This window comes from Eubalaena glacialis, chromosome 2 (assembly GCF_028564815.1).
Source record: "Eubalaena glacialis isolate mEubGla1 chromosome 2, mEubGla1.1.hap2.+ XY, whole genome shotgun sequence".
NCBI classification, from domain to species: Eukaryota; Metazoa; Chordata; class Mammalia; order Artiodactyla; family Balaenidae; genus Eubalaena; species Eubalaena glacialis.
In genome coordinates, this window is record NC_083717.1 from 32,680,620 (window position 1) to 32,750,379 (window position 69,760).

At 56.2% G+C, this 69,760-nt stretch overlaps 1 protein-coding gene across 1 annotated transcript; it reads left to right on the top strand.

Moving 5' to 3' along the window:
- The first annotated feature begins 8,149 nt into the window (after positions 1-8,149).
- On the top strand, positions 8,150-53,731 carry KLF13 (KLF transcription factor 13). The gene is made up of 2 exons (XM_061179760.1): positions 8,150-9,116; positions 47,876-53,731. Exons 1-2 carry the CDS (start codon positions 8,528-8,530, stop codon positions 48,163-48,165), a joined length of 879 nt encoding a protein of 292 aa, XP_061035743.1. The 5' UTR covers positions 8,150-8,527; the 3' UTR covers positions 48,166-53,731.
- The last annotated feature ends 16,029 nt before the right edge of the window (positions 53,732-69,760 follow it).

Below are 69,760 nucleotides of genomic sequence, written 5' to 3' on the forward strand. Positions count from 1 at the left end.
ATTTCTGGTTTTAATCTTTCCCCATGTAAACGTGCACCAGATGTGAAGCTGGCTTTCATCATTTGGGCCCTGATGAATTATTCTGCACTCCAGGACCACTGGGAGACAGGACATGGAAATGGTTTTCTGCTCCACCCCCATGTCATACAACAGAGAATGGCTTGTTCTTATTAGCATGGCAAGCCATCAGTGACTCCCTGGGAAGGAGGAAGGATGATGCCCAGAGCTGGCACCCCTGGCTGCCACCAGGAAGCCAGCCCCAGAGAAGAACACTATAGCACAAAGCACAGGCCTCACTCCACATGCCACCAAGCCCTCTCCTCATATGCCTTCTTCTGTTGTTTTCCTTCCATCCCCTCCACCCCCTCCCACCTTCGTATTAGTGAAGGTAGGCTAAGCTGCAGTAACAGGTAGGCCCTGGATTATTATGGCTGAAACACAGTGACCATCTGCGAGCACCCTGGGCCAGATTTCTGGGTTCCAGCCTCCTCTATTTCGTGACTTCATCATCCCCTAGGGCTTTGTTTACATAAGCATCCAGCAGGCAGAAAGGAAATGAGAAGATGCAGGAGAGAGATCCACTCTCTTAAAAGCCCACAGCCCCTCTGCTCATAGTCCCGCCCTGGGGACCTAATTACCTGGTCACACCTAACTGCACAGGTGTGTCGGAAGTATGGTTGCTCATTGCTGTGGAAAGAGGGGATGGATTTTGTTGATGTCTTAGTCCATTTGGGCTGCTGTAACAGAATACCATAGACTGGGCGGCTTATAAACAGCAAATATTTATTCCTCACCGTTCTGGAGGCTGGAAGTCCAAGATCAAGGTACCAAGCATGTTCGATGTCGGATGAGGACCTGGTTCATAGATGGCTGTCTTCTCACTATGTCCCCACATGCAGAAGGGGTGAGGGAGCTCTGTGGGGGTCCTTTATAGGGACACTAATCCCATTCATGAGGGTCCCACCCTCATGACCTAATCACCTCACAAAGGCCCACCTCCTAATAGCATCATTGGGGGTTAGGTTTCAACATATGAATTTGGGGGGGGACACAAACATTCCGTTGAAAGTAGTTGGGAGGCTGGTAGTCTCTGACATGATCTTTCAATTTTAGTTTTTCCTTACATCAAAGTTCTACATGCAGATAGCTTCAAGCTGCAAGGTTAGGAAACATAGCCGTCCCTAATCCCTTCCCTTCCCTCCTTCCCCCTCCCCAGAGACAATCCTTCTTGCCTCTTTTACCTGATCGTTTCCACAACTCAAACAGTATATGCATTTGTTTCCTTTTGCTGCATACTAAATTGCCACAAGCTTAGCTGGAAACACACATTTATGACCTGAGGTTCTGTAGGTCAGAAGTCTGGGCATGGTGCAGCTGGGTTTTCTGTCTCAGGCCAAAACCAAGGTATTGCCTGAACCATGTTCTCCTCTGGGGCCTGAGGTCCTGTTCCAAGCTCAGGTGGCTGTGGCAGGATTCTGTTCTTTGTGGTTGTAGGACTGAGGTCCTCTGTTCCTGACAGTCTGCTGTCAGCTGGAGGCCACTCCCAGCCCCTCATGTTCCTTGCCATGAGGCCTTTCTACCTTCAAAGCCAGCAACAGAGAATCTCCCATGCCTCAAATCCCACTCCTGCTTCCAATCTCCCTGACCTCCCTGTCTCTGACCCTAGACCCAGATGAAAGGGCTCATGTGATTGGGTCAGGCTCACTCAGATAATCTTCCCCATCTTAAGGTCAACTGATGTGGCACTTAATTCACATCTGCAAAAACCCTTCACAGAAACACCTGGGTTGGTGTTGGGCTGACTGGGAGGAGGTGTGGACACCAGGGGTGGAGAGGTGGGGGGCCACGGTGGAATTCTGCCATCACACACGATCACACTGCCGCCTCCCGAGGTTTTGGTCTGGGGTGATGTTGGTTGATCTCCGAGATGTAGGTGTGGACTTGGCTCCCTTTCCTCCTGCCGTCTCTGCCCACGTGGGCATGTCTGGGGGCCCTGTTCCTCCATTAGATCGATGTTCCTTGTTTACAATGATCATTACGGAAATACTGTCTGCAACTGAACCAAGTGGTCAGTGACAATGGACTTTCTTTTGTTCTCTCTGGAGCTCTTGATTATCTTCCGTTTGCTTAGTTTTCTATCTCCTTACCATTAATCCAACCCCAAACTCTTTGCCAGTTTTCTCAATAGCCTCTCAGGTCACATCAGGTTTTGTAGAAAACATTAACGCTTTCGACATAGCTCAGCTCCTTGCCTTCTGGGGACATCATGGGTCTGCCCCTGGCTCCCTGTGGGCAGGATGGTCCATGTGACTAACTAAGAGCACAAGTGATGTGCGTCATTTCTGGGCCAAGCATTTAATTGCCAGACCTTCCTTCTTCCCTCTGCTGTGGTGACTGTCAGTGTTCCAGAGAGGGATTGCTCTGTCCCTCTGGATGCTGGGGTGGGAACGATCATGCCACAGAGCAGAGTGCTCAGCCGACCCTCCAGGTACTAAGAACTAAACTTATGGTATTTGAAGCCACTGAGTTTTGGAACTATTTGTTACTGAAGCATAACTTAGCTGCTCCTGACTGGTACAGAAAACGGTAACCAGGAGTGGGGCATGGCTGCAATAGAAAGAAAGGCATGTGACATTGGCATAAAGCCTGGTCCAGTGGGCAGTAAGGACACTGATTGTGGAGGCTGGAAGGATGGCCATCACATAGCCAGTGGTAGAACGTTGGGTACATTGTCACCTGGGATAACTTAGAAGTTTCAGAGACTAAAGAGACTTGAGGGTGTTCCTCTACCATCAAAGACCAAGAGGCTGAAAGAAGCTGCAATTCAGTTGAGACAAATATGTCTTGTGAGGCCCTTGAGAGTGGCCATTGACAATGAAGCAAGCTGGAATCGAACAGATTAGGTAAGACATTAACTAGAGTTTTGAGGAACTAGTAGGGCAAAAGAAACCATGTACAAGCACTAATACAGTTTGTGGCTGGAACTTAAGATGACCCTTCATCTCTAACTTCTACAGGCTGGAAGTGGGCTGGGGAAACTGCTCAGCCTCCAAGGAGGGCATATTCCCATTGCCCCTCTCCCGCAACATGCAGCCAAGGAGGATGATGGTGGAGGAGGAACCCTGCAAGGTGGAGCAGGGCCCGTAGAACAATTGGGTGGCCGGGACTCCCAGGGAGCGGGACTGGGACTATTCATTCACCCAGTCACTCCAGGATGAGGGGCAAAATCTGCCCAGCAGGGTCTCAGAATTGCTAATGGACACTGTCTGCTGGGATCTCCCCCTCCTCCCCTTTCTGAATTGGGCTGTTTGTTGTGTCATTCTGTCCCTTTCCATCACTGAATGTTGAGATTGTGTATTGGAGTTTCGAGTGGGGTGGAGCCGCCTACAGAGGTCCTTGATCTCGAGCAGGATGCTACCTCCCTTGGCCTCGAATCCCTGTTTTCCTTCTCATCTCCAATTTCCCTGTCTCTGGCCCCTAAGTCAGGATTTTAAAGTTTTCCCACCTGGGGAGGGGGACAGTGTATCTTGTGTGAAAGAAGGCATGAGGGACACCTCTGGGTCCCTCTACCATGGCGACCAGCATGTTCTAGACAGAGGCTGCTCCATCAACCTAGGCGTCCCCAGGCAACTCACGATGGATGTGTAGCATGGTCAGAAAAAAACCTTTGAGATTTGCAGGTGGTTTGTATTTCGGGACCAGCTTCTCCTGATGGATACAGGGATCCTGTCTATTTCACCTCCTGAAGAAGTGTCCATGGAGCATTTGACCTGCTCCAGCCTGGCCTGGTGGCCCTCTGCACCCCTCCCCTCCCTTCTGCATTGAATGCCTCCTTCCTGGATCACATGCCTCCCTCTTTCTCGGTTGGCTTCTTTATTTTGGTGAAGAATTATCTCTGGTAGCATCCTACCATGAGAAAGAATCCATGGGTAAAATTTTTGAGATCTCATTCATCTCAAAGTACTTGGTTTATATTTTCACTGGGTAAAGACTGGAGAATAATTTTCCTTTAGATTCTCAAGGCTTTGCCTCTCGTCTTCTGGCTCCTGACCATCTCTATGTGACCTACTTCTAATGTCAGGACACTTTGGTCCCCATTATTCTGAACTTCAACAGTGATGTGCCTTGGGGTAGAACTATTTTTTCCCGTTGAGCTCCCTGTGGGCCCTTTCAGTGCATGCTCCTGAGTTTTAGAGATTTTTTTAAGGATGAATTAAATGATGATTCCCCCCACTTCCAACCCCCGCCACCCATGTTTCTCTGATCACTCTTTTGGGGTTCCTATTATTTGATCAATGGACTTTCTGGATGGTCCCCCTTTATTTTTTTCTCTCCTATTTCCCATTTTTGGGGCTCCTTTTGTTCTGCTTTCATAGAGATTTCCTCAATTTTATCTTCCAATCCCTCTCTGGAGGTTTTTTTTTTTCATTTCCGCTACTTTAAATTTCCAAGAACACTTCTTGTTTGTTCTCTGAATGTTTCTTTATATGTGGCCGCCCTTCATGGGTTGCCATATTTTCTCTGATGACATTATTGATGACTACGTTGCCATGTACTTCTCTCTGCATAGTCTCTGTTTCCTCCAAGTTGCTTTTAAAAAATCTATTGGGGCTTTAGGTTTCATGACACAGGCTTTCCTGAGATGCTGGGTCAGCTTCGGCTGCCTGTGAAACCCCGATTAGAAGCTCTGCACACGTGGGGGCTCATTACCTGCGCCCTTCCCTCTAGGGTGGTCTGGCTGCTCCCTTGGGCAACCACACGTCAGAAAGTTTAGGTGTTCCCCTCAGCCTGGTCTAATGCCCCAGGAAAGACCCTTTCAGCCTCCTGGCTGCGGGCATTCTGAAAACCCAGAAGAGAGGATGGGGCATGGTCTCAGCATCTAACACCTATAGGTTCATTTAACCCCTCTGTTCCTATTATGGCACCTCTGCCCTTAATTGTGAATGGTATCTCTCAGCCCAAGATGTGCCCTTTTACCTTCTTTAGATGACAGACATCCAGTCTTTTATCAGGATGGGGAAGGCAGCACAGATCTGGTGAGAGGATCTGGGCATCTGCGTGCTTCTTAAGCAGACTTTATGCCAGTTATTATCTTAGCCCCCATTCACACCCGTATCCAGAGGTGCCTAGTGCCATCCATTGGTGAACTTTCTGGGGACTCCAGAGTTTGTTCTTGGCTTTCCTTCCTGGCTACCATTTCAAGATTTCGTTTTCTCTGGCCTGTTAAGTATTTTAGCTTCAACAACCGTGTTGCAGTTACTTCTTCCCTTGCTTGTCCCATTCTTGCCAATTTCTGCCTTAGAGCAAGCAAACTTACTGCTGTGTCAGGAGGCTCCAAAAGTCAGAGTCAACACATACCATCAATCCACCACCTGCAGCGGAAACCTCAGCCCCCTTTCCAGTCCAGCCTCTTCACTCCAGACACATCCCCATCCACTTGCTCTGGGCTGATCCTCCCTACCCTGCTTTTGTTTATCCTGTTCCTTCCATCTGACACTAGATACTCACCCACCTCATACATACAGAAGCCACCTCTGTCAAAATCCTCTTAAGCAAGGAAAACACGGGCCGGTGGCTATGGTGAGATTTTCCTCTGGGGAAGAGAACTGTATGTATCTGGAAGATACTCCCATGTGGGACTGGGGTAGTCTGCTGGGCCCTGGGGCCTCCTTCCATAAACAATCATTTATTTATTTATTTTATTTTATTTTGTAAAACATTTATTCATTTATTTGGTTGCACCGGGTCTTGGTTGCAGCAGGAGGGCTCCTTAGTTGCGGCATGCATGTGGGATCTAGTTCCCTGACCAGATATCGAACCCGGGCCCCCTGCATTGGAAGCGTGGAGTCTTAACCACTGGACCACCAGGGAAGTCCCCATGAACAATCATTAAAGGCCTGAGAAATAAGCCAAGGGGCTGAGTTTTGCCTCCAGAATGCCACGGGGTCACAGCCAAAATCCTCAGGGAGGCTGCATCCATGCGGAGGCCTGTGGGCTGTTTCGGGCTGGGGATGGGGGTGGGGTATGTGTCAGTGCAGACGACCCTTGACCCAGGCCTGCCTCTCCTCACCCAGGGCAGGTGTCTTGTCCATGGTCAAAGCCCAATGCCTAGAAGGGTGCCTACTCCTAGGTGTGTGTAGGCTGGGGTGTCCCGAGGGATCATGGAGAAAGTGGGGAGATGTGGTACCTTGAAGACTGGGCAGAATCCTGCTGGCTGGAGAGGGATGGGGAGAGGATGGGTGGCTGGTAAGTCAGCATAAAGCCAGCTCCATCCTTAATGAAGTGACTGATTGTGACATGTGGTGTGACTGCAGGAACATTCTGAATCATTATTTGGTCAGAACACAAATCTCTTAAATGTCATCAACACAGTCTGTCTGGGAGAAGAATGACTACTTCCTGCCAATAGGAGACCGTCTTAGAGGAACCTGACCCAGCTGGCTGGTACAGAGCCCACCTCTGAATAGCATGCTGTGTGGTCTTCCCAGGGGCACGGAGTCCACCAGGGAGAGAGAACTTTAGGGTTTTAGTCACAGATACCCAGGGCGCCCAAACGTCCACACCAGTTTACAGGTCACCATGACATGCAACGCAGAATGCCTGTCTCCGTTCCTCCTTAGTGACCTGGAAAGAGATTTTTCTACCCAGGCCCCAAATTAATTCTGTGAGAATGGCTGCTATTAATTTCGTGCGCAGAATGACTTTGCCCCACCCACCCCTATCCTCCGGTCCGCAGGGATCCAGTGCCTGGGCTGCCCTCCCTCTCCAGGCTCCCCGCGGGCAGCTGACATGTTTCAACGTCCATTAAGAGCTGCAGACGCCAGCCAGTCTCCCCGGGTCAGGGGTTTGCTGCGATCGGTTCCGGCCTCTACCCTCTACGGTGATGGCCTAGGCCTGTAGCAGAACGGCGCGGGGGCGGGGGGGCCTAGAGAGAGTGAGGGTGAGGGAGCGGGTGAGAGCCAAGGGCAAGTGGGCGGGGCGGGGCAGGGAGCATTTCCTCCGCAAGGCCCGACAGTGGGTGGGTGGGTGGGGCGCGGTGGGCGGGGCCCTCGCAGCCGGTGGCTTTTGAAGCCTCCCCGGCCGAGGTGGGAGAGGGGCAGCCGGGAGAAGTTGGCAGCGGGCCTGGGGAGGGGAGGCGGAGGAAGGGGCCCTGCGTTCCCTAAGCGGCGGCGCCGACGCCCCGGCACGTAGTTCACTCCCGCGAACACAAGACGCGGTGGACACATCACCCGCGCTGCCAGGCTAACCACCAGCTTGGAGCCAGTCGGGCTCCGGATGACCCGGGCTCAAGGGCGGGGCGGCGCGGCTCGATCCCAGGCCGCCGGACGGTCGGGGAGCTCCGGGTCCCGCCGGCGGGAGCGGTCCCTCCCCACCCGAGACCCCGCTCCCGGCCGGGCAGGGCCGAGCGCCGGACTCAGCAGGGGAGGAGCGTGCAGCGGGCGAGCGGTCTGCCTCGCGGCGAGGCCGCCGAAGAACCCGACTTCGGCGGGGTGCGGCGGGGTTGTTCCGCGCCGGCTGGAGCGGACACGCCTCCTCGCCGGGCACCTCACTCCGGAGAGGAAAGGGAGAAGCGGAGGTGAGCCCCGCAGGGCGAGCTCTCCGCCGCGCCCAGCACAGGCGGGGCTGGAGGGACAAAGGGGCGCCCTCCAGAGCGCTCGTCTCCGCGCCGGGGTTCAAGGCTGTCACGGTACAAAAGCTCCGACAGGAAAATACCCCGCGGGGTCCCCGCCGCGGAAGGGAGGGGGCGCGGCTCCGCCCCAGTCCGCCGCCCTCGGACGTCGTGCGTCAGCGTGCCCGGCTCCAGCTCCAATTTCCGCCCCTCCTCCCGCCGGCCAAGGGGGCACGCCCATTGGCACGCGCACGCCCCGAGGCCGGGTGGGCGCCTCTCTCTGTACGGATTGGCCCTGCCGCGAACCCGCGGACCAATGGCGTCCGCCTTTGTCCTCGGCCACGCCTCCTCCCCAGGCGTGGGCGCGTGACCGCTCCGTCCCGCCGATGCGCGCTCCGGGATCCCCGCCCCCTCCGCGTGCGCAGCTCCCCGCTGCCGCCGCCGCCGCCGCCTGTAACCTGCGCCGCCAGGATGTGGCTGGGGGCTGACGTCGGGTCCAGATGTGGCCCCGGCCCCGCCCACCCCCGGGGCCGGGCCGCCCACACCGAGCCGCGGCGCGCGCGGCGGCTGCCCCGCCTGCCACAATGCGCGGCGAGGCTGCGGCCGCGACTTGGCGCGGCCGTCCCTAACGTCGCCACTCGGCATCCTTAGGACAGGCCTCCCCTGACGCCCCGCGGGGACCCCACTCGCCCGCGCCCCCCAGGCTCTCACTCTTCGGTGCCCAGCCAGGCGGGCGCCTCGCAGACGCGGAGCCGCGCGGGTGACGGCAGAGGCGGCTGCGCGCCCAGCCCAGCCCGCGGAGAGGGCGCGCCGCGCCCCCGCCCCCCGCCAGCTCTCCGGAGGCCGTGGGTGCGGATGCGCCGCTGACGACTCGCAGCGACCAGCAGTGCCGCCCGCCCGCCGGCCGGAGCCCGCAGCATGGCAGCCGCCGCCTATGTGGACCACTTCGCCGCCGAGTGCCTCGTGTCCATGTCGAGCCGCGCGGTCGTGCACGGGCCGCGGGAGGGGCCTCAGCCCGGACCCGAGGGTGCGGCCGCTGTCGCCGCCACGCTGCCCCGCGTCGAAGAGCGCCGCGACGGCAAGGACAGCGCCTCGCTCTTCGTAGTGGCGCGGATCCTGGCGGACCTTAACCAACAAGCGCCGGCGCCCGCCCCCGCGGAGCGCAGAGAGGGCGCCGCGGCCCGGAAGGCGAGGACCCCCTGCCGCCTGCCGCCCGCGCCACCACCCGCCCCCGAGCCCGCCTCCCCCGGCGCCGGTGGCGCGGCGGCCGCGCCCCTCAGCCCGGCGTGGAGCGAGCCCGAGCCCGAGCCCGAGGCGGGGCTGGAGCCGGAGCGAGAGCCGGGGCCCGCGGGGAGCGGCGAGCCCGGCCTCAGACAAAGGGGCCGGCGGGGTCGAAGTCGCGCCGACCTCGAGTCCCCGCAGAGAAAGCACAAGTGCCACTACGCGGGCTGCGAGAAAGTTTACGGGAAATCCTCGCACCTCAAGGCGCACCTGAGAACTCACACAGGTCAGTGGGGCGGCCCGGGGCCAGTGCGAGTTACCCGGCCACGCCCCCGGAGCCGCCGGCGGGTAGCGAGGGGAGGTCGGGCCGGGAACGGTCGGGGCCTCGCCTCTTTCCCAGCCGCTTGGGGCTGCGGGCGACACCCCGCGCACCGCGCGAGGCGGGTCCCGGCGCTGGGAGCCGGCGACCGCGCCCCCGCCGGGCACGCCCCCTCCCCGGGCGCGCTCGGGCGGGGCCGCGGGGGCGATTGTCGTCATCGGGGCCGGGGGCGGAGACCCCGCCCATGCCGGGGGGCGCAAGGGCAGGTGCTGGCTAGCTGGGTGGGGGCCGCGGGGGCCGCCCGGGGAGGTGGGCGGCCCGGGAGCCGCGGGCGAGGGGTGTCCTCGCCCGGCCCCTCCCCCGCCGGCCGGGCGCGCGCTCGGGTGGGGAGGGGCCGGCCCGGGCGCGCGGCGGGCGGAGTTCACGCGGGGACAGGGCTGCCTCCAGCCACTCGGCACATTCTTCGCTCTCCTCTTCCTGTAATTTTTCCAGCGCTCTAAGGTTTAATTTGTCGAAACCAGAGCCAGCGGCGGCCGACGCGGGGGGCGGTCCCGGGTCCTCTCCCGCAGCTCTTTGTGGGAGCCCCGCCCATCCGGCCGGCGGGGGCGCGCCGGACCCGAGGGGCTTTTGGGGCCCGCTGCGCTTTCTCCCGAAAGGAGCGCCCTGCCTCCTGCCCGTAGGTCTGCGCCGCCCTCCTCCCCGCTGTGCTCTCACCTGCCGGGGCCGGATGCGGGCAGGCAGCACCTGCACGGGGGCGGGCGGCCGGAGCCGGCAGCCTGGGATCCGCGGACCGCCGCCCGCCCCCGACCCCAGGGCAGCATTTCCCTTCGCACGAGTCCGGGACTGTGTCGTTGATTCCTCTGTGGTTGTTTTTTGTTTTTAAACCCAAAAGTGGAAACAAGCTTTTAATGGTTAAACAACGTTTCTTCCCCAGTTTGGTTTAAAGAATTGTGTATTTCATTTGAGTTCACGCGAACTCTTCTGGACACTTAGGTCTTCCACCTTTGGGACAGTTTTTAAGCCTTTATATTATTAACTTCGTGATCAAAGGTTTAGGTTTCTCATTTGTAAAACAGCTCACAAACTGGTTACATGACTGATTTAAAAACCGCAGTAGTCTTCAAGAACCTAGAACTGAAAGGCTTTTTCTCCCGGTACATTTGGAACTGAGTCGGCCCAAGGTCTGCGGGTGTCAGGTACCGCGGATCTCACGACCGCTTCCCCCCGAGGCTGTCCCCGCATTTCTGGTCCCACGCTGTGGCCGCTCAAACCACGTGTTAGGTGGTGGGGTCGCGGGTGAAGGCGGGCCGTTTCTAGGCTGTCTGAGTCAGAGTTCGGGCTGTGTGGACTCTTGAGGGGGGTGGGGACGTTACTGCAAGAGTGGGTGTGGTCGTGGGGGAGGGGCGAAGCTAGGTTTGGAGCCAGGCGGACCCCAAGTACCCGGGCGGGGCCACCGTTTGGGGTGCGGCTGGGGTTGAGTACCCCGTTGAGGCGAGGCCAGTACTGGGTAGGGAACTTGATTGGAAAACCTTTCTGCAGCCTCTTTTACTGTGGCCTTCCACTCGGCAGCACCCGGTAGCCAGCTTCGCGAATTGCGGAGGGACTGGCCCGGGGCGGGGCTCGCCCGGGCCTCCGCCGGGGGGTGCCTTCCGGGTTGTCTCAGCCCCCCTGGTCCAGGGTCCGTGTGCCCTGCGCAGCACAGGGCAGGATGGCTAGATGCTTGGGTCAGGGGCGCTGGGAACCCACACCTTCGCAGTGGGGTGGAAGCCAGCCTCTCTGGGGTGCCTGGAAGCCCAAGGCAGTCAGAAGAAGATGGATCCATACTTTGCCTGCAAAGTGCTATGTCTGTTCTTAGAGCAGGGAGCCGGTCCCAACCTCCAGGTGTGCAGAAACTCGGAGCTCTACCTCCAGAGCAGTTGCAGACCTTCAAGTCAGGAGTGCACAGGGTTCCCTTGGGGCCCTCGGAAATGCAGATTTCCAGGTCCCAGATGCCGACTGCAGTTTAAGGTGTCCCCCAGGTGAATCTGCTTATGAACCAAGAATCCACCTCTGGTCCAGGGCACCTCCAGGAAGCCCATTTCCAGGCTGAGTCCAGGTGTGCAGAGCATAAGTCACTGGTGTTCATAGAGGGGACAGAGGCAGCCCACAGAAGGGAGAGGAGAGGCAAGTTGGCTGCAGGGGGTGACCGAGAGGTGACCCTGGGAAGACCCGAGCAGCAGACCCTGGTTTGTGGGCTCCCAGAGTGTTCTGCGGTGGAAGGGGTGGTCTTTGCAGGCAGTGGCTCAGGTCATGCCAGGCCTTTCATTAGGGACCCCCCTACCCCCATAGCGATTGTGTGGTGGGGAGTGAATACCAAAATGACCTTTAGCCAAGGAGGCAGTTGGCACCTTGCTCTGCCTAGCTTTGTGACCAGGGACTGGTCCCCAGGTCTCCCTGCAGCTTGGTGATGTCTCCCTTGACCACCTGGAAGGTTTGTGGGAAACGAGGGTGTGTGTACGTGAAATTCCTTTGGGAGTTCCTAGGGTCATCTTTTTTTTTTTTTTTTTGATGTGGACCATTTTTAAAGTCTTCATTAAATTTGTTACAATATTGCTTCTGTTCTATGTTTTGGTTTTTTGGCTGCGGGGCATGTGGGATCTTAGCTCCCCAACCAGGAATTGAACCCTCACCCCCTGCATTGGAAGGTGAAGTCTTAACCACTGGGCTGCTAGGGAAGTCCCCTAGGGGCATCTTTGACTCTGGGGGAACCTGGGCTTCCTGGCTCTGCTCTGATCTCCCACCCCCACCCCTAACCGACTGCACGCAAAGAGCTGCTGCTTGTCCTGGTTAGCTGTGTGGCCGTGTGGTCCCCCAATGGTCATCCTAGGAACTCATGACCCTCTCACATTTAGGTAACTGTTGATGTTATAGCAAGCTCATGATAAAACAAAACAGAGACACAAACGTCTTTGCAACTTGAGCCCCTTGTTATTTGGTTGATCGTAACTTCCCAGCCCAGACCTGGGAGGTTTGCTAAGACTCACTTTGGGGACTGCCTAGACCAGGAGCAGATTTTCTTGGAGGCCGAAGGGCTTTGATTTGAAAATTCAAGGACTTAGAGAAGGGAAGCTCTGGATCCCTCTGAGGGCAGACTCCCCGCCCGCCCCCCGCAGCTGGCCAGGTTGCACATATTGGAGGAGGTTCCTACCTGTTGTCCAGGATGGGGTGGGGGGCGGGGGGGGGGCTTGGTGAGCACCTAGCAGAGTGGCCCCAGTCTTTCTAGGCAGACATATCACAAATACATTCCTATTTGTTCCCACAAAGGATTGTTTTCAGAATGCCTCTGTGCCCTGTTTTCCCTCCAGCGCTAGTAGCCAAAATCTCTCCTTGCACCCTGGGCTGGGCCGGTCTCAGCAGCTCTGGGGGCCTGGCCAGGAAGGTGGGCACTGTGTTGGACACAGCCCCTCTCTCCTGCAGCCCCAGAGAGATGTTCCTGGCCACCTGGCCCTGTGTGGGGTGGGGTGGAAAGTAGAGTGAGACTTCACTGTCTCAGCCATTTCCTGTGATAATTTGGGGCAGGATTTGTTTGAAATTTACACTGACCCACTGAACGAGGGATTCGATCCCCAGTGAGATTACTGGGGCAAGGATTTAGGTCCCCTCCCCCAACCCGAGCTCTGGCTTTAGAACATGGTTTCCAAGCACACTGCCCGCCCAGACCCCTGGCAGGTGCTCCCCTGGGCAGCTGCATTGCAAAGGCAGCCTGTCAGAGTGGAGGGTGGCTGGCCGGGATCTCCTTCACCCAGAGCAAACCAAGCTGGCAGAGGGCCAGCACTTTGTCTAGGACACGGCCAGGCCAGCAGCTCCCGCCCCTGCTCGCCCACAGTCCCAGGCTGCCAGTGGGCCTAGTTGTGAAACTCTTCAAACAGTGCAGAAGTGTGTAGACAGAATGTGCAACCCTCCCCTCCCCCAGCTAACCACTGTTGCCCTTTACTGGTGCGTCCCTTTCCAGACCCTTTTCATGGATTTTTGTGTATACACGCAAGCACGTGCATCCACGGAGTAGGTGATTTTAAAACACACATGTAGGAGCCACCAAATACATTCCACCGAGGCTTTTGTCCTGTGTGTTTGCTCAGTGAGGCAGCTTCGTTCTTTTTCCTGGCTGCATAGTACTCCAGGGTGCGGCTGTGTGGCTGTATTGTCACTTACCTAGTCTCTTACCTGCTGGAAGCACAGCTGCGCTGCTTTTCTTGTTTGTTTGCTGTTAGAAGCCATTCAGCAGTAGACTCTGGTGTGTGTCTCGGTGTCCAGCTGGCATTCGTGTGGGATTGAGACCTGGTGGTGGTAGTGACGGGGGCATAGGCGGCGTTTAAATGTGTGGTAGAGTTAGCTACTGTGTTGACTTAAAGGACACATTATGTTTTGAAAGGAAACAGGCTGACAGATCTTGGTCTCCCCAGTGCTAAGGTTCCTGCTGTGTCTCTGGCTGACTTTTTTTTTTTTAAACTTCTCCCAGTTCTCCTTTTGTACACGTGAAAGCATCATATTGAGAACATTTGAAGCAAACTCAACAAAACCATTGTTACTCTCGCATCCCTCATGACCGGCTGTCCTACCATCCTGACTCAGCTTACCCGGTGGCCCGCAGCCCCTGCCGCAGTGAGGTGTGCCCCCAGGGGCCTCCTGGCACGGCCTGCACTGGGCGGGAGTGGGGGGCACCGATGTGATGCCATTTGCTCCCCCCTCCCCTGGCTGAAAGCGGATTTGAGGCCCTCCCTCCTGTGTGAGCACCTGATAGGACCACGCTTCACTTAGCCAGAGGCCCTGTGTGTGGCTTCAAGCCTCTTCAAACCAACAGGGTTGGGGGAACCAACAGGGTTGGGGGCCCTGCCCCTTCAGAGAAGGTGCTGCTGAGTCCACTCGTGGCGGCCCACACGCTCTCAGGACCTGTCTGCTCTGACTTGACTCTGAATCCCGGTGGTTGTTTGATTCCTAGACGTGGCATATCAAAAGGGCAAGGGTGAGATACGTTGCTGGTGCCTAAAAGCAAGGGAGGAAGCAAACCAAAGGGTTGTTCACACGCACACATGTGTGTTTAAATATATAACTTGAGAAACCCCACAAAACCCCACAGCACTAGAGCAGACCCAGGGCATCTGCAGAGGCTGTGAGGTCCTCCCTGCCGTCCCCAGGGCCTGTGCTCCGTGACACCTGACCTTCCCAACAGAGATCTGGAGCTCTCAGGGCACTGTTAAGGTGTGTCTGGTTTGTGCCGTAAGAAGGCAGTGAAAAGAGTTTTTAAAATAAAAACTTGTAGAATGACGCACGCAGTGCTCATGCTGTGTCCTGCACATCCACGCGGCTTGCCAGGGGCTGGGCCTTCAATTTGCAGTACTTTCCAGTACGCTGTTTCATCTTCCCAAGGACCCTATGGAACAGGCACTGTAATTATTACTAGTTTTTAGATAAGGACACTCAGGCTCAGACGGGTTAAGAAATATGCTGGAGGTTGCACAACAGATGAGGGTGGAGCCTCCCCGCTTTGCGGTGTGGGTGTGCCCGCGTGCCCGTCTCGACCGGGTTCCAGGGGACGGCGGATGAGCACGGCCTCAGGTTGTTAGAAGCCCAAGTGCCCCTCGCACACCGTTTCCCCCACGAATTCTCATTACTTCTGAAACGTAAAGGGATTGTACGATGAACATTCAAATACTCTTCTGCTCGAGTCATTAGTTAATATTCTGTCACACTTTTAAAAAATTCTTTCTTCCCTCTTTCGCACTTTCTTTCTCTAAATATTATGTTTTCTCTCTCCCCTGCCTCTCATCTCTCTAAATGTTACACATTATCTAACATACAGTCCATATTCAGTTTCCCTAGTGATCCTCCCAGGTGGCCCATACAGGAGCCGGGATGCGATTAATCACACATTGCATTTGGTTGTCCTAATTCTTTAGTGTCCCTCAATCTGACACTAAGGGACACTAGTGTGCCCCCCCCCCAATCTTTTGGTCTTTGGTGCATTGGCATTTTAGCGATCCAAGCCAGTTGTCTTGTAGAACGATCCCACAATCTGCATTGGTCTTGTTTCCTCATGATTAGATCCACTTTAAACAATCTTTGGTCAAAACTGCAACGCAGGTGATGCTGGGCCCTCTGTGCACCACAGTGCTGGATCGCGGGTGAAGGGGAGCCTGCCAGGCTCCTCCACTGTACAAGGCTGTTCTCTTCTTGACAATAAGTGACACTCTGAGACTGTGGCTTTCCAGAGGGCCAGGGCGCTGCTGGTCCTTCGCGGAGCCAGGTACCGTGCTGGGGCGCCGTCTGCTCACCTTTATTCAGCCCCTTCTGCCCAGTCCACCTGCCAGGCTTCTCTTCATCCTCCAGTGTCCTTGACTGGACAGGTGCTGGGTTTTTCAGGTTTGTTGTTGGAAGTCTTTTTAAAGTAAAAGGGCAGCTCAAGAGAGTCTTAGGAGCTCCTTCCCCCAAACAAACCAGATCCCCTGATTTTACGTTGAGTCAGATGTTTCCAGATGGTATTTGTAGCAGCTCAGGAGGTGTTCGTGGGCATGTTCTTCTCGGTCAGCCCACCCACACCTCGGCTCTGTGCCTACTGGTGACCTGTCTCCCAGGCCTGGACGGGTGGGGCCTGCAGCCGGTGACACACTTAATGTCCTGGTGGGTCTCAACATGCTTTCCAGAAAAAACCCAAATACGGATCTAAGTCCACACACCTGAGCCTGTTTTCCTTTCCTTTCACAGCCCCAAATGGGATTACTTTCTTGAGAAGTCAATGTCCCGTCAAGATGGGAACAAACTTCTGAGTGTTCGCCCAGCCTGGTGGGTCAGAAGCAGCTGCTGCAGTGTGACTGGGATGGGGCAGTGGGGACAGAGGCCCCCAGAGCTGAGCGCTGGGCTCAGAAGGCCTTGGCCGCTGCCCTGGGCCAGTACAATGGAGGCTGGAACTCTGACTTTTTATCCTGCAGGCAGTGATTTGACACGAGGCACTTAACATAGGACAGAAGGACTCCTCACCCAACCCCGAGTTCTGCCACTTGGCTGCCACACACACACACACACACACGCACACACAGTACCCTGTCTGTTGTGGCTGACCTGAGCATCCAAGGCTGGAGCGTGTTTCTGTGGAACCCATGACTCCCAGTTCCATGGTCAGTTTTACACGTCGGGGCCCACCCTCCCCCCCAGCGTAGAGGTCCTGCAGTGAGGAGGCTGCGTCCCCTCGCTCCTCTGGTGGCTGGGCTCTGCCGTGTCCTCCACCTGCTCCCGGTCCCCTGCCGACCCGGGTGGGCTGGGGCATCCTCCCCGTTCGCCATGGGCCTCGTGTGCGTGGTGCGGGCGGCCTGGCCCAGTGCGGCGTCTGCGCTGACATCGTTCTGAACGCACAGCACAGGGCACGCTCCAGGTTTTTACTGTGGTGTGTGTGCGGGGGACGGAGGTGGGGGATCTGTTTATTGTTCTCCTTTTTTGAAGTTCATCACGCAAAAAACACTTGCTCACCAGGAACTTGGCCGCACTCCGTGGCCATTGACCAGCCTGTCCCAAGGTGACCTGTTCGGAAAAGTGCTGAGACTTGATGCCTCAGTTTAAATGTCCCTGCGCTGCTGCCACAGGGGCGTGGCCTGCCTGCACAGATGGGCGACCCCGTGGTCCCTGAGCACAGGGCCCAGGCCTGTCTCCTGGAGCCAGAGCCCAGGGCGCGTCGTGGGAGAGCTTTGCAAGTTGGCAGTCACTCACCAGAGAGCGAGTGGCTCTGCCTGTGTCAGGCTCCTGCCTCGGAATGGGCTTCTGGCGCGGGCCCTTGTCCTGCAGACGTGGCCAGTGGGAAGGAAGCTCAGGTGTGGAAGAGGGTGAAGCGGGCTCAGGAGCTCAGGGGGCTTCCTGACCCCACCCGGGGCGGGGCCCCAGCAGGGTGCCGGCTGGGCAGCCTGGCAGGGACCTGGGGCCCGGTATGGGGCTCCTCATGCCCTTGGGTTAAGTTGACCCGAGGTCATTCTCCTCCAGTGGGAGCAGTACAGGAATTTCCTCCTCCTGTAAATTTCTTCTCTGAGCTTTTCACTTGTTTTTAACTCTCTTTTATTGTATAAATGCTCACTAAAAAAAAAATAATTAAAAAAAAATAAAGAACTTGTTTGGGGGCCAGAGGAAGAAGCTAAAGTTAATGGCAGATCAAGAATAGAGGTTTTTGCAAGAAAGTGTTGGGAAAGAGAGGAACCAGAAAAGGCGCACACAAGCCTCAGCGCTCAGCCCACTAGGAGGGGCGGAGCGGGGCCCAGGGGCCCAGGCGTGTCCTTGGTGGGGAGTGGTGTTTTGCCTGGGCCTTTGGCTGGCTGAGTTGCTCAAAACCAAGTCTGAGATCAGGGAGAGGGTCTGGGAGGGGCGGGGTTAGCACCGTGGGTGCTCTCTTATCAGCAACAAACCTCACAGGTTTTCACTGGAGGAGGGACAATGAGTGTGAATGAGTCACGTAGTTGCCACTGATACTATCACTGAGTGATGGGCAGTCTGGCTACTTAGGAGCCCTACGTGCTTCCCTAACTTCTGCCCATTGTCCTCCGTCCCCAACCGGCCACTCTGGTTTGCCCACTGGTCGTGGGTGGTCCTCTCCCACTGGGCATGCTGAGTGAGCACGGCAGGGCGGCGGGGCTCAGGCGGTGTAGACGCCATCCACAGGTCCCCTCCACCCATCACTGAGGTCTCACCCGAGTCCCACTCTGGAAGGATTTCCCCGTGTTTGTTCATCAGTTGCCATTTTTGTCACTGAGCACAGGCGTTGTGGTGTTAGGAGGCCCCCAGGGACTCCAGCTCCTGCAGCCCTGGGTGCCAAGGGCGGTCCCCCAGGTTTCCTTGTCTTTTCCAGAATGCCCTCTCTGGGCGGCTTGCATGGCAAATCCTGTTTTCTAAAGTTGCCTTGGGAATTCCCTGGCCGTCCAGTGGTTAGGGCTCTGCACTTCCATTGTAGGGGGCATGGGTTCAATCCCTGGTTGGAGAACTAAGATCCCGCATGCTGTGCGGCACAGCCAAAAAATTTTAAAAAATAAAGTTGCCTTGTTGCTTGGCCTAAGGCACCGGGGGTATTCCCCCGGGAGAGTCTGAGGGCCTTTGCAGGATGCCATCTTTTACGATGATGAAATGTCATTTAGCATTTTCTCCGAGCCCTCTTCGAGGTGGGGCCCCGAGCGTTCACAGCATAGGCCTCGTGCTGTTGTGTTGGCGATCAGGGTGGTTGCCCTAAGTTACTGTCAGGCCTCTGGGGTTTACAGGAAATTGAGCTTTGGCTTCTTACAGGTGCTGATTTGAAGCTGTCCTTCCCTGATACTGGGCTGGGTGTTACGTGCTAGCATCCTGCTTTGGACAGGTTACATCAGTCTTAAGTTCACTCACTTTAGCCTTTGGAAAACGTCACCCTTTCTCTCCCTTTCCCTGATCGTCTCCCTGACTCTTGAACCAAGTGTTTTAACTCCTTCCCATATTCAGCTCCTCCCGTCATGTGTTCAGTACTGCACGGGGCCTCGGGAGGCAGACACGTGTGTGCACGTGTGTGTGCGAGCATGCGTACCAAAGCTCAGGACAGTTGTTTCTGTGGAAGGAAGCCCGTCGGGAGGCCTCTGGCCAGGTGGCTCCTGCTGCGGCAGGCAGGGGGGTTGTCATGCCGAGGCTTGCCGTGCAGGAGCAGGAGGAAGGCGCAGTGTGTGTCCAGCTGAGGCTATAGGGGCAGCGCTGGCCTTACGGTGGAGCGGCCACCCTGGAGTCGAGCTGGAGGTTGTGAATTCCCGGGCCCCAGTGGGGTACTTGTTCTGGGGCCATTCTGCCCTCGATCGGGGCCAGCAGCCTGGCATGGGGGTCTGGCTGTGGCTGGCCGGACGGACCTGAGCTGAGCTCTGTGGCTGCCCAGCAGAGGGTGCAGCCTGGTCCTCACATTTCCTCCTCCCTGCCCCCTCCTCCCCCTCCTCCTTTCCTTCCTCCTCCTCCTCCCCTTCTCCCTCCACCCCCCTCCCTCCTCCTCTCCTCACACCTGGGGTCTAAGCACATTTTTAACCTGCCCTCAGGGGTTTCCAGTCCTCGGGACAGGGGAGGGTCGGTGTGCTGGGGAGCAGGGCCCAGGAGGCTGGGGAGGCCTGGAGACACCTCTCCTTTGTTCTGTGGCCTGGCTCAGCCCCGGAGACCAACCGGCAGAGGTCTGGGGTGGGGCTGTGGCTTCCTCCTCCGTCCTCTGGGCCCCTGGGGACACCCTGGCGGCCCTTCCTGTGGGGTGTTAGAGGCAGTGGCCTAGCTGTTCCTGGTAGGTCAGCATCCTCCTACACAGCAGAGGGAGAGGTAAACACTGGGTCCCCTTGGCAACCGGCTGAGCCGGGGCTCCAAGTACTTGTGGCAAGAGAAGCTCTCGTTGTCTCATGTTTCTAGGATGGGCTTCTATTTTGATTTTTTTTTTTCTTTAATTAGTTGGAGTGACTAAGATACCAAGATGCCTGACCTGGTTCTTAGAATTTCTTAATAAACATTTATATTCTCTTTACAGGAGGCATGTTTCTTGCAGTGATTCATGGGCATTTTCTTTTAAACTGTGGAGAGGCCCTGGCATGGCAGGGCGGGGGTGGCACAAAGGGCCGCCACTGCTGACAGCTGGCACGGTCGCAGGCCGGGGCGCTGGCAGGGTCGCGGCCGGGGAGTGCTCGCGTAAACACTGCCCCGGGATTGTGTTGACTTGGAGGTTGATGACGCTCCATCGAGAGTTTTGGGGAGATGCCTCTCTCATCTCAGGATGTTCAGAGCCCCGTAACAAGTGTCCAGAAGTCTGTCTGAGCCCAAGCCATGCTCTCCCCACCAGATGCCAGGTTCTCCTTGGAGGCCAAGGTATGAACTAGTTTACACCTTGGTACAAGATGACACTTTGGTGTTTGATGTTAAGCCCTAACTGCTCTCGTAGGTGGCTAGGCTGGATGTCCCATCTCAGTGGGAGTGCCTGAGAGGGTCCGGGCCAGGACGGGGCCCCTCACTGTGGGTGAGACTCAGCGGCAGGCCTTGCCCTTTACCTGGGGCTGCCTTGGGCTGCCCTGCTCCATCCACCTGTGAATTAGCTCCTGCAGAGGCGCCTGCCCCCACCGAGGAGGTGCCAGGTGAGTCTACAAGAAAGCTGACCTCACCGATTTTATCATGAGTGGAGCCGACCCAGGAGGCCGTCTGCAGAGGCACGGCAGGTTTGTGTCCAGGGGCCCGTCTTCACGGTGGGTGTGCAGGCCCCTTGGCTCCCTACCCTCGGCACAGACAGGGCTGCCTCGTGGGCCCCCACTCCGGCCTTCCTGTCGACCCCATGCGTGTAGCTGCGCGGGAAGCAGCTCCCTGCGGAGGGGTCTGTTGGGGTCACCAGGGGCAGGGTGTCAGGGGTTCTGTCTGGTGCCCGGTGCCCTGTGCCCTTTGTAAGTCCTGACCGTCTGGACTTTGGACTTGGAATCCCGTGCTGTTGCTGCATCTCGTCCCGGGCTCACGGAAGCTTGACTCCACGTGTGCTGTGTCTTAGTAACCTTGGTCAGGGGCCTCTCAGTGTTTTGTTTTTATCAGAGAAAGGCCTTTTTGTCTGATTGTGCATAGTCATTTAAACAGAGGCAAAGTGCAGTATTGCTGAGGACGCCTGGCCTTGGCGGGAGAACAGATGGAGTCTGGCTCCAGGTTCTCAGCTGTGAAGCAGGTTGGGCATGCTGACCTCTGTCCTCTGAGAGTGTGTGCAAGGCACCCATTGGGAGGTGTGTGTTTGTGTGTGGGGTGTGTGTGTAAGGGGTGTATGTGTGTATATGTAGTGTGTGTTGTCTGCATGTGTGTATATGAGTGTGTGTGGTGTGTGTGTCTGTGTTTAACCTGTGGGAGCAGAATTTCACCCACTGCAGTGTTGCTCGTGGGTACCTGAATGGACAGACAGTTTTGCTGACTTCTCTTTTGGAAAGAAACAGATGATTCAGAACTACTTTTTTGAAGCAGGTGCCAGCTCATGTCTCAGGGCCTCCTGGAGCTGCCCTGTGGCTCTGCATGTGGGTGAGCTGTGTCCCAGCCTCAGCTCCCACCTGTCAAGTGCCGGTCCGTCCTGGGCCACAGAAAGGCAGTGCAGACAGCGTGGCTCCCAAGTCCTGTTGCTATGGAAACCCGCTGCCCAGAGGCTGTGCTTAGGCTAGGGAGTGGTGCCCATGCAGGTGAGCCTCATTTGTTACCAGGTACCAGCCGCTCGGCCCTGGCCACACTCTTTTAAAGACAGAAGCCGCTGAACTGGAAGCTTTTTTTTTTTTTTTTTAATTAATTAATTAATTTTTGGCTGCGTTGGGTCTTCGTTGCTGTGCGTAGGCTTTCTCTAGTTGTGGCAAGCAGGGGCTACTCTTCATTGCAGCGCGCGGGCTTCTCATTGCAGTGGCTTCTCTTGGTGCGGAGCACGGGCTCTAGGCGTGCGGGCCTCGGTAGTTGTGGCTTGTGGGCTCTAGAGCGCAGGCTCAGTTGTTGTGGCGCACAGCTTGTGGGACTTAGTTGCTCCGCGGCATGTGGGATCTTCCCAGACCAGGGCTCGAACCTGTGTCCCCTGCGTTGGCAGGAGGATTCTTAACCACTGCACCACCAGGGAAGTCCCTGAACTGGAACCTTGAGGTGACAGCCCAGGTCCCCGTCCCCAGAGCAGCTCTGGGTGTGCCTGCGGCCTGGGGTAGAAGCAGGGGTGGCGCCCTCCACCTCCTCTCTGCTGGGCATCACTGGTCTCTACCGTCTCATGGTGATGAGTGGCTATGCCATTCCTGCCAGATGACTCCACCCGGATGGATGGGGCGCTCTGGGTGGGGCTTCTAGAAGCCGGCCGTCGTTGGGAGAGGTGCCCACCTCGGGGAGGCCCCAGCTCCCTGATGGCTTTCGTGACTGGCAGCCTCTTCAGTTGGAAGGCTAGAGATCTTGTTTGCAGTGGAAGCGGCCCCTTAAGGTAGAGGGCACCTGTCTCCGCGGCCAGGGGATCCCGCTCAGGACTGACAGTCGCTGTTTGACGGCTTCCTGGGCTGCTGGTCTCAGCAGCATCCCGCCTCTTGTTTGCAGGGGTAATTGCTCTCAGGAGCTTAGGGCCATCTGCGGATTTTTTCCCCCTTTCTTCTCTCTCTTTTGGGCCACGGTTTTATGTTTTCAGATACGAGAATTGTTTCCTAGAGGGAAGCATGAAAGCACTCTTGAGGCTGGCTTTTCAGCTGTGGAACCACACAGTTCGTGCCCCTTTCCTGCTAGGTTTTCACCCTCGCGTAAGTGCGTTTGGCATCAAGATGCTTCCTGTGTGGTCTGAGGGGACGACGTTGAAGGAGTATGAGAGCTGAGGGCCTGTATCCTGAGGTGACACCTGGGCACCAGTGTGGCCGTCCTTCCTCTGTCCTGGCATCTCGTTTCAGAGGACATTTGTGAGTGCCCCAGTGGGGCAGGGGCTGTTCCAGGGGTTTGCTCGGATGGAGGCGGGTGCCGAGGACCTGCGTCCCTCCCCTGCTCGTGTGGGCTGGAGTGACCAGGCCCTCGGTGTGGAGAGGCCCCTGAGCCCGGCCTACCCAGCACTCCTGTAGCTTTGTACCTGCAAGGCCTCACCCTGCCCTGCCACGCCCAGCGACACCTGAGCCCCTCCCCACCCCTGCCCTCAGGATGCTCACCTGCTTGGGAAGGCAAGGAGGCGCGAGTGGAGTCCAGCCTTGTGTGGGGACCACAGTGGGAAGGCGCTTCTGCCCTAGCATGTGCCCACCTGTGCCGGCAGCACCCTGGGCCACAGTGATGCCGACCGGGATTCATGTGTTAGGGTATGATTTCCAAGCACAGGAAATGACCAGGGAGGGTTTTTTGCTCACACGGCCCAAAGCTGTTAAGAGCCGGCCAGCCAGGTCTTGGGATGCTCTCTGGCTTGCAGGCTCCAACAGTGGCCCCTGCTGACCCCGTGGAGGATGGAGTCTCGCAAAGCCTGGGGCGGATGGCCCGAGGGCACCTTGGCTCCCAGGCCAGGACTGGCGTCTCTCGGTCCTGGTTCCTGGATCACTTGGGGAGGCGTCTGCTTTTCCATCTTCCTTGGGGGCAGAGTTGTCCCTCAGGGGCCCCTCCCTGCCCGCTGTGCCTGGTGCCTGCGTGGTCGGAGCCTGTTAGTCCTGCCCCAGAGGCAGGCCTCGCGCCCCCCCCTCCTGTGCACACGGGGACCCGGTTTGTCCTGACATCTGGTCCACCCCCCAACTCCTGCCCCAAGACTGGGGGTCAGCAGAGTGGTTTCCTGAGCGTCTTCATCACTGCCCTCGCCCCCATTTTCAGGCCAGGGCCGTAGCGCAGACGTGTCCCGTAAGTCCAGCTGGGGTGCTGGGAGCAGGCTGGGAACTGGCCGCAGCCGGGCTCTCGGTATTTGGGGTGGCCTGCCCCTGCCCCACCGATGTGGGCCTGGCTCATGAGGGGTCACCCCCTGCTCGGGAGCTGGGCTGAGGGCCCTGTTTCCACCGGTGAGAAGGGAGAGCTCCGGGAGGCCTGGGCTGTCCTTCAACACTCCTCCCTGAGGCCAAACGCCAGGGTCACAGGATCTGTCCTAAGAATGTGGAGAATGGGTCCTGGTTCTGAGGCTTACAGATTTTGTTCCCTAAAAGCAGTAGAACCTTTCTGTCAGCACATCTCAGTGGATTCCAGGGCAGTAAGGAGCGGGAAGGATGGCCGGCAGGGGTGGGGCGGGAGGGGCTGTGGCCAGGGCCCCTCTGTGCTCCTGGAGGATAGTGCTGGCCGCCCCAAGGCTGGGGCAGGGTCCTGCCTCTACACAGCGGGCCGAGGTCCAGCCCCCGAGGCCGCAGGCTGGGTGCCCCGACGCTTGGGGCCAGGCTGGGGAGTTGGGGCCTGTGGTCTGGGGCAGGTGCTTCCTCTCGGGCCTTTCTCAGGCTTGTGGTCGAGGAGGCAGTGATGGGACCCGGGCCACACTGAGGGGCAGAGTGGGCCGGCCAGGAGGCACGTGAGGTCACACGCTCTCGGGCAGTGGGGTCCCGGCCCCCGCTGCAGCCTGGCCCAGGAGCACTGGGCTGTCGAGGGGAGAGAAGGGCTGCGGGTCAAGGTGACAGGGCCGGGGCTGGGGGCTGGCCTGGCCAGTGGCCCACACGGACCCACGTGTGCAGCTGTGTTTGTGGGGTGCCTGGACAGTGCCGGGGTGGGGGGTGGTGAGGTGGTTCTTCACTGTCCCCTGAGTGCCACCGAGACCCTGCCTGTGGCTGGCATTTCTGTCCCTAGAGGACTTGGTGCTGCAAGGCCAGCGCCATGCGGCCCTGTCCCTGTGAGCTGCCCTGGGCCTGGGAGGCCTGCGCCCCTCTCCGAACACCCCCCCACCCCCACCATGGGGCCCTGTGCACAGCGTGTGGTGAGGGCACCCTGGGGTGAAAGGAGGCACTGAGTGAGGGTGAGGAGTGGGTGGGGTCTCGAAAGGCGGAGGGCTGAGCCGCTCCTGCTGCCCCAGCAACGGTGGGAGGCCTGATGTCCCCGCTGGGCAGCACCCGCCTGGCCTGCGGGTGTCGCTGCCGTGAGGCCGAGCTGAGTCCCCGCAGCAGGTGCGGGTGGGCGCCTCCCAACACAGGACACTGCTGACCCAGGGCACCCGCTCAGCTGGCTGGTGGCAGGTCTCCATGTTTTATCCGCACCTTCCCATGTATGACCGGGAGCCCTCCTGGGTGGGCCTCAGCCCCCACTGGCTCGTCGCCTCTCCTACCCCGTGGGTGAAGTCTGTGGTCCCCGACTCTGATCCCAGTTCTAGGGGAAGGGCGTTGGAGGACAGGCTTTCCTTGTGCGTCCCGAGCACCCGAGTGTGCCCACGAGCCCCAGTCCTGGCAAAGGCCCCCGCCGCCCGGCAGCCGGGTGAGCCTCCAGCCTGTCTGTCTCCACGGGAACCCGTCCTACACAGGACACCAGGTCGATGATCTGGGCTCCACTGCTTCTGGGAAGATCACCCATCTGTGGTTGCAGAAAGTATCCTCTTCCTTTTCCTGATTTTTCCACCCCACCCCGCCACCACACACACACACACACACACACACACACACACACACACACACACACACACACACACACACACACACACACTCCCCCCCTCTCTCTCTCTCAGCTCAGTGTGCCTCCTTAGCACCAGCTGCCTTTCCTCCCGGGCTGGTCCCCATCCCCTTGGTGAGAAGTAAGACGGACGTGCTCAGGACTCCTCCCCGTGCCACCATCCACATTCGGTCATCCCTGGGCCACCGTCCCCAGCTGCAGCCTGGCTCCACTCATCTCCCCGGGCCCGGTCCTGCTGGAGCCCCACTGCCACCTCTTCCTTCTCCCTCTTCCTACCTGGACGTCGGCCTCTCGGCCTCTGGGGCTTCCAGGCCAGGGGCAAGCCCTGCCACCCTCACCCCAACCTCTGCTCTAGGGAGGGGCTCCCATGAGGTGATACCCACATTGTCACAGCGGCTAACTTCCATGCCTCCTCTTTCAAAGGCATCACCTTCAACTGAAGAAGAAATGAAAGCATCACCTGTTCTCCGAACCTTTCGGTTTGCAGACAAGGCTGGCCCGGGCCCCCGGTCGTCGGCCCATGTGGTCAGTCCATGGGTGGGCTGGTGGCTCTGTGGCGCCGGCTTCCCCACCCACTGCGCCACAGCCCCTGCCATCGGGGAGGTGCCTACGGGAGCAGTGGGTTGGGTGGCCAGCAGGGGAGGGGCTTGGGGGGGGGTGCACAGGGGCCCTGCCTGTTGGCCTTCAGCCAGGGCTGTGGTGGGCCAGGTCTGTGACGGGGCCACACTCAGGAGGTGGGAGTGCTCAGGGGATAAGAAACCGCTCAGGGAGGCACGGAGCTGCGGCTCAGTGTCTCTCCACCATCACAGGCATCCCCCCAGAGCTCCTCTGGCAGCACCAAGGCTCCCGAGGAGAAGGCTCCTGTGCTGAGGCCACCCTGGGCTGGCGGAGGTTTGGGAAGCGCCATTCTTGGCGCTTGTGGGTGGGGAGAGGGGAAGGGGGGGTGTCTTTCCAAAGCTATGAGTCAGGTTCCTGTAAGGGAGGGGGGCTTGGGGGTGGACTCTGTGGGGTGTGGGAGCAGAGAAGCACCGCCCAGCCACTGGGGCCGGGGGGGCGGTGCAAAGGGCAAGTCAGAGGGGCCCCTCCGGAGGCAGGTCTGGGCTGGAGGGGTGTTGCCTTGGTGATGAGAGCCAGGCCCAGAGTGTGGGCATCCAGGGGTCGTGAGGGATGGTGGGAAGGGGAGTCCTGTGCAGGCTCCTTACCAGCAGGGTCTGGCTGGGGGCACCAAGGGAGGGGAGAGAAGGGGGGGGCGGAGCGGCATGACTCAGGAGGCCAGGGGAAGAAGAAAGGAGAAGTGGGTGTCACGGTGCTCTTCGTGTCCCCCGGCTTCTGGGCCTCAGGACTGCATGTGTGCCCCTCCCCTCCATGGGCATCTTTGGGGGAATGCACAGCCCCCGCCCAGGAGGAGGGAAGGTGTGTTTCCAGCAGCCCTTCTCATGCTCGCGTGCTTGCAGCCCGGCTTTCCTGATGGCTCCCCGCGGTCAGCCTCAGCTCTGGTGGCTTCCTCCTCCTCTTGCTGGGCACCCCTTGTCTACTTCTGAAGGCAAGACCCAAACCCTGGGTTTCTCTGCTGGTGAGGAAAGTGAACAGCGCACAGGACTCGGCAGGATGTCAGGCTGCCCACGGGAGGGAGGAGAAGAGGATTCGGCGGAGCACACCGGAGTGGCTGGTGGCCTCTGCTACCCCCTCCGACTTGGTTTTGCGCTAAAGTGACAGCAGAACCTAAGGGTCTGGCTGTGTCAGCCCAGCCCTCGTGCTCTCTGAGAGGAGGAGGGCCACACATGGCACACGTGTGCACATGTTCTTATTGAAAATGATATGTTAACTGCAAACGATTTGGGAAATTTTAGAAAAGCTCAAAAAAGAGAGATTATGTGGCACCCAGTTGTACCTCCCAGAGCAGTGGCTTGGCCTTGTCCTTACCCTTGGGGGACAGTTCACCGGTGTTCAGCCCCGGAAGCCCTCCCGGCGCCCGGGCCTGGCCGCGAGGTCACAGCCGCACAGCCACCTGCCCAGACATGACTGCTCGCCAGCCTCCACGCCTTGGGCTCTGCTTTGCAGCCGTGGTGGCCGCCGTGGGCTGTTTGTGGAGGCCTGCGTTCTGTCTGGAACTGAAGTGCAGCTGTGGGGAGGAGTGGGGGCCTACCGCCCACCCACAGGGGCTTTGGAGCATCACAGTGTGCGACTGTCATTCCGCCGGGGGCGTCCCGGGACCCATGGAAGTGCTGCTGCCCCGAGCTCTCCAGGGACCCGCCCGCGGTCCTGACCCGGGCACTCTGTTCCCAGAGCAGCTCCTGCCCGGCCCCCGTGGGAAGTATGTGCCCGTGCGGCTGCGGTGGGAGGAGTAGCCCTCCCGTCGGTTGAGCGGCCGTCGTCCAGGGGGCCAGGGATTTCGGGCGTGCTTGCCTTGTGCTTGCCCAGCCCTGGACCCCGGTCTCTGGGCCTGGCTGGTGTCAGCCTGTCAGCCCTGGTTGGCCACCTCCCCTCTCCGATGCTTGCCCTGGCCTCTTGCCACGTGAGCCTGCGGGAGTGCCCACCAGGTGGCTGAGGAGGAGATGGGGGCCCACCGGGAGGATGGGAGTCAGAAGCGCGGGTGGCAGGAGGGGGCTTCAGTCCCTTCAGGCTGCTTCCCGACCCTCTCTTGGGCCGGTGGGGCTCGCTGGGGTCACAGCTTACGGCGCCTCTCCAGCCAGTGTGAGGTTGGGTGTGAATTAACTAAAGCAGACAAGGTCGAGCGTCGCTAGAATTCCATAAAGCCAGACAGCAGAATCAGCAGTCAGCCGTGTGTCCTTGGCTGAACCAGAAGCACTAGGAGAGTTGCCGAAGCCACCAAGTCCTGGGAGAAGCCGTCACAGAAGTTGTGGCCATTCCTCTGGGCAGTGTGGCTCTTCTCTACTGTGTGAGGCCCTTCGGAGGGTCCCAGAGTCCCTGAGCTTTCAGAACGGTCTGGCCTGTGGCCTCTGTTTTGAAGCCGGTGTGCAAGTTGTAGGCCAGAGGGGAAGGGTCTGCCTGAGTCACAGCGGGGAGTGGGCATGGGGACCCAGGGATCCTGGTGTGGGGGGGGGTCGTCCCATAGGAGGCCCAGGCTCCTCCACACGTGGACAGCTGTCCTCAGTGGCCTGGAGACGTCTGTGAGCTTCATCTCATTACAGGTCTCGGGGGACGTGTGTGAGGTTTCAAGCAGGGTGCCCCCCTTAGGTCCTGTCTTCACCCACTCGTGTTTAGAGAAAGCAGTTGGGCGTGTAAACAAGCCTCCTGGCTGACTTCAAGGGGTCCACAGGGTGGCTTTGGTGTGGGGACAGCCTTCTAGGAGGGCCTCAGGGGTGGCCCGGGCCAGTGCAAGAGGCGAGGCCCACCAGGTTCTGAGATGCCCCGCAGCCGGGCCAGAAGCCAGGGTGCTGGTGGGGCTGCATCAGTTTTGAACTTGTGAGGAGCCCAGCTTTGAGGACCTTTCTGCAAGAACACGATAGTGACGGCAAGACTAAGGACACCAGGAGGGTGGACAGCCACACGGAGAGCTCCATAGTGTCTCCGGCAATGACATGCCTTTTCAGATGACCCAAATCCACCATCCCTGGACCGGATGGCAGCTTTTGAGTTGGGTCGCATCAACAGTTGGAAAATACGTGCTCCACCCATGTTATGACTCGCTCTTGGTGCTCTGGGACCAGGTTCGATGTGAGAGTGTTCCTGTTTCTCGTAAGAAGTTGACTTTACTGGAAGACTGCAATTTCAGTGTGTTGCATTTGTTTTTATTTCTGATTTAAAAAGTCAAGCATGTTCGTGAAAGAGGATTTGGGAGACAGGAAAGTATTAAGAGTTAGGACGAAAAACAATAACTAATCCCACGAGTTACTACGTTAACAGGTCAGCCTGTGTCTATTTTAACATAAAACGTGGGATCGTCCCACACGGTCATTTTACGTTTGGCCCTGTCCCACTCACTGTAACATTCTGTCATGGTCACATCTCCAAAGTGCCTACTGGCTCTTGGACCTGGCCTTTCATGGTTGCCCAGTGCGTCCTCATCTGTTCGTCCCTGGTGTTCTAACCGGGCCCTGGGTTGAGGAGCTGTGACACCTCCTGTGACTTGCTCTTCTGTCACCCAGGTTGGGCTTGTCCTTGTGATTGTCCTGGGAGCCAGCAAGGGAATGTGCATTTAGGGGCAAATTGCCTTCTAGAAAGGAAGAATGAGTCTGACACTACCAGCAATGTGTGAGAGCACCCAGCCGGCACCCTGGCAGGAAGGGTGTTCTTAGGTGTCCAAGGTGATAAATGGAATATTTATAAATGGAATATTTCCTGCCATGTCAATAAACAAAGGATGTCACAGTCACCAATGATTGCAGCCCTCCAGCGTGAGCTGGTGAGCCCTGAGAAAACTCAGGGCTGAAAAGAATACCTGCCTTCTAGCAGCCATCAGACTGCAGCCACTCCCTGCGGTGAGCCCTGAGGAAACTCAGGATGTGAAAATACAGGCCCCAGATATAGCTGAGGTGCATATCAAAGGAATGATTTCAGTGAGCCCAGCATCTTCCCACACATAGAAAAGAGCTAAATTCCTTAACTTGAGATATCTGGTTTTCTTTATTTAACAAAAATTTTTTGACGTTCCCAGTTACCTGCTCTTTGTTGCAAAATTCCTATATATCTTGGCTCATCCCCTCCCCTCCCCTCTCAGAGCTATCTGAAACGGTCTCCAGGGCTGCAGTCTTCATTTTGCCCCAAATACAACTTAAATCGGAGCTCTCACGTTGTGTATATATATATTTTTTAAGTCGACAAAGGGCTTTGCAGGACTTGGCTGGCTGGGAAGGCCCCAGACCCACTCTTTACCCCAGGACGCTCAGACTGCCCTGTTGTACACCCCACCTCCCGGCCCTCAGGGCTGGAGGGCGTGTGGTTTGGCCTCAGATGCCAGTGTCTCCTGGCCCTGGGAAGGCGGCCGCAGAAGCTTTGCTCATCTCTGGGGCTCAGGCCACGCCCAGAGCTTTCCATCTCTCCTCAGCGCTGGCGTCCGCTGGGGACTCTCTTCCTGGACTCCGATTCCACCCCTCAAGCCCCCCTGGCTCCCTGCTCTGAACACATGGCTCTGGTGGCCAGGGCGGTGGCTGGCCAGGCCCTGGTCAGCGCTTCTGGAGATGTAAGTGCAGCCTTGGCCGACCCCCCCCGGGGGAGTGTGGGTCTGGGCCCTCCTGGCTAGGTATGGGCTGGCACGCGCCCTGCGGCAGCTTCGGTGACTGAGATGAGTGCACGTGTGACAGTGGAGTCACATACGGTGGCTCCAGCTCCTGGCCCTGGGCTGGCCCCGTGGAAGGGTCTCCGGCAGCCGCTGTGTCTTGGGGACGAAGACCCATCCTCGGGGCCAGCCTCCCTGTGGCCTCTGCATTCCAGGCCCCTGCGGGCTTTAGCAAAGGCTGTGCATCAACGGGCCAAGCCGAGTGCCCTTAGAAGTGAAGGGGGATGTTGCTTCCAGGTCCCAGGACCGCTGGGTGCGACCTCTAGGGGAGTGCAGCTCCCTGACCGCCTAGTGCCAATGAGGCCGGCTGCCCTCCCCTTGTCCATCTGCGGCCACCGTGCAGCCGGCCCCCCTGGGGGCGGTCGGGAGTCAAAGCGCCCGCCTCCTAGCCACGCCCTGTGTGCTCAGGGCCTCTGCCTCCCCCCCCCCCCCCCCCCCCGCCCACCCCCCCGCTGTGTGACCTGGCGTGGTGCAGACCCTCGTTGGGACTGATTTCCTGGTCTGTCCCCAGACAGTTTTACTAGGTCAGGTGAAAAGGCGAGTCCCCGTGGAACTAGGCAGGAGCTCGGAGGCCTGGCTTCACGGCACAGCCACGGGGGTTTACAACCGCTGAGGCCAGCCGCCCACGCCCGCCCCCACGCCCCCCGCCTCCACGGGAGAAGAAGTCAGCCAGGCCAGTGCCAGGGAAGTCACCAAGGCCATGGGGGAGAAGGCCCGCTCGAAGGGCGGCAGCAGGAAGTCCCCGTGGGAGGGAGGAGGGGGGCCCCGGGAGGGGCCCTGCTGGGCAGAGGCCCTGCCATCTGGCTGGCCCACCCCGAGCTGCCCCGTGTCTGGCCTGGTCTCGGCAGGGGTTGGGCAGCTTCCAGATTTGTTTTCATTTTCAATTCCCTTTATTGCTCAAACCACATCAGGGCCACAGAAAACAAATCGTTATCCTCAGCCGACCTCAGATTCCTGGCCTCAATTGTTTGCCGTTTGCTAATTTTAGCTTCTGATCATTTCCACCCTCGTCCTCCCCCCAAAGGGAGACACACACCAAGAATAGCGCCAGGAAGGGGGGCGGCGGTGTCTATGGCCAGAGTTCCCACAGCCATCTGGCCGGGAGTGGGGGCGGCCCGGGGCCTGCCGCAGGGACCCCCAGGCCCTCTCAGCGGGGACCCTACACCTTTGGGGCACGGACCTGAGGAAGAGAAGGAGGACTCTTCTGTTTCTCCTTTTAAGCAGAAGCCAGGCTGTTTCTGGGAACGCTCCCACTCCCCCATGGCCCTGCCTGGCTCTCGGACCCCTGGAGGCTGCAACTCCCCAGCCTCCCAGCCTCCAGGGCCAAGGAGACGTGGAGAGTCTGGGGTCCAACATGGCTCTTGGCTCAGCCAGGCCCGCTCCCCACCCAGTGCCCAGGGCCCCAGCCCGGCCTGCAGGCCACCACCCTGGCCTCAAGAGGGCGGGCCCGTAGCCACTGACCAAAGCCCAGCCTGGGGCGTGGAGAGCGGGCCTCAGGGACCGGGGGAGGGGTAAGGTCCAGCGAGCAGGGTGGCCTCCGGGCCAGGCCTGCTGGACAAGAGAGCAGAGCCTGCGAGCAGCACCCCCCAGCCCCACTGCCCTCCGTTCTCTGCAGGGGATGTTGGACACCCCCTAACATGTCAGAGCGCCCCCATTCGGAAACTGAAGTCTAACGTGTTTCAGGCTAGAGTAGCGCCGAGTAACGTGGAATAAAGACAGTCGAAGCCCGAAGCACGCCACACACACCCCCCACCGGTGACCACGGAGCTGGGGAGGGTCCCCCGCCTGCCCCTGCACCCACCCACCGTCAGAGCCGCGTCGCGGGGAGCAGGCAGCTCCCAGGACACAGCCACCTGACTCCTGACATGGGTACCTGATGTGCTCCTCTCTCCTTGGAACTGTGGGCGCGGTCTCAATCGGGGCTGCCTGGCCCAGGTTCCGGTCCTGAACATGGCCTCGTTGTTGCCTGCCCTGGATGACGGCCCACCTCTGTGTCCTCGGGCTCTCTGGGCTCCTTTACCTGGATCCTTCCATTTTCTTACCTTTGCTCTCTTGTCATCCATTTATTTGTCTTTAGCTCATTTTCTATGAGACTTTCTCAGTGTTCTCTTGCAACCCTGAGTTGAGATTTGAGTCTCTGCCGTATCCCCCTGCTGTGTCCTTGCTTTCAGACTCAGTTTCTGGGTCTCCTCTCTTTAAGGAGCATCCTGTTCTTGCTTCACAGACACCACATCTTACCTCTGAGCATGAATGACAGCTCTGGAAGTTTCATCTCCCCCCCTCTGCATCCCCTGGGCTGCTTTTTTCCGCTGGCCTGTTTGGCGCTCTGGCCCGCCCACCCACGTCAGAGGCTCTTCTCAGATGTCTGATGGTCGGTGGTGACTCGGAGGGCTACCCAGAAGCTGGGAGCTGCCTGGGGGTGTACCTGCCACAGCCCTGGGAGGGAAAGCCCCTTCCCGTCACAGGCGCCACTGCTGCCTCGGGCTGCGTTGTCCAGCCCGCCAGCCAGGGCCCTCCTTTTGTTTTTGTCTAGAGATGTTATCCAGGAAGGACAGCCAGAGCCCCAGCCAGCAGTCTTCTCAGGGCAAACAAGAAGGCAGCTGTGTGGGGAGAGGAGAGGGCTTCCCCAGAGGGTGGTGATCGCATGACTCTGCTGGTCCTGCAATGTTGGAACTCACTCCGGGCTGGGAGGACTCACCTAGGCAGGGGGGACTGGCTCCGGGTGGGGAGGACGTGCCCTGAGCAAGCATGAAAAGCAGAGTGGATATAGCCCCCTCTATCATGAAAATGCACCTAGTAGTTCATCCAGAATTCATTGGCCAGAATCAGTTTTCAAGGCCCATCATAGCTGCAAGGGAGTCGGGCAGGAAGCATTTTAACCTGGTGCATTGCTGCTGCAAAAGCTAAACCCGTGTTGTCTGGAAAGAGAAGACTCTAAAATACAAAAAAAACAAAACAAAAAGAAAAAGAAGACCCGGACAGTGGGTGCTGGGCCAGTGGGCCCTTAGCTGTTTCTGCCACAGTCACCAGGCAGCTCCTACACGTTTGTCCTTGGAATGGGCAAGTGTTGAGCAGGGAAGTGTCTGGCTGGCAAAGGTGGCCACTGTGTGAGCCAGTGCTAACACTACCGAGGAACCTCGGAAATCACTTACTTTCACCAGCATTTACTTTTTTACCCAAGTGGCACTGTACTAGCCCTTTGCAGTATCTAAGAAGTATTGACTTATTGGTCAGAAATAAGCCACATGGTCACTGCTGTCATGATCACAAAATGTGAGTGCAATGGGTTTTCTGTAATTCACTATTTGAACTATAGCTGTGAGCTCTCTTTAGGCTTCTCTTGGCTGGGACAGGTTCCCAGACTTTCCTTGTTTCCCCTGACCTTGACAGTTGTGAGGGATGGTAGCCAGGGATTGTGTAGAATGTCCCTCAATTTACATTTGTCTGGTGTTTGTCTTGGGGTGAGACTGGGTTTATGGCTTTGGGGGGAAACTACCGCAGAGGTGAAGTGCTCTTCTCATCACTTCATATCAGTAGGAGAGTGGTACCCACGTGACTTACTGCTGATATTTATTTTGTTGCTCAAACGTTCCAGCCTTGGGCAGGGACTGGGTCAGGTTAGCTCCTGTGTCCCTTGGACCTGCCCCCCTCATGTTGGCTTCTGTGCACTTCCTCACTTTCTGGCCTCACAAGCTGCTTCAGGCTCGTCTTGTGTGTTTCCCGCTCTAGTCCTAGGATGAGCCATTCCTCCACAGATCCCTGTTTCCTTTTACTGGAAAGTGGTATTTAGAAACCAAGATCTGGGTGCTGTGGTGCTCCTTGCTCCCAGGGTGTTGCTGCTTCTAGCCCTTCCTGGTGGACAGAGCCAGGAAACATGGATGAGTCCTAGCCTTTATACCATTACTCATTTATCTCTCTGTGTGCACTCAGGTCTACGCATGGGTTCACACCATCTCATGAGTTCATGACGTCTCAGACCCCAGGGCAACCCCCCAGGAAGGGCTCACTGGCCTCCCCCTGGTTCAGCTATAACCACCCTCTCCAACAGCAAGACACAGGCTCCCACCACCCACCGTGCATTCACCTGTTTGTTCAGCCTCAGCATACGTGTGAAGCATTTCGGGGATTGTCTACCCTGGATTCTCTCGTGAGAAGCTAGAGCTGTGTTCAAGTGCAGTTCCTCCTGTCGGCTCCTTGTCCCTGCCCAACCCACCACCCCCAGAGGCCATGCCATGTGTTTGTAATAGGGCCAGAGTCTGCTGTCCCAGTCTGCCTTCCATCCTGGGATCCCCAGCCGCCTTTACAGACTAAACATTTGCAAATATTCAAGCGCATTCATGGTGAAGTACAGTCTATGATGGGTTTTGACAAATGCAGAGAGTCTGGTATCCACCATCCCAGCACCAGGCACAACAGTTCCATCGCCCTAAAAATGCCCCTGTGTGGTCAACCACTTCCCAATCCTTCAACCCCTAGAACCCCTGATGCGTGTTCTGTCCTTAGTTTTACCTTTGGCAGAAGGTCATATGAATAGTCATACAAGGTATAGATTTTGGGGTCTAGCTTTTTCGACTTAGCAAGATGCATTTAAGATGCATCCGTTTGTGTGTGCATGAATCAGTGGTTCCTTTCTTTTTATGGTTGAATTGTGCTCCATTGTTTGGATGCAGCTCGTGTTCATCCAGTCACCTGCAGAAAATGCTGACTTCCAGTGTTGGCCGATTGTGAATAAAAGGGTCTTTCCCGTGGTGAATGCCTAGGAGTGGGATTGCTGCCTTGTCTAGTGAGTCTGTGTTTTAACTTCATGAGAAACTGTCAAACCGTCTTATAAAATGACTGTCCCACATTGCATTGTCACCAGCAGCAAATGAGAGTTCCAGCTACTCCACCAGCGTTTAGCACGGTCAGTTTTTTGGATTCTAGCCGTTCTCACTTGTGTGTAGTGCCATTTCGTGGTTTTACTTGCATTTCCTTGATGGCAAATGATATTGAGCGCTTTTCACATGGTGTTTGCCATCTATACATCTTCTTCAGTTGAGTTTGGGTCTTTTGTTCAGTGTTACAATCAAATGTTCACTTATTGTTGAGATTTAAGAGTTCTTTATATATTTTGGATACGAGTTCCCTTTGCTTTTGATCAGCCTCACGTGAAGAACATTTTTATCAAGTAAATAAACCTGGATCTTTAATTTTGGATTCCAAACTCATGTCCTTGCCTTTCTGGGGTGTTTGAGAAAATCTCTGATGAGATAGCCTGAAAGGCCTGAAATGTCCCTCCCAGGCTGTCAGCAGCTGCCAGGGCTAGTGTGCAGCAGATCACAGATTCCCAGGCAGGGGATGCTCCCCCCAAGACTGCAGGCAAGGGGGCCGGGGCCTTGACCGAGTTGCTCCTCTCAGCTCGGGGGAAGATGCTCGCAACTTCTCTTTGGAGGCAGTTAGTGATGTGGCCATCAAACAGAGAGGAAAGAAGTGGAAACATCCGCGTCTGTTCTTTGGGTTCAGCTCACGAGTCGCTCAGGGCATTCAATCACTTGGAGAAAGTCCCTTGTGGGTAGCAGTCCGGGATCTGGAAGCTTTTGGGGTGGGAGCCGATATGCCTCTCCCTGCATTTCCCTTTAGGGGAAACATGGGGTTGTGAGTCAGTCGTGTGTGTGTGTGTGTGTGTGTGTGTGTGTGTGTGTGACACACAGAGACACAGAGCCAGACTCCAGAGCCCTTTTCTGGAGTGGCTGCTGGCCACCTGCTGGCAGAAACCATTGGTATTTTATTATTGCTGTTTGAAAGGGGACCTTGGGAACGGAAATTTTCCAATGTGTTTTGTAACCCTTAGCAAGCGCAGGGAAAACACCTTTCTGAAATTCCTGGCATGTGGTCCTTTTGACCTTTGCAGGCATGTGCGCCCGTGCGTGTAAATGAGCGCTGCTCCCTCAGCAGAGGCCAGGGGTGCTGGCTTCCATGGAAGCAGGCCCAGTCAGCTGAGCTGGAGTTTGGTGGGACTGTTATTCTGTAACAGAAGTCTGTAATATCTGTATACGTATATAGATACGTATGGACATGTATGTATACGTCACTGGTGTATTGCATTCTTTCTGACTGCAAAAAGCAGTGCAGTTGAAAACTATAGGAATTCAGAAAGGACGTGTGTGAGTCCCGTCTTCCCTAGATCACCCAAGATAACCGTGCGTCCTTCCTGCAGTTACACCTCTGCAGCACGTGCATCTCCTACGTGCACAGGACAGTGGGGCTCAGCCGCTCAGTGGTCTGTGTTCCTGGTTGGCCCGTGGGAATGGAACTGCGTGTAAGTGGACCCCTGCCTGTGGTTTGCGAGAACATCAGAGAGACAGCCGGCCGGCTCCATGCTCACCCGCCCCACCCAACACGTGAAACCTGGTTCCGGTGACCTTGGGGGCGACTCCAAGGAGCACCATCTCGGGGTCCCGGGGGAAGGGGGCAGCTTTCACTGGCCCTCCCTAGGCATTAGTCCCCTGCGGACCTGTAGAGGAAGGGGTCGCTCCAGCCCTGAGGTTTCTGGGGGCACTGCAGGGGTGGGGATTTCAGAATGGCTTCTGCTTTCCTTCCTGGCCCGTGTCCCCAGGGTCAGCTCCCTTGGACACCTGCTCCAGGCTGGGCCGGAGGAAGGCATAGGGACAGGTGGAGGGCCCGCAGGATGTGAGGAGAAGGGCAGGCCCTAGCCAGGCCTGTGACAGGGGAGGGGCCGGCCTTTGTCCCCTGATCTGGAAGGCCCCCGAGAGTGCTGTTCTCCCCCGTCAGAGTGGGCAGCGTGGACCTCTTCAGGTGGGGAGAGGGCTGGGCGGTGGGGCGGTGGGTGGCCCCCCTGCGCCGTGTGTGCAGCCCGGGATGCGCGGAACAGCACCCGGGTTTGCTGCAGGGCAAGGCCTCCGGCCTACTGCTCCAGCGTCTGCTCTCCGCAAACAAAATTGGGTATAAACTGCTCCAAGTGGCCAAGGCTAGCCGGGCATTGGTGGGTCTGGTGACCTGGGCTGCTGAGGGTGGGGCCCGGGAGCTTTCCTGGGCTCTTTCCTGGGTGTCTGGGGTAGGTCCTCTGCATCTTCAACTGTTGTAGCAAAAGTAGGTCAGTGACTGAGGGTTTTTTTTTGCATCAGCTCCCTCAAAAACCAAAGGCATTTTAGACTATAGTATAATGGCTTATTCATTTTTATTCTGATTTATTTGCTTTATGAAGTCAACTCTGAAAAGTCTATTGTTTGGCTCTGTTTTGTTTGAGCCTCGTGACTCTTTTCCCTGAGGGAAACAGGGCCTGCTTCTTGCACCTGGAACAGGCCAGGTGTAGGTGCCGGGCCTGGAGGCGGGGTGCCGGGCTCTGGTTTTGAGGATGCTGCCTCTGGGCGCCCAGTCCTTGCAGACAGGCCAGCCTCTCAGGAGAGAGCTGCCTGGCGCTTCGCACACGTTGGGTGCAGGCAGGGACACCCCTGCCCAGGCTGGGGGGCTGCTGGCTCCTCCCTGGGGAGCCGAGGGGGGCCTTGTGGCGTGAGTGGGGAGGGTGGTCTCGGTGGGGCAGGTGCTGGCCTCTGGGCCCCGTCTGGGTGATGGGCCAGTGGCCTCCAGGGTTCCTCTCCTGCTCTCACCTGGGACGTTGTGGCCGAGGTCAGCATGGGCAGCTGGCCACAGCCAAGCCCGGTCCACGGTGGGAAAGAGGAAAGCTGGACGCGGGCCAGCCACGCCTTGTGTGAGCTGGGGGAGGTCACTCTGACTTTCGACCTCAGTCCCCATCTCTGAGATGGTCCGTCCTGACCCCTGCCTGCGTCTTGGGGTGGGTGTGGTCCCAAGTAGCGCACCTTGAGCGTACACGCCTGTGCGCTGTGGGGTCCCTGCCAGCCAGGCCCACCGGGAGGCACAGCGGGGAGGAACTGAGGGCTGGGGGAGGGGGCCCAGGAAGAGGAAGTGGGGCCAGAGTGGTTGCACAGGCTGTGTGGAGAAGCGGGTGAGAGCAGGGCGCTGCTGTGCCTGTGGTGAATGGCACAGGAAGGGGGTCGCGTGGCCCACCGGACCAGGCCCTCTCCCAGGGGCCCCGGCTGACCTTGAAGAGTTGGCTTCTTTGGGGCTGGGGTGGCCAGGTTGGCCAGGGGCTTGGCCTGCGGTCTGGCTCTGGAGTGAGTCTCCTCAGACCTCTCCATGCGGCCGCCAGGGACTGTGCCACCCCCGACGTCCCAGTCCCGCAAGGTCCCAGAGGCTTTTCCGCGCTGTGCCCGCTCCCTCCGCCCCGCGCACGCCCTGCCCTCATCCTGGCTTTTTTTGGTCCGAGAGGAAACCCTTTCCCAGAAGCCTGAACAGGACCCCCAGTTTCTACCTCTTCACCGAGCCCCGGCAGAGGACACCGATTCTCCTGCCTGGAACTTGGGGTCTGCGTCCTGACAGTGGGGTGAATTCGCCTGGGTTGCAAGGGGAGGAAGGGTGGCAGCCGGCGCCTGCCCCGTCCACCTGGGCTGGTTCCAAAGGGTCAGTCAGTCGTGGGAGGGTGGACAGAGCGACTTTTATGACAGGAGCCTGGGGGACCTCCAGCGCATGATTACAGCCCTGGGTCTGCTGCTGTTAGAATGCGTCGCCGCGGTCTTTTAAGTCAGACCAGGTCTGTCAAACTCTTTATCAGGGAATGCCTTCCAACCCCATTTGCAGTGGGACCAGGGGCTCTGGAGCCCTGGAGTCCTGCCCTAGGAACTCCTTCTAGAAAAGCAGATTGGACTTAATTGCTGTTCCTGAGTTTCTCATGCTCTCAGGCCCACCCTCCTGCCAGGTTCTAAGGGGAGCCCTTGGACTGGTATCTGTGGCGGTGGGATTTGGGATGTGCTGTGGAAACAGCCTGGCCAGGAATGCGAGCGTTGTTCATTTAACACCCGCTTTTCAATTTGTGTTATTTGTGGCTACCATTTCCTAGTTTGCTACAGATTTCTGTTTTTAATTTTTTGAATAGGTAAATACACTATGTGTTTCAAAATCCGGGGGTTTAAGTCGTCTCCCAAGGAAAATTCTCCAAGTCCTCCTTGCCCTCTGTGTGCTCAGCTCTCTGCCCCCACCATCCTCGGCTCCAGGTTCTCAGATGCCCGCCCAGAGCACCTCTGCAGACATAGGCAGACGCGCATGGGTGTGCACGCAGTACTCAGCCTCCTGACCGCACGTTCTGCTCGGGACCTTGCTTTTCTCACTCAGCGCTGTCCCTCAGAGACCTTTCCGTCTCAGTTCAGAACGTGTTCCACTCCTTCTTCACAGGATTCTGTCTTACGGGTGTCTGTTAAATTTATGTAACGGGCCCTGGAAGGGCATGAATTGTTTTGAGGCCTTTGGTGCACCGCGTAGTCAGGCACACATCCCATCTTGTACGTGTGCAGGTGTGTCTGTAGGATAGCTCCCCCAAGTTGTGAGTTCAGAGGATACACACGTCTGTCATTTGGATAGTTATTGCCACGTTGGCCTCCATAGAGATTGTGGCAGTTTGTACTTCCATCAGCAAAGTGTGGGAGTACCTGTTCCCACCGTCTCAGCATCCTGATAGGTGAAAAGTCAGGTGTCTCTGGGGGTTCATTTATATTTGTCTCCTGATGGGTGATGTTGAGCATCTTTTCAGATGTTCAGGAGTCATTGTACCTCCTGTTTATGAACTGTCAGCCACAGCCCTTGCCTATTTTTCTGTTATTATGTTTTCCTTTTAATTTCTGTGAACTCTTCCTGTATTGGAGATTAGCCCTTTGTAACAAGAGCTGCAGATATATTTTTCTCAGTTTATTTTTTGCCTTTCCTTGTGACTTTGTCCGTGGAGACATATTTTATACTTTGTTGTCAAATTTATCAATCTTTTCACTTATGGGTTTTAGACTTTGATTCATAGAAAGAACTTCTATCTTAGCATTTTAAAGGAATGTTCTCAGGTTTTCCCCTAGAACATCTGTGGTTTCACTTTTCCCATTTAAATCTTTGACCCATTCAGAACTTAGCCTGGTTTAAGGTGTGAAGCATGGACCGGTTGTTACCTAGTTGTCCTAAGACATTTTTGGACACTGCCCCTCTGCCTTGCCTTAGGTGTCACTGCTTTCTGCTACACAGTTCCTATGATCTTAGAATCTGGTCCAGGCATTTCCGCTGTGCTCCACTGCCGGTCAGCGGCTTGTGCAACGGCATGTTGTATCTGGTGGTCCAGTCCCCCCACTTCATTCTTCTTCTTCAGCATTTTTCTGGCTGTTTCTATTTGTTTATTTTTCTGAATGAATTTTAGGATCAAGTTATCCTATTCCAAAACAAAGCAAGGCAAAGCAACAACCAAAAAAGTCTACTATTTAGAATACACCTGCATCCATTGTACAAACATGGAGACACACACATCTGCAGAAGGCGGATTTTCTCGTTTAACCCGTGCCCCCAGGCTGTGTGTAGCAGTCTCCAGCCAGGTGCCGCCTCCCTTCATGTCCTGCCAGCCCTGGCATGTGCGAGAGTACACAGGAGCGTGTGATGAGCCACACGCGTGCACCACAGCAGCGGTGGAGGAGAGCACCCAGGGCAGGGGCAAGGCCAGGGCCAGGCTGTTTCAGCGGAGATGAGTACTGGCTGGTATCTGGCCGGGGACGCTCCCAGGAGCCCCAGCAGCGAGAACAGCATATCTGCTCTGAGCACCTGTGTGTTCTCCCAGTTACCATGCGATGCGGCCATGACAAAGGAGTAGGCGCGCAGGAGTCTGGGAGGGGCAGGCGCTGCCCCCTGCAGGGGCTGCTTCCATGCAGAAATCGCCTCTTCTGCTGCCTGCTGAGTCCTGGGGTGAGGGGGACCCCACTGAGTGGCAGCTCTCTTTCCTGGGCCTCACCTCCCTCACCTGTACAATGGTGGGTAAGAGCTTGCAGCCTGGACTTCCCAGGAGATGGGGCATCTGTGTGTCAGCTCCATGTGGGTCTGTAAACCACCAGCAGAGTAGCCGAATGGCCTCCTAAAGAAAATAGGAAAGTCAGCCTACCCCTCAGAGGACAGGCCTTTCTGCTGACCCCAAGGCTGCCAGCTTGGCTTTCCTTAGAGGCTGGCGGTTGATCGGCCCCAGTGGTTGGCCATCTGCCGAGATGCCTCAGAGTGGGAGGGAGAGCGGGCATCCCAGGAGTGAAGAACGTGGCCATTTTGAGGTTGGGAGCTGGAAGCAGCCCTATGCTGGCGACCACAGATTGGAGCTATCTATTGATGAATGACAGGCCTCTTGCTAGCAGCGAGTAGCTGGGGCCTGGGAGCCCGGGAGCAGCTGTTTCTCTGTGGAGGCCTCTCCCCGTGCCACCCTCTGACTCTCTGGACCAGCCCTGCCTCTCACCATCACCCCCCCAGACACACACCTGCACGGATGCCTTGTGCTCACTGAGTTCTGCGCTTGCAGGCCTGGGTACCCCTGCACCATCTGCTTTTCTGTCCCGGAGCCCCTGGTCAGAGATGCCTCTCCTCCCTTCTGCCTTCCACGGAGGGAAGCTCAGCCAGGCTTCCCCGAGCCCGGGCCAGTAGAGCCCGGCACTCACTGCCCAGAAGGGGCCCTGTTCTGCAGATGCTGCTCTGGTCCTGGCTCAGGGCACACACACACACACCCCAACTCCCCGCCCCTGACTGCCCACCAGAGGCTCACAGACAGCAAAGAGCCACGATGGTCTTTTTTGTAGGTGCTGTTGGAGCCAGCACCTCCCTTCACCCTGTGGAGGCTGGCAGTTTGGCCAAGGCTGGATGGGGCGAGGGAGGTCACGGGGAACACGCCCTTGACGGAGGGCGAGCAGGAGGCGGTCTGAGCCGGAGCATGCGCACTAGTGAGCCCAGCTGCACCTGCGGGGGGCGGGCCTGGGGCGGGGCCAAGGGGGAGTGGCTCCGCGAGGAGCCTCTTGTGGCTTCTCGGAGAGAACATACTGTTCCCGCCCAGGCCTGCGGCTTGGGTAAGAGTGTGGGACGCCCTGTTCCCTGATAAGATGAGGCAACTGCTCTCAGCCGCCTCGCAGGGTGCCAGGGAACATTTATGTAACCCCCGCCCTGCGTGCCCCCGGCCCGCCCCCACGACCCGCTACCTGCGTGCTCCCGCCCCCAACTATCCACCTCCCGCCACTGTCTACCCCCAGGCCGGGCCCCCCAGCTCCTCCCCACACTGCGCCCCCAACGGCCAGCACCACCAGGTCCTCGGCCTGCCCCCACCGTTACCCACACCCCTCAGTCCTGGCTCCTTGCGGCCTAGCACCCGCTGGCGGGTTCCCACCCTCCAGCCCCTGGGTCCCCAGGGCCGCCCACAGTGACCCTGGCCCTCCCTCCTCCCTGTGCATCCAGCCCCCTTCCTCCTTCCCTCACTAGGCCCTCTCGCCATCTTGTCCCACTGCCCCCTCCGCCCACACACCTGCCGCCCTCCTGGCTTCTGAAGGGGGTGGGGCGGGCAGAGCGACCTGAAGTGCGCCCACCCCAGGCTTGGGCTCCAGGGAGGCTGCAGGAGGCCTGGGCTTCCTTCAGGGGTCTGGGGTCTGGGTCCGGTCTCCCTTCCAGAGGGCCAGGGTCCCTTGTGCGCTGGGCCTAGCGCCCTCCGGTGGCAGCCCCGCGGTACCGCTGCTGTCTGCCGGTCACATCCCAGGAGGAGGCAGGTGCGGAACTGGAGCCTGGCCAGGAGGAGGCTCGGCTTTGTTTGGTGCACGGGTGCACGCCCCGCCGGTCCCGGACCTGCTGGCCCCTGCCCCGCTCTGGGTGCAACCACCCCTCCCCTAGCTCAGCTCAGCCACGTGCCACCTGGGGTCAGTCCCTGAGCGGCAGTGGCGGTTTTCAAAGTGAGGCCCAGAGACACCTGCAGGTACTCCAGACCCTTCCAGGGGGCGATAAGGTCAGAACTATTTTCATAACAATAGCATTATTTGTCCTTTATTTTCTCAAAAGAATACAGTGGAATGTTCCAGAGGCTGCGTGATGTGTGATGACATCATCCCTCTGACCGCTACTGGAATGTGTGCTTGAGTTTAAATGTTTTTGTTTTAATTTCTGTGATAAATGTCAATGGACATAACCCAGGTGAACAAAAGCTCCCCGGGTTCCTTACTAAAAGGGTGAGCAGTGCTGCTGTGGAGGTCTCTTGGTCTCTGTCCCCTTGTACAGGCTGCCTTTGCCCCCTCCGTTCACAGTTCTCCCGCTGCTCCTGGTCAGCCTCCCGGGTGCCGCTTGAATGTCACCACCCAGAGGCCAGCCAAGCGAGACCCGGTGCTGCTCCTCGCCAGCCTGAATCATAACTTCTGAATGGTTTATCTGTCTGTCTGTGGACCAGCTTATTGGCCACCGGGAACGGGCTGACAGAAGAATAGAGGACGGGCCAGGGAGAGCCCTGTCTATCGACATCACACCCACGTTCCCAGGGCTGGGCATTGCTTTTGTGCTCCATAAAAGTGTCGTACTGCTGATGCCCCAGTAGGCCAAGGGCTGCGTGCCGGCCGAGTAGCGATGCTGGCCTTTCCCCACCTTCTGCCACCAGGCTGCCTGGCACCAACATCCCATCCTGTTGGATGCTGCCTTTCGCTGCCACCCTGGGGTCATGCATCCCATCTCTAATTATATACATCTAACATGCCTCCTGGGGTTGCAGCAGCAGGACCCTGAAAAGGACAAGCCTCCCAGTGAGGACACAGGGTTTATCAGGAAGCAAGGCTGAGTGTGGCTTTGGGTTGGTTATGTGCCCAGCACCCCCAACCCCTGCCCCTCCCGGCAGGCCCAAATCTGAGGAGACCTAGTTGACAAGAATAATAGATAAGAGCAAAAATAACATCTCGGGAGTAAGCACTGGGCCTGTACCAGGCACAGTGCCAAGAGCTGGTTGTGTGCAACCCTGTAGAATCCCCACATGGACCCCACTGTGAGGATGGGGCACTGTGTTTATTTCCTGTGGGTTTTGTAACCAATTAACCACAAACTGGGTGGCTTAGAACAACAGAAGTATGCTCTCTCACTGTTCTGGAGCGCAGAAGTGTGAAGTCAAAGTGTTGGCAGCGTTAGTTCCCTCTCCCAGTGTCTGGTGGCTGCCCCAGACTCCGAGTCCCCTGGCTTATGGGTACATCACTCCCTGGAGTCCTTTCCCCTTTTCTTCTAATGTTTGTGATCTCATCTCATGATCCCTACCTTAATTGTATCTGCAAAGACCTTTTTCCCAAATAAGGTCACATTGACAGGTTCCAGGGGTCAGGACTTGGACGTATCTTTGGTGGGGCCACTATTTACCCCCCCTGCAGGCAGTGAGGCCTTTGTCTGAGGCCACGCATCAGTACACCGTGGAGAGAGGAGCTGAGCCTCATCTGTTGGACCTGGTGCACCAAAGTCTTGAGTGCAGTGCCGGTCACGTGAAAGGACACCACTGTATTCCGTGCTGGACCTTTCCAAGCACTTAAATGATAACTGTGCACTGTGAATCTCCTAGGTTGGGATTAGTGTGCGGCATCTCTGAAACTTTGTATTGATTCTTTCCCCCCCCAGAACCGATTAACAGTTTTAAAATTCTAATTTGTCTTTAAATATGGTTTGGTGTTGGGCTAGATATTTAAAAAATTATTTTTCAGCATTCCTTTTTATTGTTATCAAAAACATAAATGCATATGATTTGTTTAAACGACACATAACACAAAAGAGTTTGCAGCAGCAAAAAAATCCTCTTCCCAATCCAGCCTTATTCTCTAGAGATCAATACTGCTCTGATTTTAGTTGTCTTGGTGGTTACTGCCATAAATAAAAGTGTATGATTTTATTACTGTTTCTCATTTTATCAACTTTAGATGCCATCCGTTATCTCCCTACCCTGAAATTTAAGGAATTACCTCATTCCTACCTCTCCCCCACCTCCTCCTGAATTGATGGTTATATGATTGTTTTTAATTCGTTTGTTGATTATCCTTATAGCTTTTAACCTCATTTAGAGATTTCCTTTGACTGCACATGTGTGTATTCCTACCTTTCCCTTAAACCCACATTCTCTCCTGGGGCCACGAATCAGTGGTATGGGCTTTGTCTATAAGTTGGATTCTAAACACTGACAAATAGTGCTAGGGTTCACATGATCACGACTGTGTGAAGATTGCTTCCGTATGCCAGGGCCTGTGTTGGGAACTGCATTCCCTTCTGCCACCTCATGGGGTTGTTGTGAAGGATAAATAATACACAAAAAGCCCCTAAAACAGTGTTTGGCTCGGAGCTCTTCCTTCATTGCTTATAATCATGTGGCATTTTAGTTTGCTTCTAATTTAGACAATTTTCTTACATGTCTTCTATTTTTCCTGGAGTTACTAATTGCCTCTCTTTTTTCTCTTTAACCAAAGAACAGTATGTGCCTTGCCCGTGTCCTGAAATGTATTCAGCCTCTTGATCATACTCTATGGTACATGGAACTCCCTTTCTTCTTGTAACCCTCCCTCTGTGATTCCTGGCCCACAGCTCCAGTGGCCCACCAAGTCTCCCTCACTCTTGTCCTGGGATGACCCTTCATTGTTCACTTATCTCCCTGGCTTCTCAGTTTTTTCTTATTTTTGCTAGAGTGTGCAAGGTAAACTTGGGAGGCTGTGTTTCTCTGTCATCTAGCAGCTAGTGTAACTTACTAGAAGTCTGGTGTGTGTCCCAGCCTTGTTCCCTCCTGGGCCTCCTGCTTCTCCCCTTTCTCTCCAGTAAGTTTTGGGATCTCCTCTTCTTACCTAGTGTTCTGACACTGCAGATATTCTCACAGCATGAGCCTTTACTCACTCCCCCGGCCCACCTCTGTGCTAATAAACCTTTCCATGTTAGTTTCCTGTCTCCTTTTTTTACTCTGACAGATACTGTTCTATTGTTTCTTTGGTAATTTCCTCTTCTCCATTTTTTTTGTTCTTTTCCTCAGCGTCTTCTGTTAGTTAGATGTTGTACCCACAGGATTGATTCCCTGTGACGCTGAACTTCTAGCTCTTACTGTTAGTAACAGATGGGAAGTGATGGTTTGCTCTCTTGCTTGATTGTGAAACCACCCTGCCCCACCCTGCCCGCCCCCCACCCCATAACAGAAAATCAATAAGGAGAGCAAACAGCCACACACAGCTCTCAGCTTCAGCATTGCTAGGAGACAGAGAACACTGCAGCATTCACATATTTTCTAGAGCTGTTTTTTTGTTCTTTTTTTCTGGGATATTTCCTTGAGTATGTTTCCAGCTTTTCTATGGAATTTTCGTTTGGGCAGCAATACTCCCAACTTCTAAACACTATTTTTTGTTCTCTGAACTTTCTTTTTATCCTGTTTGCTTTATGCATAAAATTTTATCTGAAATTTCTTTGAGAATGCTGATTAGAATTTTTAGCTTAATATTCTCTTCTGTTTCCCGGCTTTACTCTTTTTTCCTCTGGAGTCAGTGGTTTTGTTGCTCTTGGCCTTTCCCTTTCATGCCACTGGTTTTCCTTGGATGTCTGGCCATCTTTGGGTGTCTGTTTATATTTAAGGTTGATGGGCTCATTTGGAGTGGGCGGTGTAGATTTCCTCTGCTGAGCACTGGTGGACCAGCTTCAAGGGCTGGCTCTCAGCTTCAGGGCCAGAGTCCGGGAGGGAGGGGGAGAAACGGGGCAGGAAAGTGTACTGTGTGGCCACCTCCAGTGCCAGAGGGCTGCATTCTGGGGTGCTAGAACCCCCTGCTGGTTCTCCCCGTGCAATTGATGTCTTTTGTGTGTGTGCGTGGTTCAGAGTTTGCCTGGGTAAAGGCTGGCCTGCCCCTTGCCCTGAGCAGGGGATGGGAGGGAGGGGCGAGGTCCTGACTGTAGCCAGCCTTCCTTACCTCCCTCTTCTAGGTGTCACCCCGCAGTCTCCTCCTCTGCTGCCTGTTGGCCATGTTGGAACATCTCTGAGAGAAGGAGCAGCAGACTCTAGTTGGAGCCTGTTGTGGTAAACAGACATACCGGTCATAGACTCTCAGGCCCTGGAAATAGTCCATCCTGACCCATTCATGTTACAGATGAGGAGACTGTGGACCGTCTGAATGGTGGCTGGGCGCTGGCGTCAGCAAATTGTCTGCAGGCCCTGCAGGGCTTGGGGGCTCTGGAGTAGGGCTCCTGGTGGGGCCAGGGTGCTGTGGCCAAACTTGCAGGCCTGCGAGCTCTCCCTGACCCCCTCCACCCTCTCCTCCTAGCTCCCCTTCTTAGAGCCCAGGGACCGGCCTGTGCTCCCCGCCACCGCCTAGGGACAGCTGACCCTGCAGAGGTGCTGCGTGGCACGCCGTGCCGGGTACTTGAGGGGGCCGCAGCACCTGGCATGCTGCCATTTCCTCCCGGGAGATGTCTGCTTACATCCACCCTGCGGACAGGAGGGCGCTGGCGCCCACACCTGTACCCTGAAGGATTCGTCGCCGAGGCTGGCGGAGACGGGGCACCGAGGGAGGTGTGCAGGGAGGGAGGGGCAGGCTTGGGGTGTGGGCTGTGACTGACCGTCCCTCTGCCGTGTCGCCCACAGGGGAGCGCCCCTTCGCCTGCAGCTGGCAGGACTGCAACAAGAAGTTTGCGCGCTCTGACGAGCTGGCGCGGCACTACCGCACGCACACGGGCGAGAAGAAGTTCAGCTGCCCCATCTGCGACAAGCGCTTCATGCGCAGCGACCACCTGACCAAGCACGCGCGCCGCCACGCCAACTTCCACCCGGGGATGCTGCAGCGGCGCGGCGGGGGCTCGCGGACCGGCTCGCTCAGCGACTACAGCCGCTCGGACGCCAGCAGCCCCACCATCAGCCCGGCCAGCTCGCCCTGAGCGCCTGCGGCGGGGCGGGGTGGGGCGGGGCCTGCTGCAAGCCACGCCCCATCCTTACCACGCCCTCCCTAGGCCCCGCCCAGCCCCACGGCCCCTCCTCCTTACCACAGCCATGAGCAGATGCTCTCACTTCCTCCCGTGATTCCGTGTCGTTTCCTTTTGTAATCAGAAGAGAGAGAACTTTATGAAGTCAATGACAACAAAAAAACGATTTTCTTCACCTCAGGTGTCAAATTTGTAAAAAAACAACGAAAAAATTCCAAAAAACACCATCCACGATTGCACAAGAGACATACCCACGAAGGTGATTCAGCGGTGTTGAACCCCCCCTTTCTCAGGGATGGACATGTTCCACGAGGTCAGTGAGGACACCCCCTTCCTGCCGCCTTACTCTGTACATAGATTTGCACTCTGGAATTTCCTTTTAGGTTTGGGCACACATTGGGGGCAAAGCAGTGCAGGTGGAGCTCAGCGCAGGCGGCGGATAGGCCGGTTGGTTAGTTTGGAGCCGTGGTCACCGACCTTGTGCTTCCAGGGCAGACCCCTAAGCAGGGCCCGCGGCTCCCTCTTCCTGCCCCCTGCCCAGCTTCAGCCTCGCCCCAGCTGGCAGTGGGCTCAGAATGCAGACGGCTCAGAGGGACACCTTAAGCCGTGATGGGTAAGGGGAGCACTCCCCAGGGAGACTGTAGGGGTCCTCGCCTCCGGGACCCTGCCCAGGTCCCCCTCGGAGCGCTGGAAGCAGAGATGCAAACCCGTGTGGGGCAGCCGGCCGCACCATCTGATGTCCACATGGCCAGGGCCCCCGCCCGCTGCTGTGTCCCCGCAGAAGGCCCCAGGACCTTCCACTATTACACCACGTTCTCTGACTGGCCTCCTACAAGGGTGTCCGAAGGTGTCATTGGTGCGTCCAGTTCCCACGTTCTCCCCGACCGGCCCTGCTCTTGGGATGCCTTTGTTTGACACGATGGGTAAAGCGGGGCCACCCGGCCAGACGCTCTGTGTATGTGGCTTGCTGTGGCGACGCTCGGCACTTCACAGAGACTGTTCCGTAGCAAGAGACCGGAACATTGTGACTTGGAACTTTGTGGGGTGGCGAGGTTGATGTCATGGGAAATGCAGTCGGAGAACGTGCATTCTCTTTCCTCCCTGGGGAGCACCGGACGGAAGTTGTGGGAAACGCTTTTTTCAGACCCACCGTGTCCCCAGCTCAGAATTAGCGAACCCTCAGCTTCTCCATGAGCCCTGTGTCCCCTGGACTCCTCCCTTCCCCTCCTCCTTTTCCCCTCCTACCTGGGAGGCCCCGGCCCACCCCCGGCCTGTGGGGCGCTAGGGTGCAGGGCCCCCACCGCCAGCCTTCCCGTGCTGACAGGGGCGGGCAGAGAGCCGGGGACGTCTCTCCCGGAGCTCTGACCTGGGCAGGTGGGTCAGGCCGGGCTCCAGCGCACTCCTCAGCGGAGAGCTGAAGCCACCACCTGCCCAGTCACCTCCCTTCCCTTCCTCCAGGGAGTCGGGGCCTGTAAATACAAGTCCCCAGGACAGTGTGTGTGAGTGTGTGTGTGTGTTGGGGCAGGGGGTGTGGGTTTGGGAAGGACTTGGGGTATCTTGCAGAGACCTCTGTTCATTGCGATGAGGAGGAATGATCCTTGGGACCTCAGAGGGCCGTAGAGGGGCTTCCCTGAGCCCAGAGTGCCTTGGTTGTGGTCATCCTGCTTCCACCCCCAGCCCATCACGGCAAGGGATGCAGCACAGAGGAACCCCGGAGACCCAGGCCCAGCTGGTGCTCGTAGCCCCTGGGCGGCTCCAGAGCAGATGGGCACCCTCTGTCCCTAGCAGCCAGGGGCAGGCTGTCTGCAGCGCTCCGGGTGCCCATTTCTAACTCTGCTGTGTGTCAGCTGGGATCAGCCAGTGGTGTGGTGGTGGCTTCTGAGTAGCATGGTAGCTCCCGAGCTGGGCGGGAGCATTGCTTCTTGCTATGGGTGGGAACCAGGCGGGAATGGCGGGTGAGGGGGGTGGCCCCACCCTGGCTCTCTTTGGGCTGTGTGACAGCCCTGCTCGCGTTTGGTCCAGGAGAGAGAACAGGACGTGCTGGCCACCTGGATGGAGCTGCGCCCTGAGCACCTGGGGTGAGAGCTCTTCACGCCCGGTTCCAAAGTGAGGCCCGGAAGGGCCCTCGGAGGTCCCTCCCAAAGTTGTTTCTGGGTGGGGCAGAGAAAGCCACACTCCGAATACACTTCATGTCTCAGGAACTCACATTCCAGGTTCAGGAATTTTATTCCAAAGTCCTTTGGTGTGCTCGCCATGCACGGGTCCCTGAAGGCAGGGAGAAGGAGCCGCGTGCCCCGAGGGGCCAGGCTTCTTGTGACCTGCCTGCAGCATGGTGGAGGAAGAAGGGTTTCCGGCCCCCCTGCTCTCTGCGTATAGGAAGGGGGCAAAAGGACTCTAAACCCAGTCATCTTGGAATAAAAGAAGAGTGGTTTGTTTTAGAGGCGGGGTGGGGGGTTGGGGGAGGGAGAGCGGGCGTTTGCTGTTTCCAAAGAGAGCACTTAATTTAATGTTTCCTCTAAGTGACCCAGGGCTGTTCCGTCTGATAGATGGAAGGGTGACATTGCCTTAAAACAGAAATATGCAGGCGTTGGCTATTTTTGGCAGGTGAGTGTGTCTTCGTTCCCAAAGTAGTTGTCGTCTAATGGCAGGGTGCGATCCGTCTGAAGTGGGCCTGGCCGGGAGGCGGGCCACTGCTCTTCTGCCTCAGGGCACCTGGAGGGAACTCCCGCCCGGCAGCCCCAAGCACTCGGCCTGGGGTTCCAGCCAGCAGGCAACCTGACTCATCGGGGGCTAAAATTCATCTCACTTGAAGGGTGGGAGAAATCCATGAATCTCAGGCTAAGTTCGAATGGGCTCTTGCTAGCATCTCATCATCACGACACGTGGAGCGCATGTGGAAGAGAAGAGGGTGGCAGGCCCCGAAAGGCCGCACTCGCTCAGACCCCCCCCCCCCCGGAAAGCAGTTACACGGTGGGTGACCCTGCTGAACAGCCTGCATTTTTTTCTAAGATGTAGAATGTCTTCCCGGCCTAGGTCTGTTTCAGGGTCTTTCATTTTTCTGGTTTATGGCCATGCTTGCTGGCTTCAGTGTGACTGAGGAACCCTCAGGACTCCTAGAAACAGTAGTGAAAACTCAAACCTTTCTTTTGTGGCCGACTCCAGTGCTTGCAAGGCCAAGGGGGCAGAGATCGCAAAACAAAGGTTGCCTGAGTGAAGGGAGAGTTCCCCTCCAAAAAGGCCTACAAGTGACCCTGGACTCAACCAGGGGGCTGGTGTTCAGCCCATGTTCCAAACAAGGAAGCCCTCTTTGCGTCAGCCATATTAGGGTTATCAGCTCCCCATACACCTACCCTATTCTACAGCCATCGGGAAAAACGCAGCCCCTTCCACAAAGGGCCCTGGGGTCCTCTCCTGTTGGGTGCTATGTAGGAATGGCCAGTGATGCCCTTGATGGGAATGTGGTCCTGGAGGTGCCCTACCTACATCCTGCTGCACCCCACCCACGGCACTCGGGGTGCACGACGACCCCCCTTTATTCTGAGGCCACGCATCCGGGCAGGTGCAGGATTCGCCAGGGTGCAGCCTCCAGGTGCAAACTTCAGCAGCACTGGGGTCCCCAGACCTCCCCATGCCCTGGGTCACAGTTCAGACCAGGGAAGGTGATTTGGAGGTGGGGACAGACAGCTGGGCCACGGGTGGCCCCCAGCCCTCTTTTGGGAACACGCAGACAGGGCTGGTGGCTTTCTGGGTTCCAAGTGAAGTGCGGCAGAAGCGGGGTCTCCAAGTCTCCTCCCCCCCAGCCCAGTGTCTCCAGAAGACTGGCCGCTTTTCTTGCCAGAAGCAGGTGCTAAGGTGGCTGCCAGCATCAAAGCACGCCCCAGGGACTCGCCCCTAGAGCTCAGCAAACGAGAGGGCCACCGAACAGGGAAGCGTGATCTGAGCAATAGCGTCCCATCATTTCTCAATTCCCAGTTTCGGCTGTGTTTACAAGGCTACCTGATGTTTTTGACTTCTGACAGCTTTCACTTTTTTTTTAAACCCTTTTTCCAAAGTCATTTAAAGACTGAGTGCTGGAAGGTTTGAAGGGCCTGATATATCCGTCACGTTGCAGCCAGTAAGAAATGCTTTGCAGGTCACCCACATCTTTCTGTCCAAAGATTCCACGTGCGATTCTGGTGACCGTATTTTCCAAAGCTAAAATCAAGGGTGTGGGCTGACACTTCTGAATTCAGGATCACCCTGGGAAAAGCCAGGTCCTGTAACTGATGTTCCCGATTTCTGAGGCTGAGTTTCAAAGGTTTGTTCCAGACACATCCCAGAGAATTTTGTACCAGAATTCGGATGCACAATTCAGCTTACTACTGATGAATGCCTGAACACCGTTTAGGGAGAGGCCCTTCCCCCACCTGCTACTCTGTCTCTCATCAGTTAGAAGAGTTGGATTTGGTGGGAGGCGTGAGCCCGGGGCCACACTTGGTTTCTACTGACCCCCATCGAGGTATTGGACTTGCAGTGTTCCCCTGACCCCACCCAGCCTCTCCCCTTCTCATGCAGCTTTAAAACCTTACTCCTTTTATTTAAAGATGAACAGGATGGGAGAAAGTGGCTTCCCCTGCCCCGCGCATCATGCATTCCCTGTGGGGGACACAGGATGCATGGGGGGCGGCAGGGCCGCATAAGCAGCTTTCTCTCAGGGCTCGGGACGTCTTCCTAGTGACATGGCGACAGGCTGCTGCACGTGCTCGTTTGGAAACCAAGCTGAATGCCTGCCCGGCAACCACAGGTCTGGGTGAAGGCCGTCTCTCCCACGCAACCCAGGGACGCCTGTCCCAGGCCAGACTCCTCCCTCCGCAGCCTGCCTCCCATGGAGCAGGGGGCCACTTCCCAGTGTGGCTCAGACACCCGGGGGGAGGCGTCCATTCCTGGGTCAGGGTGCCTGTCTGGGTGTGTGGGTGGGAGGCTTTGCTCCCTCGCCTCACCTTGGAGAGTCCCTTGTGCCAAGTGCCGAGGACCCTGAGGGCTGGAGGCTTCGCTCTCCCGAGCAGCTGTGGGTTGTCGGGCGCGGGCCGCTGTGGCTCCCACGGGGCCGGGAATTGCTGTGTGCGTGGGCTGGGTGCACGCCGGGTCTCTGCCGCCCCCGGACTCTGCACAAAGGGCCCCTCCTCCACCCAAAGCCATTGATGGAGCTTCTCTGGAATTGTTTGCCAAAATCCCAAGGTAGAATCCAAGGGTCCAAGACCATTTCCATCGAGCACATGTTTTCCTTTTCCATAGGAACTTTTGTTGTTGTTGTTTTTAACCAGCACCACACCATGCTTCCGAAGGCCATGTTTCGTCTTTCCTGGATCACTACAGTGAAGTATTACAGTTGTACAGTTCCCAATCTGGCCTTGGCTTGCTCGGATAAAACTTTGTATGTATTTTGTAAGGCATAGATTCTATATTGTAATGATGTCCTATGCAAAAAGAAAAAAATTAACTAAATTGTAAATTTTATTGTTTTAACGTGTATGCATGTTTAGTGACGTTTACATTTTGAAATAAAATTTATGATTCATTATTTTATTTGCCAGAGCTGGTCCTTTGATGGGCATGCCTTGGAGAGGCTCTGGGAGGGGAGGGAACTGAAATGACCCAGCTCAAGCAGTTGGATGTAGTTGGCTGAGGGGCGGACACCAGCCTGGAACTGGCAGGCCTTAACACGGGGAGAGGGAGAAGGCTTTGCAGGGGGTGAGTGCTCTTCTGGCCATCTACTCCCCCGGGGCCCTCGGCTCATCACATTCCCCCTCCCACCCCACAGAAAGCTCAGCCTCAATCCCCAGGAGCGCTGAAAAGAAAGGCAGGTTCCCGTGCAGGGCGTAGCGCTTGTCCAGAAAATGCCCTATATACAGCTCACCTAGGTCCCCCAGGTCAGCCTTAGAGACCGACCCCGAACTGCTCTGCCACGGGGGCCAGCCTGGCACTGTGGAGACAGGGCCAGGGGTCCCCGGGATCTGGGGGGAGGGACAGCATCTGTTGATGCCAGAGCCCACTTAAATCTCCCGTGGTCATGAACCGCCCCAGCCGCTCTCCGAAGCAGGGCCTGTCCGAGACGGGCAGGGCAGGGAGAGGGCCTGGACCACGGCTGTGCTTCCGCCTCATGGTCACAGCCCCACCAGGCACAGACCCAGGACTGTGATTCTTATCACCTCTTCTTCATACGTAGGCTACATGAAAACCATGAAGAAACGTAAAATGGCAACAACGGAAGGCCTTGCAGTGGACGAAAGATGCTTTTTCCTAAAGCTCCATCCACACCGGCAGGCGTTTCCTGATGAGAGCTTGTTTTCTGCGTTACAGACAAGGAGGAGGGGTGGGAAGGGAATGGCCCCCGGCACACACTGAACTGTCAGGGAAACAAGCACCCGTTTTCAAACAAAAGTCTTCTGGTGCCGAGACGTGTGGAGCCAGCCCGGTCTTGGTGGGAGCGTGTTCCCAGGACGGCCGTGATTGCGCCTTCTTGGAGATGGTTCCTGGTTGCTCAGAACTCCCCGGACAGCAGCACGCGAGACGGAGCCACATCCATAAATAATTGTGTGCTGAGAGCCCACAAGCTTCAAAAACATTGATGGGAAAGAGCAGCCATCAGTCCTGATGTCACAGCAAAGGTTTGAAAGAGGTCGAGGGCTCTGCTGGGGTTCCTTTCCAAAAGATGGGGGTGGTGCCTGGCGTTCAGGAAGCCTCCATTTCAGGAACCTGGGATCCCTAGAGACCCAGAGAGGCCCCCAGTGGTGTAGAAGGAAGAAAATAAACAATAGGTTTTCCCGGTGCTTGAAAAGCAGATTTACTCGTGCGTGTCCACAAACAGAGCACGTAAGCAGTGTGGGGGAGGGTCTGTGGGGACAGGACCTCAGCCCTGGGCAGTGACCAGGTGTCAGATTAAAAGGTCAAACTGAAGGCAGTTAGGTGCAGCGCTGAGGGCGTGGGGGGAGTTTGCACAGAGGCGTGGGGTGCACTAGGCGATGTATTGGTTAACAGAATTCAAAACAGCCAGCAGGCCAGCAGGATGACAGCAAGTCCCTGACCAGAGCTGACAGTGGGCATGTGCTGCTCCCGGCTGGGACAGACCCATCTCACTGAATAAGGGGGAGACCCTGCCGGGCCAGCCTGGCCTGCTTCAGGTCTCTGGTGGTGGGGATGACCAGAGAGCTGCCTTTGAGCAGGGAGTGGGGTGGCATCTGGTGCAGGGTGTGTCCTCCCGGAGGGCAGAGGCTGGCTGAGCATTTCCCATCGCCTGGCACTGGCCCGCAGGCCGTGAGCGCCCCGCTGCGGGGGGCGGGGAGGGGGGCGGCAGGGATCTGCATTCTGCAGGGGAGCCTGATCAGGAGGCAAAGGGAGGGCTGCAGTATTTTTCAGGGGGAAATCCGAAACTATCTCCCCATGGCCTTGGCAGTCCTGTTGGGGTTTGGGCTGGCCTTCGGTGAGCTGGGCTCGCAGCAGAGGGCCTTGAGTAACAGGTTAGACTGTGTAACTTATTCTGGGGACGTGGGTGGCTCAGTGCCCCGAGTCAAGCCCCCTCTATCCTATGATAAACTTTCAGCCGTTAGCACCACTCCGAAGGCTTTCCAAGTGGAAAGCATCTTGACCCAGTGACAGCACCCGGCTGCAGCCTCATGGAACAGACAACCCGCAGCAGCGGCCCCAGGACCGGCAGGTGTTGATGGAGATGGTGCCGGAAGCACAGGGCCCTAGTTAGTTTCACGTCGTGGTCACCCTCATTCACGGGAGAGAGAGGCCCAGAGAAGCGGTGCTCTGGGCTTAGCTTGTAGCCCCTGCCCCCATCACAGTGTCTTCCATTCCCAGCATCAACAGTGGGGCAACGAGTTATTTATGAATTCCACAGGAGTCCTGGGTGAGTACCAACAATAAATACCAATATGATTTGCATAATCAACAGGCTTCCCCTTGGACCTCCTAGGAAGTGTTGTCAACACACGCACCAGTCACACAAGGGCTACTGCTTAGTGATCCATTACTCCTTCGGGAAAATAGGTACTGAGCTCGGGCCCTGATGAGCGGAAGCCACTCCCCTCACTTGTCCTGCTCTTTCTAACCATAAGCACATTCCAGAGAGTTAACTGTGTGGACCCAGCCTGGAGGATGGCTCATCCAGGGCTCCGCAGCTCTCTCCCAGCCACAGTCTGGGGAATTTCTTATGTGAACCTTCCACTCTGGGAACACAGCTGCTAGTGTGTGGCCTTTGACTGCAGTGGAAGTGCAACCCCCAAATTCTCGGCGGTGGGGTACACGGGCTGGGGAGGCACACACAGCAAACGTCGGCCATGATGAGCCCTCACTGGGGTGGGGGTCGAAACTCACACTTCCATTACATATATTCTTATGAATGCAGCAAATATTAAATAATAATAAATAATAATAATTAAATAATAAATAAAAATAAATAATAAAAAAGTTAAAGTTATCTGTTAAAATTACCAAAATGTTTAAAATAGTATCAATAGGAATAGGGGGTTAGTTAAATGAGCTACGTGATGTCCAATATGCCCAATATTCACTATATTATTAAATGAAAAGGCAGGTTATAAAACAACATGCAAAATATAATGACTTTGTTTTTTTTTTTGGCTGCATCACTCGGCTTGTGGAACCTTAGTTCCCCGACCATGGATTGAACCGGGGCCCTCGGCAGTGAAAGCACAGAGTCCTAACCACTGGACTGCCAGGGAATGCCACACATTTTATTTTTTAAAAATGTTCTCTAGGGCTTCCCTGTGGCGCAGTGGTTAAGAATCCACCTGCCAATGCAGGGGACACGGGTTCGAGCCCTGGTCCGGGAAGATCCCACATGCCGTGGAGCAACTAAGCCCGTGCGCCACAACTACTGAGCCTGCACTCTAGAGCCCAGGAGCCACAACTCCTGAAGCCCAGGTGCCTAGAGCCCGTGCTCCGCAACAAGAGAAGTCACCGCAATAAGAAGTCCACGCACCGCAACGAGCCCCCGCTCGCCGCAACTAGAGAAAGTCTGCGCGCAGCAACGAAGACCCAACGCAGCCAAAAATAAATACATAAAATAAATTTTTAAAAAAAAACCTTAAAAAAAATGTTCTCTACAGCTATATAATTGTGATTACATATTTATATGCACAGAAAAAATACTGGTAAAAGACATAAAAGTCAAGCAGTTGTTATATTTAGGTAGTGAAAAATAGATTATTTTTCCTTACTTATTCTGGTTAATTCTCTGAATTTTCAAAACTCAGGTATAATGTTTGGAATTAAAATCACAATAGCACTTGTGTGAGGCTAAAAGTTTGCCTAAGCTAAGCTGGGGAGCACCCCATCCTCACCCCTAGGAGACGTCCACCAGCATTCATGGCAGTGCCTTCGGGGAGAGCAAAACCCGGACACGCCCAAAGGTCCCCACGTGCGCCCACATGAGAAGGGACATACCCAGTGGCTGCCTGCACATCCGTGCAATGGCGCCATGCAGAACTGAGGGCATTAACCTTACGATATCCCAAAACAGTGCTGCACAAAGAAAGCAAGCTGCAAACAGGAAGGCTTCCATAGCATCAAGCTTGTGAGAGCTGGGAAACACGTGGAGCAATGACCCTGTTCCTCGAGCATCAGTACCCACTGGCCAGGAGTACAGAGGATGCAGGGAGGACAGGGTGGGGTGGCTCAGAAAGGCCCAAGAGGCTTTCACCAGCACCTTCAACATAGCATTTACTTAGGATTAGAACTAGGTAGTGGGACCTCTGGGGTTGTCTCTTTCTCCATATTTGCTTCAGGTGTGAAACGTTGGACAATTTTACATCGTCCAAGGATGGGGCCGGCGTGAATCATCTGGGCTCCTCCAGGCAGGCCTGCAGGCTGTCCCTGCACTGGGCAGATCTCTGCTCCCGAATTAGGGCCGCTGCCAAGGAGCCTGGCACCCAGAGCACAGTCACCGGCTGGGACATAAGCCATATGCAATGACCAGAAATAAAAATAGAACTGCTCCGGCCGGAGGGGAGGAGGGGGCCGAGCTCTTTGCTGGGAAGCCTCTGAAACAAGAGAAAGATTCATTGATCTGAGACTACAGAGGGTTGCGGCCCTGAGTGCAGGGAGGGGTCCCAGTTACCTGCTCTGGTACCTGGAAGCATCCACTTGGGGGGTAGGGGTGGGGAACTGTTATAATTATTGTTATTCTTCACCCACCCACCCACCCTGCCCCCGCTGGCACTGTGCCCTTAGGTAAATATTTGAAACTGGTTTTTTTTCCCCTTCTTGTATACAATAGGGTAAAGGATGCATGCTCTGTATTCATGGGTTGTAAAACTAATTGAGAAAGTGCCAATGAAAATACTTTACAAAGTAAAACAGCAAACTGTGTTTACTATATGGATTGTCCAGTCATGAACTTTGTGGACTTTGGAAGTAATTTGATCACTGGTTTCATGTTTAACATTTACGAATTTTAATCAAAGTAATACGTATGAACAAGGTTAAACAACCAAATAATTCCCCCCAAAACGCAGTGATAAAATGTCTCTTTCCTCCCCCTCCCACCCCTGACCTTCCCCCTCAAAGTTCCACCACACCAGGGCTAGTCCATTTTTTTATCATTTCTGTTTTTAAATATCTTGTTGGTTATTCCCCAAAGCCTCAGTGGAATGCTTATCTGTCCTTGGGTTTTGTGATTAACGGGCTTCCTGATATGAAGGCTAAGTCTTCTCTGTGAACCTACAGTCACCCTCACTTCGGACCACTCCAGGAAGATATTTTTAGCATCCAGGGCCAATTGGGTGAACACATTCCCTCAGTAGTTTAAAATCCTATCTCATTTTAGTTTGCCTTATATTTGAAATTTCATTTGTAGTATACGTGTTTTTCCCTGTAGCTTTTAAATACCTTTCTTCCTTCTTGTTAGTAAACTAATCAGGTGCCTCTCCCAGAGCCTCAATTTCTTTGTTCCCAAACCTTCTCCCCAGCCCTCTCCCTGCTCCCGCCTGCAGAGCTGTCAACCCTGGGACTCCCTTTACCGCCCCCAGGAGGGTCATTCTGGAGTCCAAATAACATGTTTTTCTCTTAGTTTTCTTTCTCATTTTGCTGAAAAACATCCTCAAGTAACTGTCCAAGAAAGGATGCATGGGAGGTGTGTGTTTTTTTGAATCCTTGAAGGTGTGAAAATATCTTCATTCTGTCCCATACGTGACTGATAATTTGGCCAAGTACAGGCAGACCTCGCTTTATTGCACCTCGAAGATATTTTGTCTTTTACAAGTTGAAGGTCTGTGGCAACACTGTGTTGCCAGAAGACAGCATATTTTAGCAATAAAGTATTTTTAACTAAGACAATGCTATCGCACACTTAATAGACTACAGTATAAATGTAAGTTTTATATACATTGGGAAGCCCCAAAATTTGTGTGACTCGCTTTATTGCAGTATTTGCTTTACTGCGGTGGTCTAGTCTGAACCCTCAGTTTCTCCGAGGTCTGCCTGTATGGAAAACTAGGTTCAAAATTACTGCCTGTCTTCGTAACACCCATTGCTACCCACAGGAAGTCTGGTGCCAGTGTGATTCTCACTCCTTTGCAGCGAACATTTTACTTTTACCCTCTTTGGAATCTTTCAACCTTTTCTTACACTGTTGTTCCGGACTTTCATGCAGATATTTCTAAGGGCAGGTCATTTTTCCTTCATCCTGCATTCCGTAGACCATTCCGTCTGAAGACTCTGTGTCTCTTTAGGACTGGAAATGTTTTCTTCTTTTATTTTATTGCTAATTTTCCTCCCCCCATGTTCTCTCCTTTTTTGTTTCATACTAGTTGAAGGTAGACTTACTGAATCAACCTTCTGTACCCCTGACGTCTCCTTACACTTTTTCTGTCCTTCTGCATTATCCTTGGATTTATCTTCCCTTTCCTCCTGATCTGCACCCTGAGCTGGAACAGCCTTTTTTACTCAAATCTCATGCCTCCTCTGAGACCCCGGCCACACTGGGTGGTCTTCCAGCCTCTCCTGGCATCCCTGTCCCCAGGCAGTGCCCACGGCCCCTCAGCCAGAAGCACATGCCCTGACCCTTACCGGGCTGCTGAAACAGGCACCATGAGCCTTCTCTACCAAGTGGGGGCTTTGGGGGTTGCGGCGGCTGTGAAGGGGGTGGAGGGGCTCTGGGGCTGGGAGATGGGACTATGGGGTGGGGCTGTGGAGGAACTCTATGGGGGGCTGTGCGGCGGGGGGCCGTGCGTCACTGCCCTGTCCAGGCCGGCAGGGGCTCCTAGAGGCAGGGACGGAGTGAGAAAAGGTCTGGGAGGGAGGGGCGGGGGGCCTCTCTCGCTTCCCAAGGCTTCAGGAAGTTCCTGGAATTCACGATCTGCTCCCAGAGGGGTTTTCTGGAGAAACAAGGAAGGCTCGGGATTCCCGCGTGGGCGGGCGGGTGTGGAGCAGTCGGCACCGGTGACAGCAGGGCGCCTACTGCGAGCCGGATCGCCGGTCTCCGCGCCAAGCTCCCGAGGCTCTGCCCTCGCAGCTCCGCGGGGCTCCCGGGTAGACACCCCCCGCGCTGCGTCTCCACTGCCCACCGCATCCCCGCCCGCGCCCGGTGTCCCCTCCCACCCCGGAGCGTCCCGACCCCGCCTCCCGCGCCCCGCCCACTTCCTGGACCGGGCGGGCAGCCTGGCCCTCCCAACCCCAACCCCTCCGGACTACCCGCGGCTGCTCCTGCAGCTTGTATTTCTAATCCCCCCCTCCCAATGTCTCTCCGCCTTCTGGCTCTGAGGATATGTTGAAGCCACTCCAGCACACACACCACACACACACACACACACTAATTATATGATAGAAAAACGATGCCATAGTCTTGGGTAATAAGGACGGTAACCCTCTCTTGCATTGTTCTTTGCACTTTGTAATTTCAAGGTGTTTTTACTCACAGGAGCTCATCTAATGCTGATGAGGATCCCCGAGAGAGGGAAGGAGACTCCATCCTTCTCGCTTCCGGGGGCGGGAGAGGGGGTGGTTCTGAGGCTCAGCAGGCCACGTGACTGGCTGTCCGTCCGTCCTGACCGAGGCCCCAGCCCTCTCCCCCGACCCCACCAGCTCTTTGTAACCAGAATCTCCCAGGCTTCCCTGGTCCTGGCTTCCCTGGACCACAGTCCCCTGGGCTCCACCTGCTCAAGTGGTGCCCAGCTCCCCGCCGAGGCCTGCAGGGTGTCCCAGACGCACTATCTCTTCCACCCCCTCATGCCTGTCCTTTGGGGCCCTCGATGCTCTGCTTCATCCCGTGAGGTGAGGTGCCTTCCTCCATTCTGGAGCCCCCTGGGGCCATAGTGTCCAGAGGACCCCCAGCGATATCTTGGGGAGGACCCATAAATGGGCCACAAAGCAGAGTGGCTTGGGCAGGTGATGTTTTGGAAATTCAAAGAAGAGTCTGGTCACTTCAACAGTACGGGCTCTGCAGGGGCCCCAGACATGGGTCAGGTGGGGCCTAGGCCAAGAGTCACTGACAGGCCACATACAGACCCGGGAGTCTCACACATCCAGAGGCAGAGGGACAGGTCCTTTTCCGATGAGAACCTGCAAATGGCCCCCTTCCCACTCACGGCAGTGCTGGACCCCACCTGACCTGGCACCACCTCGCTCCCAGGGCTCTGCCTGGGCACCCCCTGCAGTTTCTGGCAACACAGCAAGTGGGCCTCCCCGGGCCTTCACACTTTCTGACCTCACGCTGTGCAAGCCTCCACTCAGTGCTCAAGAGACAAGCCTTCCCTGAACCTGTCTAAAGAGAGGGCCCAGGGGACTTCCCTGGTGGCACAGGGGTTAAGAATCTGCCTGCCAACGCAGGGGACACGGGTTCGAGCCCTGGTCGGGGAAGATCCCACGTGCCACGGAGCAACTAAGCCCGTGCACCACAACTACTGAGCCTGCGCTCTAGAGCCCACGTGCCACAACTACTGAGCCCGCACACCTAGAGCCCGTGCTCCGCAACAAGAGAAGCCACAGCAGTGAGAAACCTGCACACCGCAACAAAGAGTAGCCCCCGCTCGCCGCAACTAGAGAAAGCCCACATGCAGCAACGAAGACCCAATGCAGCCAAAAAATAAATAAATAAATTTATTTTTTAAAAAAAGAGAGCGTGCCCACCCCTTCACTCTCGGCCCCTCCCCGCATCCCCCCTGGTGTAGGATGCACCGACCTCCTAGGCCCTAGGCCGTTGGGGCAACTCCCCTTCCCAGCACCCTCAGCTCCTCCCTTCAAGGGCCCCGCCTGCCCCTCCCCTCACCAGCCTCCCCCCCTTTACTGGGCTCCACCCCACTGTGCTCTGGGGTGAAGCTGCAGCTGCCTCTGCCCTCAAAGAGCACAGAGAAGGCCGTGTGCCCAGTGGCAGGCAGAGCCTTCCAGCCGGCTGGTTTGGCCTTGAAGGCGAGGGTCACGCTAATGAGTGTTCCTGCTCAAATCATGTTCGTTATGTCCCAGACACTGTTCTACATCCCTGACCTGTGCTGATGAGCTTGATTCCCGCAACAGCCGGTTTACAGATGAGAAGATGGAGGCGTCTGTGGACAGTCAGGCACCAGCTGCCGCTGGGGAGAGCGCACCCTCAGATCCCAGAACTTCCCCCAGGGAATCAAGCAACAGGCAGTCACGGGTGTTCACCCCCACCAGGGAGTATTGTGCACCCATCAAAAAGCAGGACAGAGATGGAAACAGCCAGCATTAGGGGGCACTAAGTTTAAAAAAAAAAAAAGGTAAAGCGCCAAATAGTACCTATAAGAAACTACCACTTGTGTAAAGCAGAAGACATTAAAAAAATTATATATATCATTATTTTTGCAAAAAGAAGGCTTGGGGATGTTGGCAGAGGGGACAAGAGTGGAAGCAAGATTTCTCTGGGTGTACTTTTTTCCTATAACAACTTTATTGAGATATAATCCATATATCATACAATTCACCCATTTGATGTACACAATTCACTGGATTTTAGTATACTCCCAGACATGTGCAACCATCACTCCAAGGTTAGAACATTTTCATCACCTCAAAAACACACCCTTTAGCTCTCACCCTGCTGTTCCCCCAAGGCCCCCCGCCCTAAGCAACCACTAATCTACTTTCTGTGTCTGTAGATTTGCCTGTTCTGAATATTTCATCTAAATGGAACCCTACAATACATGGCCTTTTGTGGGGCTTCCCTGGTGGCACAGTGGTTAAGAATCCGCCTGCCAATGCAGAGGACACAGGTTCGAGCCCTGGTCCAGGAAGATCCCACATGCCGTGTAGCAACTAAGCCCATGCACCACAACTACTGAGCCCACGCTCTAGAGCCCACGAGGCACAACTACTGAAGCCAACATGCCACAACTACTGAAGGCCGCGCACCTAGAGCCTGTGCTCTGCAACAAGAGAAGCCACCGCAATGAGAAGCCCGCACACCGCAATGAAGAGTAGCCCCTGCTCGCCGCAACTAGAGAAAGCCCGTGCACAGCAACGAAGACCCAACGCAGCCAAAAATTAATTAATTAATTAATTTAAAATATATATATATATGGCCTTCTGTGTTTAGCTTCTTTCACTTAACAAAATGTATTCAAGGTTCATCCATGTTCTAACACGTATCAGTTCTTCATTCCTTTTTATGGCTGAATAATAATTACTGTATGTATATACCACTTTTTTTTAATCCATTCATCAATTGACAGACGTTTGGGTTGTTTCTACCTTTTGGCTATGGTGAATGATGCTTCTATGAGCATCTGTGTACAAGTTTTTGTGTGGACACGTGTCCATTTCTTTTGGGACTACACCTAGGAGTGGAATCGCTGGGTCATAGCTAAATCCGTGTTTAGCCATTTGAGGAACTGCCATACTGTTGCCATCTGCACCATTTTCCACTTCCACCAGCAGTGTATGAAAATTCCAATTATGCCACATCCTTGCCAATGCTTGTTATTGTTTTTCTTTGAATGAACTGGGCCGGCTGGGTGGGTGAGGTTGTTGCCTGGAGGCTGGCTCTGGGTGGGTGCCCATGGCTGGTGGGTGGGACTTGCTTCCCACACACATCGGTACTCGGGACACCTGGGGGTGCTGGGACACGCCTGTCGTCCTGTCCATGCTGCCAGACATCTGCCTGGGGTGGGCTGGGGCTAGTGGGCAGCACAGCCTGCTTGAGGCCCGTCCACTCTGGTTAGGGGAAGATGGCTAGGGCACAGTGTCCCATGTGACCAAGCAGCCACAGTCCTGTGTCACTGGGTTGGGAGAGAGTGAGTCAGATGCATTTTCAACACCTGCTGGCTCTGCTGGCAGAGAGGAAGACCTGAAAAGGAATCCAGAACTGAGTGAAGGGGTACCTGGACCAGTTAAGTGTGGAGCCCCCAAGGTGGAGGCTGCAAACTTCTGTGAATAGAGACAGGAATTAGGTGATGGGTCACCCGTGTCTAGGGACTTAACTGGGAGGACTCACCCTCTCCAGGATGGGAGAAGGGAATGGCAGAGCAAACGCGCAGTGGACACAGCCTGCGGGCAGGTGGGCACCGGGCAGGGCCTCTCCAGACATTAAAGGTTCTGGCAGCCAAGAACGCAACCCAATATTCCTTGCAGAGGTAACTCTGATATTGTTTTGGATGACAAAACTGTAGAATTGTCCATCCAAATTTCTACAAGAAGCTAACCCACAGTTTTAACATTGTTAAGCAGATGCATTTGGTCTCTGTGCAGCTTTCATATTTAAGATGATCTGGTCTGGCCAGCCTTGGAATTAGAATTTAAGGACATAATTGAGTAATTTAGTTTTGACATTTTTAACTTGAAATCTAAGTTCTTATGCAATATTGAAACACTCAGAAAATATGAGTCACTGCACTTAACATATTAGATTTATAAAATAGTACTTGAGCACTTGAGAGGGGTTTTTGTTATTGAGACTATTGAAATACTTAAAAATCAAATTAAAAATTAAATGTACACATGTAATGCAATGTGTTTAAAGGGGTTTAATTAACAAAATATGTGGATGGGCAAACACAAATCAAAGCCCCTCCCCCACAAAGTGATGGTTCAAATTTGCCAAGCTTATGTGTAAAATAAGAACATAAATTGAATTTAAAAGCTCAAGGAAGAACTAGGCCTTTATACTTGTGACTCTGTTCAACCGAATATTTAAAAATTTTTAAATAAAGTAAACTCTCCGTTTTGTTCATAACACGTACCCTTTGAGGACAGAAAAAAATCTCCCATAGAATTGGAATGGAGTGAAGAGAATTCTACTCACTGCTCTGGCACATGGGGGCTGAGGAGGGTCCCGAAACTGAGCAGGACCCTGTGGGGCTCCTGGGCACAGAAACCTTTCTGTGTCCCCTGCTTCTTGTTTGTAGGGAACAGACTCCAGCCTCCATGACCTTCCCTGAGTTCTAAAGGGCAGATTCCAACAGTTGCTAATCAGGGAAGGGAGGGGATACAGAGACAAGGGAGGAGACCACCTGAGACCAGATTAAAGGAGTGCAGGCCCTGCACACACCCTGATCCTTATCAGCAACCCCACCCTTGAACCACTGCTATAAAACTCCTCACCAAATCCCTCTGGGTGGAGACACACAGTTTTTGAGGCACCAGCCCACTCTGTCCCCCTTTGCCTAGCCAAGCAATAAAGCTATTCTTTTCTACTTCACCCCAAACTCGGTCTCCGAGATTCAATTCGGCACCGGTGCACAGAGGCCGAGTTTTCAGCATCAGGCCCAGGCTGATCTGGGCTGCCCCACAACCCGCCATCTGTCCACTGTGGCTTTGTCCCAAGTCTATCCCCACCGCAGCCAGAGGCGCTATTCAAAAATGTCTCTCCTGCTTAATCCCACCAATGCTTTTCCATCACACTCAGGATAAACCCCAGCTCTGCACGCTGGCCCTGCCGCCCTCTCTGGCCATCTGCTCTTCCTGCTTGCCCCCCCCTCCGCCCCGCCACCATGGCCATCCAGCCTCTCTGGCCTCCGGTCTGTTCCTCGAGCCACGGAGGGCTCACGCCCAGAGTCTGTGCTGCTGGAGGTCTCCCCCACCTTGGGCCCACCAGCTCCTTCTCATCTTTCCTCTCCTCCGCAGAGCCCCCTGACCCCCAAGTCTGAAGGACCCTGCATCCTCTTTTCCTTCTCTCCTCACTGCCATTTCTTTTCTCTTTTTTTGGTTTGATGTTCCTTGTCTCCTCCATCAGACTGTTGAGTGTCCAGAGATGCCTCCTTGGTGCCTGGGACAGTGTCTGATACAAGAGTAAGTGCAGAATACATATTCACTGAGTGCACGTATGAATAAGGAACGTGTTGGAAGCATCACTTGACGGATGAGAAAACAGGCTTCTGGGCTCACTTGGCCAGTGTCACCCTTCCCCTTCCCCCTCCCCCCGCCCCCGCACCCCCGGGGGGGCCCACTGGGCCTCCTTCCTCCAGTCCATGTTTTTCCTTTGACACTGCTGCAGGGACAGCCCTGGGTTCATTTCCCACGGGGATTGAAATTGACAAATTGCCCAGGGTCGGGGAGGGTGTTGAGGGAAGCCAGGGCCATGAGGTCAGGTGGGGCAGACGTGTGTTTGGCGGGCAGGTAGGCCACCCGGCACTGGGCGCAGGCCACGCCCGGTGTAATTACCAGACGGGAGCCAAGCGAGCCGCGACCACGCCCATGGGCCTGCCCGGCTTAATGAGCAGGGGCCTGGGGCATGGCGCCTCCCCTCCCTTGGGGACGCCGCAGTGGCTGCCGGCTGAGAGCCCGGCCCTCCAGGGAGGGGCGCTGGGGCCGCCCTGCGGGCCACATCCCACACGCTTGTCTGTTCTGGGACATTCCTGGGCCTGGTTCCCCTTTAGGGCAGGGGCTACTTCTGGGTTCCTGGCTCTGACAGCTAGGCAGTCACTTGACATCCCGGGGCCTCGGTTTCTCCATCTATGAAAAAAGGATGGGTTTGTTGCTAGGATTAAATGAGCTAATATGTGTACAGCTTGAAGCCAATTTGATTAGCAGCTTTATTATGGACCAAACCCAGTGGCCAGCAGTTCCTGGCACATCATACATGTAGAGGGATTAACTTTACAGATGAGGAAGTGGGGGGCAGAGTTTGGGGGCCAGTGTGGGGTCTGCAGACTCCTCAGCTCTTCCTGGGGTCCCCACCCCCTCTTCCGTCTGTCTCCCTCCTGCCTCAGCAGGAGCACCTTTGGCAAGACTCCTCCCAAAGAAAACACCACCTTGGATCTGCCGTCTTGGCTAACAACGAGATTATCTTAGTTTTGTGCAGTATCCGGCCGCGGGGTCCTAATTAACCTAATAAGGAGCCTGCCGCGCACACGTCTGCGCTTGGGCTCCGCTCCGATGGCTAGCCGGTAATTTGTCAAAGTAAGGCCTTTGCCTGGACAGGTCCCACCACGAAGCACGCCGTGCTCTGGTGGGGCGGTAACGATGTTGTTTTCCATGCCTCCCGCCCCTACAAGTGTGGGAGCCCAATCCTAGAGGCACGGCCATCTCCCCAAGGGAACAAGCCTCAGGGCACAGGGCTGCACGGGCAAGAATGACCAAACATGGGCTCGTGGACATGTGACATGGGGAGGGGGAGAAACACCCAACACAAAGCCAGCTGCTGCCATTCATGTGTGCAGGTCGGGAGGTGGGATGGACAGCAGGGAGCCGCCCGGCTGCAGGGCCAGCCCGCACCCTGGCTCCCATCCAGCGCCTGTTCTGGGGACATGCTGGGTGCTGCTTCCCCCGTTCCCACAAAGGTGCCAGGAATACCCCTGGAGCAAGGTCATACCTGCTCCACATCCCCTGGGCCCAGCCCAAGCCCCTCCGAGCCACCTTTGCCCAGGGGCCGCAGTGCCAGGTCAGTAGCCCGAGGTCCCAGGCCCTGGAGAGACCAGGCAGGAAGCCAAGGCTTAGGATGCTGCGAAGCAGGAGGAGGGGACCTCGCCACGGCGCCCATCTCCCCTCCTGCCCAGGGCAGCAACAGGCTCCCCGTGGGCGGGAAGGCCCTGAAGCCAGGCCCGGGAAGCACGGGGCCAGCCCCAGTGCCTACAAAATGCTCGCTCACTTGGCTCTTTGATCCACCCCGCTGGGCAGGGCTGCATCTTCAGGGAGGTTTCCCCAGAGACAGTGCTGGGGGAGGCTCAGCCCCATCCTGGCCCGAGCATCCTGTGTGTCCCTTCCTGTGTGCAGGCTGCCCTGGAGGAGGTGGCACCAAGCCCCCTTCGGTCGCTATGCTTACCCAGTCCTCCTCTGGGGGGGCAGGGCTCCCTCTGGAAGTGGAAGGGGCCCCTCAGCCCCTCGGCTCCTCAAGAGCTGGGCCCGGGGAGGACAACTCACCTGGGGGGTACCTGCATCCCTGCATTTTCTGGAGTCCGCACTGTGCCAAACCACCAGACAATTGGGCCCACGCAGGTGCTGGGCTAGCCCCAGGGGATGCTGGACACCCACTGCTCTGGGTCCAGGCCCAGGCCTACTCCCTTTATTCCCAGACCGGGTCCAAGGTGCTGAAAACTGCACTAACCGCCATGCGTGGACTGGGTGCCTGGCAACGGGTGGGCTCTGAGTCACAGCTGGCTGGCCTGGGTCGGGGGGCTGGGGTGGGCTTGCCGCACGGCCGAGCGGCACCAGCCACTGTGAGGCAGGGTCCTGTGGCCCAGGAGCTCTTCAGGCCTCAGGCCCGGCCTGGCCCAGCCCGCCAGGCAGGGAGGAGCTGAGAGCCTGGCTCTGGGCCTCACACCTCAGCGTCTCGTCCTCTCCAAGACCCCTTTCCTGGATGACCTTTGCAGCTTTAGTGACCCCTTTCGTTCCACTCTGCAGCCCGTGGGGAGGGTGACTTGGACCCCCAGGCTTGCATCAGTGTGGCCTGGACCCACAGAGGCCGCAGTGAGTGGTTCGCAGTAAGCTGCCAGGGCTGGTCTTACTCTCGCAGGCCATCCTCACCCTCCCCTCCCTCTGCCTGGCGTTCCTCCATGGGAAAGGGGCGTCCTCACATTCATTTTCTCCCAGGTATCGCTGGAATGAGGGCCACCTTCACTTTCATGCTGGTATTTTAATTGGGGGAGGGGCAGTAAACACCTAAGCACACGTGTCAGGTGGTGACCGGGATGAATAGAAAACAATGATGGAGGGAAGGGGTCCCCGAGTGGAGGGGCTCTGCAGCTGTCAAGGGGCTGATCAGGAAGGCCTCCTTCAACAGGTGACCTTTAAACAAAGACCTGAACAAGGTGAGCTAAGGAGACTGGCAGATACCCGGGCAAAGAGTTTCCAGGCAGAGAAGGGCAAAGGCAAGCTCAGGAGGTGGAGGAGCCTGGCGTGTGGGTGGGAGGAGGGCAGAGGGGGACGGGCCCTGTGGGATAAGAAGTAATGTATCTGGTCTTGTCCCTGATTCCTAGAGCAGAGCTCCTAAACCCTTGGAATGTCCTGAGTGATAAGAGTGTCTTCTGTTCTTTCTAAGGATCCCCCTTGAGCCCGAGTTTATGCTAATGAGGTAACTTAGGGTGGGGCCCTAGATCCACTCATGATGGGGCCGGTCACCAGCAAGACCAAGGGATTAGAAGGTTGGAAGTTTCAGCCCCAT

Excerpts from the sequence above, each read along its gene's own strand:
- KLF13 (XM_061179760.1), top strand. The coding sequence starts at position 8,528 with ATGGCAGCCGCCGCCTATGTGGACCACTTCGCCGCCGAGTGCCTCGTG. Across the intron at positions 9,117-47,875 it reads GCACCTGAGAACTCACACAG|GGGAGCGCCCCTTCGCCTGC; the intron begins GTCAGTGGGGCG and ends TGTCGCCCACAG.